Here is a 70988-nt window from a genome sequence, read left to right as displayed (position 1 = left end):
GACTAATTTTTGTATTTTTAATAGAGAGGGAGTTTCACCATGTTGGCTAGGCTGCTCTCGAATTCCTGGCCTCAAGTGATCTGCCCACCTCAACATCCCAAAGTGTTGGGATTACAGGCGTAAGCCACCACGCCCAGCCTCTCATGGTAGTTTTAATTTGCATTTCTCTAATGACAAATGATGTTGAGCATCTTCTCATATACTTAGCAACTGCATTTTACTTTTATAATGAGGAAAATATACATACGTAAAATAAGAGGTCAAATGAGTAACCATCCCTCTCTGAGTGACAGCTCTCCCTGCCCTTTCCCTGCCTCCTCCTCCCTACCTCACCGCAAATGGGCAAACACCCCCATCTGTCTGGGGCAGGAGGAGGGAACAATACCAGCACCTGTTCCGCAGCAAAGGGACCCTGGAGGCTGGGGCTGCTGAATATAATGGGACCCTCTGCCCTGCCCCAGACCATCTCTTCCTGCTGGGCATCTGCCCAGGGTCACCCAGAGGGGGCCTGGGGCATGTCAACTTGGAAGGTCACAGAAAGGCATGAACCCCAGGGACCACTGTGGGGTGCCAGATGGAGGGTCTGGCCCACTTGCCTGCCTCCCTCCCTCCATTCAGGGCTGGCAAATGAGGTTGGCTCAGCCCACAGCTGCCTGAACTCCACCTGCGCTGCAGGCCCCAGCATGTGGGCACTCACAGGAGAACTGAATATGGGATGGTGAAGGCAGGGTCCTTCCCTGGTCTCCGAAAGGATGCCTGGCATTGGCCAGTGCCTCACTGCTCCCTTACCTGTGCAGGTGTATGCAGCCCATGGTCTGTAGTAAAGTACCGGACCCCACAGCAGACCCCGGCACTCGACCCTGAGGACACAGAGAGGAAGGACACTCCATCTCTGTCCTCAAGAAGCCCTCAGCCAGGCGCAGTGGTCCATGCCTGTAATCCCAGCACTTTGGGAGGCCAAGGTGGGCGGATCACAAGATCGGGAGATCGAGACTATCATAGCTAACATGGTGAAACCCCGTCTCTACTAAAAATACAAAAAATTAGCCAGGCGTTGTGGCGGTCACCTGTAGTCCCAGCTACTCAGGAGGCTGAGGCAGGAGAATGGCGTGAACCCGGGAGGCAGAGCTTGCAGTGAGCCGAGATTGTGCCACTGCACTCCAGCCTGGGTGACAGAGTGAGAATCTGTCTCAAAAAAAAAAAAAAAAAACCACACACACACAAACAAAAAAAGAAGCCCTCACAGGCCGGAGTGACAAGTGCTATGACAAGATGTGCAAGGGGACTGGGATGCCTGGCACTAGCCTGAGCAGCAGGTCATAGCAGGCCCTCACGTGCTGGGTGAGAGACCTAAATTGTTTCTGATCCTCCCAGTAGCCTTGTGAGGTGGGTCCGGCGGGTGTTATCTTAACCAGCCTGCACTTAACCAACTCACTGGATCAATGGCTGCCCTCCATCCCCCTGCCAAGGCACATGGATGCTACCCAGAAATGCTGATGGCTTAAGCTTCTAGAGCATTCTCGACCCTGCCCAAGCTCTCCTCCCACTGACTCAGCTGTCAGCTTCCAGAATCAGGAAAGTGTGTACTCAAAAAGCTTTGGCTAATTTGTATCTATTGTCGTAATTATAGTTAGCTAAACAAACAAAAAGTAATGAAATCTGACTGCAAAAGAAAGTAATGTTTTGAGAAAAACTAAATCTAATGCTTTGGAAATATGCAATAAAGATGCATTGCTAAAAATACATCTGTTGGTTTAGTTTTGGGAGACATTTGGGGTGGGAGGGGGATAATAACAATGTAGAATTCCAGATTCAAACTGCTTTGCCAGTGTCCTTGCATTCCACTTACAAATCATTTTAAAAAGGGCTGAAAATCGTCAGCAAGGCCAACGGGTGCAGTCAAAACAAACAAGGCAGAACTCCAGTCAGGAGACCTGAACTCAAAGCAGCAGCTTTGGCCTCCACAGATTGTTTCATATTATATCAAACGGTTAAGGTATTTGTGAATCTATTTTTAAGATTCTCTTTTTTTTTTTTTTTTTTTTTTGAGATGGACTCTTGCTCTGTCGCCCAGGCTGGAGTGCAGTGGTGCGATCTCGGCTCTCTGCAACCTCTGCCTCCTGGGTTCAAGCGATTCTCCCACCTCAGCCTCCCAGGTAGCTAGTATTACAGGCATCTGCCACCACTCCCGGCTAATTTTTGTATTTTTAGTAGAGACGGGGTTTCACCACGTTGGCCAGGCTGGTCTTGAACTCCTGGCCTCAAGTGATCCTCTCACCTTGGCCTCCCAAAGTGATGGGATTACAGGCGTGAGCCATGCACCCTGCTACCTTTTCTGCCAACCTTTTGATTAACCTGACCAAGGACTTAGAACCAATCAGGTTCGCTGAGAGGTTTCTAGTGGGTCATTACGCCCTATTTATTTATTTATTTATTTATTTATTTATTTATTCATTTATTTACTTATTTTGATATGGAGTCTCATTCTGTCGCCAAGGCTGGAGTGCAGTGGCACAATCTTGGCTCATTGCAACCTCTGCCTTCCAGGTTCGAGAGATTCTCCTGCCTCAGCCTCCTGAGTAGCTGGGATTACAGGCATGGGCCACCACCTCCAGCTAATTTTTTTTTTGTAATTTTTAGTAGAGATGGGTCATTTCAGCCCAGAAATGATCCCACCTCACCTGCCCTCCTGGCCCAAGAGGGCAAGAGGTGGTCGGCCCTGCCAGATCCTAAGGAGGGGCCCATGTTGGCCAGGATGGTCTAAAACTCCTGACTTCAGATGACACCCACCTTGGCTTCCCAGTGCTGGGATTACAGGCGTGAGCCACTGCGCTGGGCCTCATTATTCTCATTTTACAGATGAGAATAAGGCTGAGAGAGAACAAGTGTCTTGTCCAAGGTCACATAGCTGAGAAGTCCTGGTGTCGAACCCCAGCCTGGGTGGCTCCTGAGTCAGGGTCTTCCTGCCCCAGTAGTGGCCTCTAATAGTGGGTTTATGAGTGTGATCCCAAGACTGAGTGTGAGGGTGTGTCAGTTGTGTGGTGACTGAGAGTGTCTGCGGCTGACTACATGAGAGCGTGTGTGAGTTTGGGGGCTGGGGGTTGCGTATGAGGCTCAGAAGCCAGTCCTGGTCCCTCCAGCATGGCCGCCATCCCCATGGCCCTATGGCGTCTGCTCTGTGCAGAGACAGGTCTAAATAACCCTGTGGGAGGAGCTGCAGAGATCTGGGGTCCAAGGAGGAGGCTTGTGCATAGACAAGCAGGGGCAGGAAGACCCTGGCTCAGGAGCCACCCAGGCCCGGGTTCAACACCAGGACTTCACAGCTATGTGATCTGGACAAGACACTTGGTCTCTCTCAAGTGTACATAGACAAATAGGGCACAGCCCAGAAATGACCCCATGTCACCTGCCCTCCTGGCCCAAGACAGTAAGAGGTGGTCAGCCTGCCTAAGAGGGGCCCAGCCACATTGGCAATCTCAGACCCTGTTCCCTCCTCAGCCCCCAAAAGGCTGTCCACATGGGCCCCCCAGACACTTCCACCCTTCCAGGTGGCAGCTTCACCCTTTCCCAGAGGGCAGTGGGTCTGCATTGTGTCTAAGATGCCTGCAATTTGGGGCCCCTGAGTCCTGCAATTCTTCCCTAGAACATGAAGGACCCAGGGCAAATTAGGATGGTGCCTGGGGAAAGGCAGGCAGGCTTGAACTCACCACCACCCACTTGTGGCCTGGGAGACATGGGCGCTTGTCCTCTCCAAGGCTCAGCCTCCCCATCTGTGAAATGGGAGTGGCAATGCTGGCCTTATCAAAGGCAGGAAAGGTTCACACTCAGGGCTACCTGGGTTCAAACCTTCATTCTGACATTTGCTAGCTGTGTGAGCTTGTGCAAGTGGCTCACCCTCTCTGTGCTTTAGTTTTTCTCATCCACAAAATGGGGAACTAATAGTATCTACTTCTTAATGTGCCTATGAGGGTTAAATGAGTTCATATATGTGAAATCCTTAGAAGATGCATTCCCACAGGAGGTGGAAGCACTCTGTGTGTTTATTACTCTTTCCTTATTATTTTTTACCTTGCAGGGTTCGAGTGAGCATGACACGGAATGGAATCAGCAGTGTCTGCTGGAGCCCAGGACATCTTGGCTGCCCCTTCCAGCCTAGGGGGGAAGGGAGGGAAGACACAATGAGGACGGACCCAGGAACCTCCCAGTCACTGTGCCATACACATGCATCCCTCCCACAGGCTCGGTGTCATCGGCTGAGTGTGTGTTTTGCATCTCGTGTCTCCTTTAGTCTAACAGCAGCGTGGGAAGGCACAGAGGAGCCTCATCCCCATCTTCCAGATGAGGTAACTGAGGGCTTCCAGGGTCTTTCTGCCCCCAGGAGGTTGAAGTGGAAAAGCATTCAAGTCAGAAAGACCCTGAGCGCTCCTCGCTCTGCAGCCCGGGAAGGTTTCCCTCTTCCCTGAGGCCGTGGGGTGGGTCTCGGAGACCTGCTGGAGAAGGGCTTAGAGACTGCATGGAACCTCAGACAGAAAACGTGCTGTGATTGCTGAGTGATGCCTTCCACGGATGCAGGAGTGTGACATGGCGAAGTGTGACTTTGGTCAACCTGTTCCCAGTCATCTGCCTGACCTAGTGCGTGGCTTAGAGACGGGAGCCACTTGCTTATGGTCCCAAAGGAGACAGTGTTCAGCAAGGGAAGACCCTGCCCAGCCCAGCTCTCTCCTCACCTGCCCCTGGATCGTTTCTGCTTTCTTAACTCGGTGCCTCGCCATCAATGGTCCTGGCTGCTAGGAAGCCAGTCATTCAGAAAGGACTGAGGAGTTGGTCAAGGGGCAGCCCCTGGCCTTGCCTCTGCCCCCATGGCCTCTCCCTGTGGTATTTGTGTTATCCAGGAAACTCAAGAGCTGCTCCAGGGAGAGGTAGGAAGAGAGCAGGCCTTTGGTACACCATCTAGCTGTACTCCTCACCCACAGTCTCTGGGTGCAGACCCAACAAGGTTGCTCCCACCTCGCCCCGGGCACCACACGAGTTTATACAGCAGACACCAGCAAGACCGCCAGAGCCAGTGGGAACACGGGAAATACACACAGATGCACACACACATTGAGCAAATATTGGAAATTCACTTTTGTACACAGACACCTATACGGTCACAGATACATATAGTAACAGAGAATCCAGAGAATAGAGTGTAACAAATGTCCATGCACCCACCACCCGAGTCAATACATGTTAACAATTTGTTAGTTTTGTTTTAGACATTTTTAAATAAAAGAAACAGATGTTGAAGATTTTTTTTTTTCCTTGAGACAGAACCTCGCACTGCTGCCCAGGCTGGAGGCTGGAGTGCCATGGCGCAGTCTCAGCTCACTGTAACCTCTGCCTCCCGGGTTCAAGTGATTCCCCTGCCTCAGCCTCCTGGGTAGCTGGGACTACAGGTGCACACCACCACACCTGGCTAATTTTTGTATTTTTAGTAGAGATGGGGTTTCACCATGTTGGCCAGGCTGGTCTCGAACTCCTGACCTCAGGTGATTCACCCACCTTAGCCTCCCAAAGTGCGGGGATTACAGGCATGAGCCACCGTGCCCAGCTGAAGATATTTTAATTGAAGTCCTTTTTATCCCCCTCTGTTTCATTTCCCTTCTCTACACAGAGGCAGAGCCAGAGGCTGGAGTGCCATAATGCCATCATGGCTCACTGCAGCCTCGATCTCCTGGGCTCAAGAGATCCTCCTGCCTCAGCCTCCCAAATGCTGGGACCACAGGCACATACCACAACGCCTGCTAATTTTTTAATTTTTTGTAGAGACAGGAGTCTGGCTATGTTGCCCAGGCTAACCTTGAACTCCTGGGCTCAAGCAATCTTCCCACCTTCGCCATCCAAAGTGCTGGGATTACAGGCGTGAGCCACTGCACCCAGCCTCTAAGTTCATTAAAGCCATAAACAATATATAGTACTGCTATTTGTATGCTTTAAAATTTTAAATAAATAGTGTCTGATATGGTTAGGTTTTGTGTCCTCACCCAAATCTCGGTTTGAATTGTAATCCCCATAATCCCCGCATGTCAAGGGAAAGACCAGGTGGAGATAACTGAATCGTGGGAGTGGTTCCCCCATGTTGTTCTCATGATAGTGAATGAGTTATCATGAGACCCAATGGCTTTATAAGGGGCTCTTCCTGCATCACTCAACACTCCTCCTTCCTGCTGCCTTGCGAAGAAGGTGCCTTGCTTCTCCTGTGTCTTCCGCCATGACTGTAAGTTCCCTGAGGCCTCCCCAGACATGTGGAACTGTGAGTCAATTAAACCTCTTTCCTTTATAAGTTGCCCAGTCTCGAGTATTTCCTTACAGCGATATGAGAACAGTCGAACACAGTGTCATATTATAATCTTTCAACTTACTTTTGTATTCGTTTCTTAGGGATGCTGTAACAGTATCACAAACCATGTGGCTTCAAATAACAGAAATTTATCCTGTCCCAGTTCTAGGAGCTAGAAGTCTGAAGGCAAGGTGTCACCAGGGCCACGTGCTCTCTGAGACTCTGGGTAAAATCCTTCCTTGCCTCTTCTGACTTCTGGTGGTGGCCGGCAATCCTTGTCATCCCTCGGCTTGGAGTTGTATCGCTCCAATTCTTGCCTTTGTCATCACATAGCATTCTCCTCTCTGTGTGTGTCCGTGTCTAAACATCTCTCTTCTTATGATGATATCAGTCATATTGGATTAGGGTCTAATCCAATGACCTCCTCTTCACTTGAATACATCTGACAAGACCCTCTTTCCACATAAGGCCACATTCCTAGGTACCTGGAATTAGGACTTAAACATGCCTTTATAGGGGACATGATTCAACCCATAACACTTTTAAAAATCAAAATTATACTTTTTAATAATTAACCAGTGTTCAAATATGTAACTCAATTACAAAACTCAATATGTAGCCCAATTTAGTTAATGTATGGTGTTCTACTTTGTAAATAGATAACACAAGCCAGGAGTGGTGGCTTACGCCTGTAATCCCAGCACTTTGGGAGGCCAAGGCAAGCGGTTCACCTGAGGTCAGCCTGGCCAACATGGTGAAACCCCCTGTCTACTAAAAAAATACAAAACTTAGTTGGGTGTGGTGGTGCATGCCTGTAATCCCAGCTACTTGCGATGCTGAGGCAGGAGAATTGCTTGAACCTGGGAGGCAGAAGTTGCAGTGAGCCGAGATGACGCCACTGCACCCTAGCCTGGGCTACAGAGTAAAACTCCATCCCCCAAAAAATAAATAAATAAATAAGTAAAAATATAAATAAATAAATAGGTAACACAGATTTATTTAATTCCTCTGCTAATAGACATGTGAGTTATTCCAAGTTTAACATCCACAGTGCTTCCTTGACCAATGTGCTAGGGTTTTAGAGTTCATTCTTAGCAGCAGAACTACTAGTCACATGGTGTGCATATTTCTGACTTTTATAGGTACCGTCAAATTGTAGTATCTTCAAATGCAGTAGTTCACCTTTCCCAGCATCTTCACCAACTTAATAGTGTCAAACCTTCCAACTTGTGTGAATCTGAGGGGTATAAAATGGAATCTCTTTGTTGTTTTGTGGGGTTTTTTTTTTTTTTTTTTTTTTTTGAGACAGGGTCTCACTCTATCATCCAGGCTAGAGTGCAGTGGCATGGTCTCGGCTCAGTACAGCCTAAACCTCCTGGGCTCAAGTGATCCTCCCACCTCAGACTCCCAAGCAGCTGAAACTACAGGCATCTACCACCATGTCTGGTTAAAATTTAAAAATTTTTTAAAATTATTTTGGAGACAGGGTCTCACTATGTTGCCCAGGCTGGTCTCAAACTCCTGGGATCAAGTGGTCCTCCCACTTCGGCCTCCCAAAGTGTTGGGCCACCTCGCCTGGCCTCTCTTTGTTGTTTAATCATCAACAAAGAGAGGTTAAGCACCTTTGATTCTTATGCTTATTCACTCTCCCTGTTTCCTGTTTTGTGTTCAGGTCCTCTGCCCATTTTTCTATTGGGTTGTTTGTCTTTTTCTTATTGATTTATAGGAGTTCTTTGTATCTTTTGGATGTTAACCCTGTATCTGTTATATATGCTGCAAATGCCTTCCCATAGACTATTGTTGGAATTTTAACTTTGCAGGTAGTTTATCTATTGTACAGAAATATTTGATGTGGCTGAGCTTAAACTTCATGTTTTCCTTTATGATGCCTAGCTTTTGTGACTTAAGGGCTCCTTCCCTATCCCAAGACATAAGGAAATTTTCCAACTTTTCTTCTGTAAACTGTTTTTCACATTTAGGTCATTAATTCATCTCAAGTTTATTTTTGTGTATGGTGTGAGACAGGATCAAGGTTAATTTTTCCATAGGGATAGCTACTTTTCTAAACCCCATTTTTGAATAGTCCATGCTTCCCCTCCACAGATTTGTAATGCCTTTTGATCATACACCAAGGTCCCATATAACTTGGATCAATTTCTGGGTTCCCTTTTCTGTTCCATTATTTGTCCATCGCTGTGTTAACAACCAGGATGTGTTTATTATCAAAGTTTTATCATAAATTAGGACATTGGCTGGGCATGGTGGCTCATGCCTGTAATCCCAGCACTTTGGGAGGCTGAGGCGGGTGGATCACCTGAGGCCAGGAGTTCGCAACCAGCCTGGCCAACATGATGAAACCCCCCTCTCTACTAAAAATACAAAAAATTAGCCAGTCGTGGTGGCAGGTGCCTGTAATCCCAGCTACCTGGGAGGCCGAGGCAGGAGAATCGCTTGAACCCAGGAGGCGGAGGTTGCAGTGAGCCGAGATCGCACCATTGCACTCCAGCCTGGGCAACAAGAGCGAAAATCTATCTCAATAAATAAATAAATAAATAAGGATATTGGTTTGGGCAAGACCCCTACCTTGTTCTATCTCAGATTGGCCTTCACTATTCTTGCCCTTTTATCCTTCTGTGTTAATTTTAGAATCAGCTTAACAAGTTTGATGACAAATCTTATTGGAATTTTAGTTGATTGCACTGATTTTATGAATCAATCGGGAAAAATCAAAGTACATTTGATGATATTGAGTCTTCTTTTCCATGAATATGATACATACCTTCATTTATTCTTGAGTGTGTGTGTTCTTCAATAATACTTTGTATTTTATCCATAGAGTTGTTACACGCCTTTTGTTAGTTGATTACTAGGCCCTTACACTTTTCATATCATCTTTCTTTCTGTTACATTCACAGTTTCTTTTCTTTTTTTGAGACGGAGTCTCGCTCTGTCACCCAGGCTGGAGTGCAGTGGCGCGATCTCGGCTCACTGCAACCTCCGCCTCCCAGGCTCATGCCATTCTCCTGCCTCAGCCTCCCGAGTAGCTAGGACTACAGGCACCGGCCACCATGCCTGGCTAATTTTTTTTTTTTTTTTTTGTATTTTAGTAGAGACGGGGTTTCACCATGTTAGCCAGGATGGTCTTGATCTCCTGACCTTGTGATCCACCCGCCTCGGCCTCCCAAAGTGCTGGGATTACAGGTGTGAGCCACCGCCCCCAGCTACATTTTCTAATTGGTCATTGCTGGTAGTACACTGTGGATTTTCTAGGTTGATTTCATATCCAGCAACCTTAATTTCTTCACTTTATAGTTTCAGACAGAAGGAGAGGGAGTTTTGAATTTGATGAGTTTGCAGCGTCCCAAGGCAGAATGCAGTGTAGACAAGGGATTTAGAGCATGGACATTGCCATCTGACAGGTAAACCTGGGTTTGAATCCTGGATCTGCCACTTACTAGGTGGATGATAAGTTGCTTAACCTCTCTGAACTAATAAGCATTCCCACCCCCAGGCTATTGTGAGGAGTCAGGGAGACAAAATGCATTCAAGTGCCTAGCGTGGTACATCACACAAAGAAAGTGTTTAATTGATGCTGGTTCTTGTAATTGCTACTAACTGGCTTCTCCTGCATTGCTGGGGAGATCATTATCCATAGTAAAAGAAATCAATGCCTACTTCTACTCATCATTAAGAAGTTATCTGGAGGGCCGGGCGTGGTGGCTCACGCCTGTAATCTCAGCACTTTGGGGGGCCGAGACTGGCGGATCACGAGGTCAGGAGATCGAGACCAGCTTGGCTAACACGGTGAAACCCCGTCTCTACTAAAAATACAAAAAATTAGCCGGGCGTGGTGGCGGGCGCCTGTAGTCCCAGCTACTCGGGAGGGTGAGGCAGGAGAATGGCGTGAACCTGGGAGGCGGAGCTTGCAGTGAGCTGAGATCGCCCCACTGCACTCCAGCCTGGGCAACAGAGCGAGACTCCAGCCTGGGCGACAGAGCGAGACTCCGTCTCAAAAAAAAAAAAGAAGCTATCTGGAGTTGCCAGTAATCAGCAGCTTGATCACGAATTAACACCCATATTGTCTGCCGATTTGGAGCTCACATTTAAAACCCATTTGTTTTATTTGTCTACGCCATTTTAATATACACGGACTCACAATCAACAAATAAATAGCCTGCCATCAGCCATCAATTTGAGAAACTCTGGAAGACCCCTGACCATCTATTTGGGCTGCTCCCCCTATATCCTGAGCCACCAAGTCAGATCAAACCAAACATAACCTTCAAGTAATTCCTCCAGCCATTTGCTCATGATGTGGAACCAGACAAATGGGCAGACAGAAACTTAACTGTATTTATATTATCAGTAGATTCACTATACCTTCTAATGTGTTCTAATCACCTGTTTTCACAGGGCCCAAGTCCAATATCTCTGAAGCCCAGTAGCCAGAAGAGAACTTGACAGTGGGTGAGGTTGACAAGGGAGAATGAGAAGGGAAAATGGGAAGGTAGGAGGAATGAATCTGGCCGCGAATCAGGGCTTTCTAAAACACAGACAATGGAGGACCAGAGAGAACACTCTAAAAGGATTCTGAGCTGGGCACAGTGGCTCACGCCTGTAATCCCTACATTTTGGGAGGCCGAGGCAGGCGGATCACCTAAGGTTGGGAGTTCGATACCAGCCTGGCCAACATGGCAAAACCCCTCTCTACTAAAAATACAAAAATTAGTTAGGCATGGTGGCAGGTGCCTGTAATCCCAGCTACTCAGGAGGCTGAGGCAGGGAGAATTGCTTGAACCTGGGAAGAAGAGGTTACAGTGAGCCAAGATCATGCCATTGCACTCCAGCCTGGGTGACAGAGCGAGACTCCATCTCAAAAAATAAATAAATTAAATAAATAAAAGAATTCTGAAGGCTCACATAATATTTCAAGCCATGACTAAAGCTCATGCATTTTGTTCATAGAAACTGTCCCTGCCCAAAGCTCCGCCTCCTACTCCTCAAGGGCGGGAGTAATTGCAACAATAGGATCTGGCTTACAGCAGGCCCTCAGTAAATATCACTGAAAGCCCACTGCGTGCCGACCGCTACGAGAAGCCCTTTCTAGACATCAGTGCATTGACTTATCCCAACAAACCACAAAGAGAGTGGACATCCCTACAAGGAAACCACAGCAAAGAAGGGCCAGGGCCAAGATAAGGACTCAGAACCATTCTGTGGTTATTGGTTTAGTTTTTGGGGTTTTTTTTCCCCCAAATGAATGAATGCTACTGTAGACTGATAAGCAGTACTCTAGTTTCAGTGAGTAACTTCACTGGCCCTCTGAGCACTGCTGCTGGGTGGCTGAGTCATTTAAACACACTGCTGAGCATTTTCACCAGACTGAGAAGTATTTGATTGGGCTGCTAAGTGCTTCTGCTCAGCTGCTAGGCATGGGGGCAAGCCCTGAGCTCACTGGGGGTGACTGGATCACCTGGCTGTGCTCAGGGCCCTGGCACTGGTATTTCCCTTGGGGAACCCCACTGGCAGAACAACAACTTCCCAAACTCTGGGCAGCAGCTGCTCCGGCTTCATGAAAAAAGCTGAACCTTGCTCCCCTTGTCTCCCCACCAGCTCCCAGAGAGCCTGAGGCACAGCTGGGGCCAGGCTGGGGGTGGGAGGAGGTCTCTGGGGCCCTGATCCACAGGGTTCACCCTGGCAGAAGCTTTGGGGCTCAGGGACCCTCCCCCGATCCTTAAAACCTGCCAGAGTCGGTATTGCCACAGACTGTAATGTAGGGGCTGAAAGAGGAGGCTCTCAAGCAGACGCCCAAAGACATCAGAGGTTCAGAAGCTACTGAGTCCACCATGCACTGGCCCATTGCACAGGTGGTGAGAGTGAGGTCCCCAATCAGACTCTTTATAGGAGCACCTATCAGATCTGCCCCTTGTGATAGCATCCTGGCAGACCTTACCCTCCCTTCCCTGGGAGGGGCCTGAAAGGGCCCAGGTATAGCCCATTCCCTCCCTGCTCCATGCCCAGCTTGACCCTCCCCTCAGGAATCCAAGCCACACACTCCAGAAGCTGCCACTGGGGCCCCAGAGAACTCTGGGCTCACCTCCCAAACAACTTTTTGTATGTACTCCTTTTAAAGTTATAAAAAATCTCTTGTTGATTTTTCCAAGTTTCTCTTATAACAAAAGTACTAAGTATAGGCTTTGTTAAATATACACCTCAGCTATGACCCAGCAATTCCATTCCTGGGTATACACCCAAGATGTGAGTGCCACCAAAAGGCCTGACACACATGTTCATAGCAGACTTGTTCATAATGGCCCAAACAGGCAAACTGGAAACAACCCAAATGCCCATCAACAGGAGACTGGATCAGTGATTCGTGACACATTTCTACAATGGACAGCAGTAAAAAAGGAACAAACCACTGATACGTGCAACAGCACAGGTGAATCACACCATTATAATGATGCTATCTTTCTGCTCCTTAGCTCAGCTGGGTCCAGGGTCTTGTCTCATGACCAGGAAGAATGAGGCATGCAGACACCAGAGAGTGAGTGGAGTAGAATTTATTAAGTGAAAGGAAAGCTCTCAGCAAAAAGAGGTGACATGAGGGGTGGTTCTCCTACCCAAAGGCAGGAAAGTCCCCAGTATGGCTGAGCCCAGGGGTTTTTATGGGATCATAACAGGGAATGCATGCTGACTGGTTTTTGAGTATGCACAAAAGGTTAAAGCAAAGACACCACTCAAAGGTGGGCATGACATTGTAGAAAACCAATTAGGAAAGGGTAGGTAAAATAGGTGAAGGATTAGGATCAATCAGAGGAAAGCATGCCAAATGGAAGACGGGTTTTCAGTCCGATCTGAGGATTTACCCGGGACTGTCTGTGGCTGGAAGGTCAGGTGTCACTGGAGACTCACCCCTGTCTGCCTAGGCATTTGGCTGCCTCCTGTCACTATCAATAACACGGAGTCAAAACTCCAGGCACAAAAGAGCATTTTACTGTATTATTCCATGTCCACGAAGTTCAAGAACAGGCAAAACTATTCAAGATGATAAAAGACAGGACCATAGTTACCTCTGAGGGCAGATATAGACCAGGAAAAGGTAAAAAGGAACTTCTTGGGGTGCTGGAAACATATACCTTGATGTGGGCGTGGTTACATGGGTGTACACACATATGTAAAAAATCATCAAACTATACACTTATAAGTACACTTTACTGTATGCATGTTATATGCCACTTTCACAAATAATTTTGTAAAGTATATACCAGCCAAAACAAAACAAAATACAAGCTCACTGTTAGTCAACAAGTACAGAGGCCTTTAAATAAATTCCAGCTCTCCCCACCCCGAACACCAGCCATTTCTCTCTCTTATTCCTGTGTGTCCATCCCCAGCTGCAACGTGGAGAAACTTCAGGCCTGATGAGACACCCTGCTGGGGACCTGCCCCCCCCACCAGCCCTCCCCTGTGAGACTTACCTATCCTGCTGCTGTGACCCCACCAGGAGAGTTCCAGAGCCTGCGCTGGGGGCTCTGCTGAGCTTAAAGTCCAGTCCGGGTCCTGGGGGATGGATCAGGTGGGTTTTCCTGCCTCGGAGTGGCTCCTGCCCCCAGGTATCCACCACTCAATTGATGGAGGTGGGTGACTCAAGCTCCTGCTCCCCCGCCCACCCCATCTCCTCATTCACCCCTCTGAGTCCCAGTTTTCTGTCCCCCTTTCCTGGGTCGTTTCCTCAGGTGGGCTATTAGAAGGAGGAGCTCCTGGGCTTGGCAGGAGGTTCACGTGATACATGTTGTCAGTTCTGCCCACTTACACACCTCCTAGGCCATCCAGAGGAGCATTCAGCCATCAAACGGTGAGCAACTGGGCCTTCAGCCTGTCTCAGTCCTTTCCAGGAACCCTACAGCTTGGGACAAAGCAGAACCATTCTGGGAGCCCACACCCCAAGTTGAGATCACCCAGGAATCCCAAAGAGATGAGGGGAAAATATGAAAGTGAAAGTGTCCCCTGTCCTGTTTTTAATCCTCGTATGACAGGGAGCTCACTCTCTGCTAGGGCTGGCTCCCTACTCCCTAGTTAGTCCTGACCATGAGAATCCTTTGCTCACACAGAGAGGAAATCTGGAGCTTATGGCCGCACCTCTCGTGTGACCACCTCATCCAGGTTTGGCCAGGGCTTCTCTGACTTTAGCACTAGAAAGTCCAGTATTCCAGGAAAACCCTCAGTCCTGAGCCAACCAGATCAGGTAGTCCCATTTTCCCACCCCTGCACCGACACCTAGCTCCACCCTCTGGGTCACTTAAACATCATCTCGGCCGGGAGCGGTGGCTCACGCCTGTAATCCCAGCACTTTGGGACGCCGAGGCAGGTGGATCACCTAAGGTCAAGAGTTCCAGACCAGCCTGGCAAACATGGTGAAACTCCATCTCTACTAAAATACAAAAATAACCCGGGCACTGTGGCACGTGCCTGTAGTCCCAGCTACTCAGGAAGCTAAGGCAGGAGAATTGCTTGAACCAGGGAGGCGGATGCTGCAGTGAGCCGAGATCGTGCCACCACACTCCGGCCTGGCAACAAAGCAAGACTCTGTCTAAAAAAAAAAAATCATGATCTCGTCAGGGTTTCATACGTAGCAGAGCAGCTCCCTCGCTGCAATCTATTGAAAGTCAGCCCTTGATACAAGGGTTTGTATTTACCAAAAAAAGAAAAAATAAATAAAAGAATCACCATCTCAGGGCTCCTCTCCATGGCACTCGGACAGGTGCCATGTCCAAGCCTAGCACCACCCCACTCTCCCAGGCCTCATTGTGTACCATTTGTTCATTCATACATTTACTGTATTTATTTGTTCATTCATACATGTACTGTATTAATGGCTATAAAAGCTAACATTTATAGACATTCAGAATGGCCTAGAGACTTAAAGCCTCAGCCCTGGAGTCAAACCAACCTGGATTCACTTCCTAGCTGTGTGACCTTGCATATGTTACTTAACCTCTCTGAGATTTCACTTGCTCATCTCAAGGTGGAGACAATACACCTCTGCCTCACAGGGGTGTTGTATTAAATGAGACAGTGAGTGGGAAGTGCTTACCCTGGGGCCTGGCACTTACTGAGTACTTGGTAAATGTTAGCTTTTATTTAGTATTCATTCATCCAAAACCACACTGATCATGTATTTACTCTATCGGGGCCCTAGTCCAAGCACACGGAAGTAACCCAGCATGTCACCCCCATGCCCACACACACACACCAGGATGCTCACAGGCTGGTGTGGAGAGCGGAGGTGAACGCAGGAAATTATATATAGGTCATCATGAGAAGGGCTCGGAAGAGACAAGGTCAAGGGAAGAACCGCCTGGGAAGCTTCCCAGAGGAGATGATATTTATCTGGGCCTTGCCTGAGAGAAGCTTGGGGGAAGGGTATTCCATGAAGAGGGACAAGCAAGGGGCAATGGCTAGAATTCCTTATACAACATGGCGCACTCAGGAGGTGAGTGACTAACAGTACTGCCGGGTCTGGGTTGCATGTAGAGAAGGCCAGAGAAGGAGACAGCCTAGAAAGTTTAGAAAGAGCTTTTCTTTTTTAATAAAATGGGAAAATGTTTAAACATGATAAAATACTGGTTTCAACCTAAAAGCCAGCATCATGCTTAAAGACGAAACACTGAAAGCATTCCCATTATGATCAAGAGTAAGAAACTGTGTCTGTATTTTTTGTTTTGTTTTGTGGTTTGTTTGTTTGTTTGTTTGTTTGAGACGGAGTCTCGCTGTCATCGGCCCGAGCTGGAGTGCAATGGCGTGATCTTGGCTCACTGCAAACTCCGCCTCCCGGGTTCCAGCAATTCTCCTGCCTCAGCTTCCCGAGTAGCTGGGATTGCAGGCGCCCACCATCACGACCGGCTAATTTTTGTATTTTTTAGTAGAGACGGGGTTTCACCATGTTGGCCAGGCTGACCTTGAACTCAAGACCTCAGGTGATCCACCCACCTCGGCCTCCTAAAGTGCTGGGATTACAGGTGTGAGCCACCGTGCCTGGCCATCTGTTTTTAACACTATTACTTAACATTGTTCTGACAAAGTACCAGCCGACACAATTAGACAAGGAAAAGAAATGAGAAGTATAAGAATTAGAAAGGAGGAGAAATATGGGTTATTGTTTACAGAATCAACTGAAAAGCAATTATACATAATATAAGAGGCCTGGTATGGTAGCTCATACCTGTAATCCCAGTGCTTTGGGAGGCCAAGATGGAAAGATTGCTTGAGGCCTGGAGTTCAAGACCAGCCTGGGCGGCCAGGCACAGTGCCTCATGCCTGTAATCCCAACACTTTGGGAGGCCAAGGTGGGCGGATCACAAGGTCAGGAGATCGAGACCATCCTGGCTAACACAGTGAAACCCCGTCTCTACTAAAAACACAAAAAAATTAGCCGGGTGTGGTGGCGGGCGCCTGTAGTCCCAGCTGCTGGGGAGGCTGAGGCAGGAGAATGGCATGAACCCAGGAGGCGGAGCTTGCAATGAGCCGAGATTGCGCCACTGCACTCCAGCCTGGGCGACAGAGCGAGACTCCGTCCCCCCCTCCAAAAAAAAAAAGACCAGCCTGGGCAATATAGCAAGACACTATCTCCACAAACAATTAAAAAATTAGCCAGGCATGGTGGTGCATGCCCATAGTCCCAACTACTCAGGAGGCTGAGGCAGGAGGATTGCTTGAGCCCATGAGTTCGTGGCTGCGGGGAGCTATGACCATGCCATTGCACTGCAGCCTGGGCAACAGAGTGAGACCCTGTCTCAAAATATATAATAATAATACAAGAACTCAGTATGGTGGTTGATTGCAAAATTAGTATATTGTAATTAATAGTCCTCATCAAGGTAAAGAACCAGTTAGAAGAAATAGTGAAAGAGAAGTTCCTGTTTATGATAGCAGCCGAAAAGATAAAATATTTAGAAATCAATGTAACAAAAATAAAATGTATGAGATTTATTGGAAGTGAATATTAATAAATTGCTGAGGGGCACAAATGAAAACTTGAGCATGTAAAATGGTGTGTGTGTGTTCTGATAAAAACACCAATAGGATTTTTAAAAATAAGCAAGCCGATAACTTGATTCTAAACTCCATATAAACAAGGAATATGATATAAACAAGGAAAATATAAACACAAAAATTTTGAAAGAAAAGAGCAATGAGCCGGTACTAGTCTAACACATATTAGAACATAAGATCAATCTATGATATTTTAAACACTGGTATTGGCACATTTTAGACAGATGGATCGATAGAACAGAATAGAAAAATTGAAAGTGGCCAGGTACAGTGGCTCACTTCTGTAATCCTGCACTTTGGGAGGCCGAGGCGGGCAGATCACCTGAGGCTGGAAGTTGGAGACCAGCCTGGCCAACATGGTGAAACCCCATCTCTGCTAAAAATACAAAAATTAGCCAGGTGTGGTAGAGCATGCCTATAATCCCAGCTACTCAGGAGGCTGAGGCAGGAGAATTGCTTGAACCCAGGAAGCAGAGGTTGCAGTGAGTGGAGACACTGCACTCCAGCCTGGGTGACAGAGCGAGACTCCATCTCAAAAGGAAAAAAAAAAAAAAAGAATGCATAGTTGTAACGGGTAGAATCGTGCCCCTCCAATAAAAGACACATTGAAGTCCTAACCCCTGGTACTGGAAACGTGCCCTTAACTAGAAACAGTATCATTGTAGATGTAATTAAATCATGATGAGGCTATACTGGATGAAGGACGTATTGGATTAGACCCTAATCCAATGGTTGGTGTCCTCACAAAATGAGTGAAATTTGGACACAGACATAAACTCAGAGAGAAGGCCATGTGAAGACAGAGGCAGAGATTAGAGTGAAGCTGCCACAACCTCAGGAATGCCCGCAACCACCGGCTGCTAGGAGAAATGCGTGGCACGGTCTGTTCACCAGCATCACCAGAAGAAACGTGGCCCTGCGGACACCTTAATTTAGATTTACAGCCTCCTGAACTTCGAGAGAATGAATTTCTGTTGTTTTCAGCTAGCCAGTTTGTGGGAATGTGTTAGGATAGCCCAGGGAAACTGCTAAAGCACTCAAATGCTACATATATTACAGGAATTTAGTATATGATAAAAGTGGCATTGCTAATCAATGACAAAAAGATAGATTATTCAATCAATAGTGTTGGGACAACCAGAGTCACCCAGAGAGAAAGAGCAGAGTCCCTACCTCACATCTTCCACAGAAACAAATTCTAGAATGAAGAAAACCTGGGGGTACTTTACATTCGTACAGTAAAGAAGGCCTTTTAAAGTATGGATTTTAAAAAACTGAATCCAGCAATAAAAAGATTGATAAATTTAGCCACATAAAATTATTTTTAATTCTGCATACAAATAATATAAATAAAGTCAAAAGACACATATAGTATAGACACATCATATGTTATCAACAAAGGGCTGATATTAAGAGCTCCTACATATCAGGAAGAAAAAAAAAACCAACCTAATTAAAAGATAGGCAAAGGATATAAACAAACAGTTCCCAGGAAAGGAAATGTAAATGATTCTTAGTCATATGAAAACATGGTCAACCTCTCTTGTAGTAGGAGAAATGAGATTACAGCTACGAGATATTATTTTATATCTAACAGATTGACAAAGATAAAAAAGGTTCGATAACACGCTGTGTTGGCAAGAGTGTGGGAAACAGACATTCTCATTCATCGTGAGTGGGAGGGCAAATTGGTGCAACCTCCCTGAAGAGTGATTTGGCAATATCTAAGTAAATTCAAAATCCGCATACCCTTTAACCCAGCATTTCCACTTCTAGGAATTTACCATACAAATAGACTTGCACACGTGCAAACTGATGTATGAATGTGGATATGTGTTGCAGCTTTGCTTATAATAACAATAGATTGGAAACAGCCTAATTTCCTGTCCATAGGGGACGGTGAAATCAATTTTGGAACATCTGTTCAGTGGAACACTATGCACTGGTTTAAAAGAAGGGAGCATTTTATATTTCCAGTATGGAGAAGTCTCTGTGATATGACAGTTAAGGGGCAGGGAGCGGGGAAGCAAAGTGCAGAAAAATGTGTCCAATGCAATATCATTTTGTAAGGTTGGCTACAGTGGCTCACACTTGTAATCCCAGCACTTTGTGAGGCTGAGGCAGGAGGATTGCTTGAGCCCAGGAGTTCAAGACCAGCCTGACAAGTATGGCGAAACCCCGTTTCTACAAAAAATAGAAAAATTAGCCAGGCATGATGGTGCACTTTCTGGTCCCAGCTACTAGGGAGGCGGAGATGGGAGGATCGCTTGGAGCCTGGGAGGTGGAAGCTGCAGGGAGCCATGCTCGTGTCACTGTACTCCAGCCTGGGAATACAGTGAGAGACTCTGTCTCAAAACAACAACAACAACAACAAAACACACACACACACACACACACATACCATTTTGTAAAATATGTTTTATGAACACGTCTTCACAGGCATAGAATGTCTCTGGAAAGACGGGCAAGAAACGGGTAACAGAGCCTGCTTTTAAGTAAGGAACTAGGATGTCGGGCTAGGGAAACTGCATATTTTACACATGCTATGTGTATGTGGTAACCGCTCAGAAAAAAAAAGAGAGAGAGAGAGAGAAGGAAATGTATATAACTCAGAAAAATCACCAAGAAAGCAAAAGAGTAAAAGTTTTCATCTGAGATCTGAGATTAAATGCCAGCTTCGATACTTTCTTGGACAAGTTATCTCCGCTATCTAAACCTTAGTTTCCCCACCTGTAAAATGGGGACAAAAATATTGTCCACCTCAAGGATATACATGGGGAGGGGATGGGGAGAGACAGCAAGCGTGCAAAAGTGTCAGAAGGTTGACACTTGGTGAATCTAGGAAGGGCATGTACGAGTTCATTGTACTATCGCGCATTTCTGGAGTTTTGGAAAAAAATTCAAAACAAAAAGTTTCCGCCGTCTCCCCCGCCTCCCTCCTCCCCTGATTCCTGGGCCCTTTTTCCCAAGCACATTGTACTCCGAGCACCACCAGCCTAGCAAAAAGCTGGGGTTGGAAGCCAGGTGACTCTGGTGACGAAGCCACCCCAGCATCACTGCAGGCCCCTTACCCCTCTCAGTGGGCGCGGGTGAAGAGGGTCCTTTTCCTGCTGGACACCTGCAGGTCGAAGGTTGAGGACCACTGCCCCTGGTTATGTCTAGCAGGGAGAGGACCCAGCTGTCCCCTCTGGGATTGGGAGGACAGACCCCCCGGAGGTGCCAATCCCCGCCCCCCGCCCACCGAGCGGGCTCTCTCCGCGGGGCCTGTGCCGGGACACGCAGGGAACCCCGGCCCTGGCACAGCCCCTATCAGATAAGGCCGCCTCCCCCGCGCTGGCAGCCCCGAGCCGGCGAGGAGTTTACGTAAGCCCGGTTGTTGATGGAAAAACAAAAGCAGCAACAGGCGTTTCTCGAGGGGAGCCGCGGGCCCCAGACGCTGGCTCACCGCAGAGAGGACCCGTCCTGACAGCTCCCCGGGGGCTCGGGCTGAACTCCGGGGGTCCCATGTGTTGGAAGACCAGCTCTCAGGGGGCCACCCAAAGGCTCCCCGCACCCTAAGCCCAGGCCACCCTGCACGTGGGCCCAGCAAGCGGGAGGCAGTTAATGAGTGCTTGTTCTTAACCCTTCTCCCGCCAGCCCCAGCCGCACTGCCTGCGCACCCCCAACCCGCACCCCCTGCGCCCCTCCCCTCCGCGCCCTCCCAACCCCTCCCCCCGGGGCTCGGCTCTGGCCCCACCCCCGCCCCGGGCTCAGAGCCCAGGGCACCCGGTCCAGGCATCCATCAGCAGCACTCCATGAATGCCTGCTGCGTGCCCGGTCCTGCTCACGGGCGGCGGTGAGGGAGGGATGGGAACCAGGAAGGAACGGCGGACTGGGCCTGTGCTGAGAGAAAATTAGGGGAGAACTCCTCTATATACGGAGCCTGCTTTCCTCATTTAAAACTGAGGAAAGCTAGCTACTCAGGAGGCTGAGGTGGGAGGATCGCTTGAATCCGGGAGGCTGAGGCTGTAGTGAGCCGAGATCGCGCCTCTGCCCTCCAGCCTGGGCGACAAAGTGAGACTCTGTTTCAACAAAAAGAAAAAAATCAAAAAGAAAAGGAGAGCTAAGGTAGACCTTCACAGAACTGTGGGACGAATGAAAGTGGACAAGTGAGGGTGCGTCTCACCCCCACCCACACCAATCTTTGCCTGGAGGGAGGCGGATGGCCGGGGTTCAAATCCCAACTCTGCCAGTTGCATAACCTCCACCTTATACCTAAATCTCTTTATCTGTAAAAGGAGACTAACATTTGTACCAGCCTCAAGTTTTGAGAATTAAGCACCAACCTCAAGTTTTGAGAATTAAGTGAGACATTTCGAGGATTAAAAGAGATAAATACTACACTCTTAAAATCATAACTAATGTCTGGCACAAAATATCCCACAGGACCACGTCGTCGTGGAATGTAAATATGTCATGGCCACCTGCCCTTTCTGTCTCAGCACAGATATGTGCCTTTCAGGGTGGCCTCGTGACCTCCCATCCTGAGTCCACTGGTCCAGTGGTCCAGTTATATTCCCTCACCAGTTCACATCAACCCCCTCTTTTCTTCTTGCTCCTTTTTAGAAACAGGGCCTCAATCTGCCACCAGGCTAGAGCGCAGTGGTGTAATCACAGCTCCCTGTAGCCTTGAAGTCCTATAAGTGATCCTCCTGCCTTGACCTCCTAAAACTCTGGGATTATAGGTGTGAGCCACCACACCCAGCCTCCCATCAACCCACTTCTCCTGATAACCTCTCTTGCCTGTGGAACCATGTGTTTCCCACCAGCCTGGGCACCTACTTTGTGCCAGGCCCAGTGCTGGCCCTGGGCACTCCGTGGTAAATCACATTTTGGTCTGGTCCTCTGGGGGTCCAAGTTCCGAGGGGTGGAGATACAGGTATACACAGAGCCAGGACCAGTGAAGAAACCCAGTAGAATTTGGAATGACTAGAGGATGTTATAAGAATCACAAAGGATCGGCCGAGCGCGGTGGCTCACGCCTGTAATCCCAGCACTTTGGGAGGCCGAGGTGGGAGGATCATGAGGTCAGGAGATCGAGACCATCCTGGCTAACACGGTGAAACCCCGTCTCTACTAAAAATACAAAAAAAAAAAAATAGCCGGGCATGGTGGGGGGTGCCTGTAGTCCCAGCTATTCGGGAGTCTGAGGCAGGAGAATCACCTGAAGTGGGGAGATGGAGGTTGCAGTGAGCCAAGATCACACCACTGCACTCCAGCCTAGGCAACAGAGTTAGACTCTATCTCAAAAAAAAAAAAAAAAGAGAATCACCAAGGATCATCTGGGCACAGTGTTAGTAAGCAGCCCGACACGCAGTAGCACGGTAGGCATACCCCCAAACCATAATTGCCTAAAAGCATGCTGTTTATTAATGGAAAGACCTAGAATGCTGACTCTGCCATTTACTTGCTGTGTAACCTTGGACAAGCCACTGTCTCTTTCTGGGCCTCAATTTTCCCCATTCATCCAAGGGAGATGCTAATATTAAATACTCATCTTAACACTCTGATGAGAGTCGCTGGGCACAGTGGCTCATGCCTGTAATCCCAGCAGTTTGGGAGGCTGAGGTGGGCGGATCACCTGAGGTTGGGAGCTCGAGACCAGCCTGACCAACATGGAGAAACCCTGTCTTTGCTAAAAATACAAAAATTAGCCGGGTTTGGGGGCACATGCCTGTAATCCAAGCTACTCGGGAGGCTGAGGCAGGAGAATCACTTGAACCCAGGAGGCAGAGGTTGGGGTGAGCCAAGATTGAGCCACTGCACTCCAGCCTGGGCAACAAGAGAGAAACTCCATCTCAAAAAAAAAAACTAAAATAAAATACTGATGACAGTCAAAAGAGTCAAAGTCAATGCACATGGAAGCACTTTCTGGACCCTTAGAGGGTTAACACTATCAGCAATGACCTAACCTATCAATGTCAGCGGGAGAATACAGCCTGGGATACAGGACCTGGCATCAGAATCCAGCCTGGACACCCCTTGTTTTGTGACCCACAGCAAATGGCTCAGCCTCAGTTTTCTTGTCTGTAGAGTGGGAATAACAATACCTACCTCCTAGGTCACCACAGGGAGCCAAAAAGATCGCAAAAATAAGGACAAATACTTGCTGCACGTATTCAATGGCAGGATGGGTTTTAAAGTATATGTGTGTGTGTATATATATAATATATTATTTATATATATATTATATAATCTATATTATATAAATATAATACAATATATATAATATATTATATAATATATATTATATAAATATAATATAATATATTTTATATAATATATAATATATAATATATTTTATATAATATATAATATATAATATATATTATATAAATATAATATTATATAAAATATATAATATATTATATATAATATATAATATATAATGTAATATATAATATATAATATATTATAATATAATATTATATATAATATATAATATACAATATATATTATATAAATATAGTAGAATATATAATATATAATATAGATAATAATAGATAATATATAATAATATATATTATATTATATTATATTATATATATAATATATAATATATATTATATATTATATTATATATAATATATATTATAGATAATAATAGGTAATATATAATAATATATATTATATTATATTATATATAATATAATATATAATAATATATATATTTATATATAATATATTATATTTAATATATAATAATATATAGATTATATTATGTAATATATTATATATAATATATTATATATAATATATATTATATTATATATAATATATTATATATTATATATATTATATTATATATAATATATTATATATATTATATTATATATAATATATTATATATATTATATTATATATTATATAATATATATTATATATTATATTATATATTATAGATTATATTATATATTTTGTATAATATATAATATATATTATATTATATTATATATTATATATATAATATAATATAATATATATTATATATATAATACAATATAATATTATATTATATATTATATATTATATATATATATTTTTCACCTCCTGTCATTTTACAGTGGGGAAATTGAAGCAGGGACTTTAAGCAACTTGCCCGAGGTAACACAGCTGGACAACATTGCTGGGAAATAATCCTGGCTCTGGCTGACACTGCGGTCCAAGGTCCTAACCAGCCTGCATCACTGCCTCCCCAGAACTTAGCAACAGCACATAGTCAGGCCTCAGCAAACAGTAGGAATCATTCTGTTTCTTTTAATATGTTGTGTTGTTATCATCATGATCTTAATTACTCATCAATCCCTTCCCAGAGCAGGGCAAGCTGGAGTGCTTTGAGAGCTGGTGCCAGGATCCTAAAATGCGACCAGAGCTTTGTTTCCTCGTCACACCCAAACCAGAGCCAGCCCATGGGACGGTGCCGGGGGCAGGTGGGTCCACTGCTGGGGCTGGGTGCCCACGTGAGCATGAGTATCACGTGCCCCTCTTTGCCCAGTCTGGCGTTGGACACCCACCCGGCTCCTGGAGCAGGGCAGGGCCAGGAGGAGGAGGCAGGGGCAGACACTGGGCCTTTTGTGTCCTGCTCCCCACGCAGCCCAGCCCAGAAAGCCGTCCTCGCCCCAGCCTCGGGCTGGGCGAAGGGTGCACAGGGCCCTCCTGGGAGAGGCAAGAATTCAGGCTGGAGTCGGGATTCCAGCCAAGACCCTGGCTCCACTGCTTTCTGGCCGAGTGTTCCTGGGCCAGTGCCCCTGCACTTCGGCCTGGCTTTGTTGTCTCTAAAATGAGGCATAAAGAGCTGGCCTTTGGTGCAGGTGGGGGTCAGGGGAGACAGGAAAGGAAAATATTGGTCCTGATGGGGCTGAGGGGAGCAGACAGTACAGGGGGGCCGCCACCCTTCTGTTAGGTAGAAATTGATTAGGGCTTTCACTCCCTCCTCAAGCAGGCTCAGCTCACTCCTCAGCCCCAACACACACCCCAACCTGCATCACACGAGCAGAAGCCACCCTGAACAGCTGTGTACACCTGAACAGTCATCACACGGACTCACACAAACCTCTGAACACAGACGCACACATCTGAGTACACACACATCTGATTACACACACACACCGCTGACCACAGACACACTCAGTCATACTTGTACACATCCCCCTAAAAATATACACAAACACACATGTCTCAACACATACGGACGCTCCCACACTAACACCACAGCACAGCCACACTCAGATTCACTGACAGCAGCACACATCACAGACCTCCACCCAGCCCCACCGCAGCCCCACCCCGACTCATCACACGCCATACACAGGGTCCAGTCCTCGGGGGGCCCCGCAGGCAGAGCGAGCCCTGGGGGCACCCAGGATGGGGGTCTGGAGCTGCACAACCCTCACCCCCTCCATACCGGAGGACCCTCTCAGGCTTGAGCCCAACACCCCTGCCCAGAAGCCCGAGGAATGAGGCTAAGGGAGAAGAGGACTCTGGCGGACCCACCGCGTGCCAATGCCTGTGCCGTGAGCTGCCATCTGCCTAATGCAGTACGCAGCACACGTGAGGGCTCAAAAGCGTCACTCCCAGTTTTGGAGCCCAGGAAAGCGTCCGGAGCCCGAAACAGCTCTCCGGAGTCCCCGACACCCCTCCCTGTGGGGAATTTCCTCCGCGAAGACCCCACCCAGCCTGGTGAGGACCAGAGTGAGAGACCCGGGGCGATGCCGCGGTGTCCCGCCAGGGGGCGCCCTCGTCCGGCCCCTGCGGCGGCTCTGTAGCCCCAGACCCGGCGTCCCAGCTCGGATGGCCGCGGTGCCTGGGCCGGCTCCCCCGGGACCGTGCCTCCGTCCGGGCGGGGGGCGCCCCCGCAGGATGTCTGCTCTGCCCACCTTGCCGGATCCGACCTCGGCTCCGGCTTCCGCCCCCCTCTTCCCAGTCCCCAGGGACCTCCTCTGACAGCTCCAGGCCCGCGGCCACCCCCCTGCCCGGAACCGCCCCAAGCCCACCCCCACCCCAAGCTCTGAGAACCACTGCGGCCGTCCCAGAGTGGGAGCCCTCCCTCGCCTCTTTTCAAGGGGCAAGCGCTCTAGAGGTGCCAGAATGGAAAGACGGAGCTGAATAAATAGCAACAGCTCCCAGGAACGGAGCACTGCGATGAGCCAGGCACTCTGCTAAACGCTATGGCTGCGTGAGTTACACCATTCAACGTTCACGAAACCCTAAGAAGTAGGTGTCATCACTACCCCCGTTATACAGAGGACAAATCCTGGAAGCTCAGAGAGGTTCAGTATTTTGCCCAGGATCCCGCAACAGTAAGTGGCAGGACAGAATCCAGCACCCAACCCCTAAGGACTAAACTCTCAACCATAGTGAACGCTCATGCTAACATTTACCCTCTCCAGGACTTAGGAACTATTTAGGAGGGACTCACCCGGGCCAGGAGTAATATGAAGATGGAGAGGCTGAGTCATGGAGCTTACAGTAGCAGGAAAGAGAGGGTGTAAAATACTTTCAAAACAAGCACCCACAGATTCATACTGAACCGGGCAGTCACAGGCCAGCCCCATGTGGCCCTGTTGGCGTTGGGGTAGGGATGCGGGGAGAATAGACAACTACAGTTGGTTTGTTCCCTCTTCCTCCACCTAGCCAGATGTCCCATTACCTGGTGGCTTTAGGAGCCCCCTCACATCCACCCCTGCCCCCTCCAGCCCTGCATGGTGAGAAGGGTGGAAGTGACAGCAGAGAAGGTTCCAGAGAGGAGGGGACATTTGAGCAGGAGTTTTTGAGAAGACCCTCAGGCAGAGGGCCCACCCAGCACGCAAAGCACTGGTGAGTTTGGTGCACCTGTCTGGCTTTAAGCCCAAAGATGGGTAGGTAGGTCCCAAGTCCTCCACCAGAAAAGTGGGCAGGGACTAACTTGTGACCAAGCCTCAAATGCCAGCTTGAGGACACGCTTGCTCAGGATAGCTGGGAAATTCAAAGAAGAGAAGCACTGGGTAAGTGTCCCAGGTCCCTTTCATGCCTCCTCCATTTGACTGGGAGCCCCTTGAGGGGAAAGACCAGGCCAGCACTTGGATGTCTCAAAGCCATCAAAAACTCAGCAAATCTAAACCACAAATCCCTGATCATCTTCCCCCTTCCTCTTCCTGATGACTTTCCTCATTGCAGTGAAGGGCCACAGCACCCACCTGGTTATGATCCTGATCTCTCCTGGTTCTCCCTCCCCCCATAGCTGGTCCATTCCCTCTGCCTCCACCTAGCCAGATGTCCCATTACCTGGCAGCTTTAAGAGGCCCTCACATCCACCCCCTGCCCACTCCTCCCCTGCCTTCATTTCTAGCTTCCTGGTGCTCTTGGAATTGAGACCCAGACATGCTGCCTGGAAAGCCCCTGGCTGTGTCCTCAGCCCCACCTCCCACCACCTTGGGCCTTGCTCTGAGAGCTCCGGCCACACTGGCCACCTTTTAGTGCTGTGGACCTCTGGGCCTCAGGGCCTTTGCACATACTATTACTCCTTTCTCCCCTCCTCCCACTTGTGAGTTAATTTCCATACACTTAGCTGGTCTCTTACTGATGATTTTCTCCAAGAAGCTCTCCTTTTCCTTGCCCGTGTATACACTCTCATGGTCTCACATAGGCCTCATCACAAACATGCTTCTCTTCTTTTGAGGTTGTTTGGCATTTGTCTCCCTTGGTAGATTCTGAGCTCCATGAAGACGGGGACCATCATATTCGCTCATGACCCCGCTGCCCAGCAGAGGGCCTGGCACTCACTAAGTGTCCTTCAGCCAGACAACACCCTCTCTGCTGCATCCCGGCTAGGTGCCCATAGGTAAGCCCCTTCCCCTCTTTAAGCTTACCCTGATCATCCCTAAGATGAAGGATGTGCCTGTCAGAATCCCTGAGGGACTTTTAAAAAATGCACAGGTCATTGTCATCAATCATCATCATCAAGTTGGAACCAGGGAGTAGGTGAAGTATAGAGGTTACAAGAGTGAGTGGATGTTGGCCAGGCACGGTGGCTCACGCCTGTAATCCCAGGACTTTGGGAGGCTGAGGTGGGCGGATCACAAGGTCAGGAGTTCGAGACCAGCCTGGCCAACACAATGAAACCCTGTCTCTACTGAAAATACAAAAAAATAGCCGGATGTGGTGGCGGGCACCTGTAATCCCAGCTACTTGGGAGGCTGAGGCAGGAGAATCGCTTGAACCCGGGAGGCGGAGGTTGCAGTGAGCCAAGATCGCACCACTGCACTCCAGCCTGGATGACAGAGCTAGACTAAGTCTCAAAAAAAAAAAAAAAAAAAAAAAAAAAAAAGACTGAGTGAATGTTGATAACTGGAAGCTGAGCAGGGAGTACATGGAGGTTCATTGTACCCTTCTGTTTACTTTGTATATGTTTGAAATTTTCCACGATAACAAGTTTTTTATAAGACACACCAGCCTGGGCTCCTCCCCAGAAAGTGGTGGCGAGCCAGCAGGGGAAATGTGGAAACGCCACTGGAGTGGTTCTGACGAGCAGCTCCGGCCAGAGGCTCTTCTAGGCTGCTTCCAGCTCCAAAGAATTGGCAGTGATTCTCTTTCTCCTGTCCACATGGGTGCTGTTCACTAGCGGAAAAATACCACACCCTGAGCATGTGCTTCTGCCCTCTCCCCAAGTCCCTCCCCCCGACTCAAACACTGCTAGGTCAATTGCCTGCTCTTCCAACTCAAAAAGTACCCCCAAACCCCAGTCTGTGTTGGCAGCCTCTTCTGGACTCCTTGCCTTCTTGAATGCCCAGTCCCAGCTGCCCTCACACCTGGTCTGCGTCTGCCAGCCCCTAGCAAGGATCGCAATTTCCTAGGTACCCCTAGCCACCATGCCTGGCACCAGGGATGAATTGACTCATGCTGGCTGAATTCAGTTGAATTGCCATGCAGATGTCTCTGTGGCCCCTGAACTGTGTGATCCTGGGCAAGTGGCTTCTCCTTGGCTTCCTTCTGTGTGAAACAAAGTGCTCATCCCTGCTTCCCAGAGGCAAGGATTCAATGAGATAATGACTGTAAGAACGCATCGCCAGTTGCAGAGTGTTACATAGGACTTTCACCACTTGCAGAACGAGACTCTCCAACCTTGGGCTCCCATAATTCCCAGGCTTCCTTCCTGCTGGACAGTAGCTGGCTATTGTACCTGTCTCCCAGACAGCCTGGGAGCCAGAGGGAAGGGCTGTTGGCCAAATCATCTCCACATCACCAGTCTCGGGTGCCCAGCACTGGGTTGAGGAGACACGGAGGGACAAAAAGTAAAAAGGAAGGTATAAAGGGCCTGCTGGCCGGCCGGGCGCAGTGGCTAACGTCGGTGATCCCAACATTTTGGGAGGCCGAGGCAGGCAGATCACTTGAGGTCAGGAGTTTGAGACCAGCCCAGCCAAAATGGTGAAACTCCATCTCTAGTAAAAATACAGAAATTAGCCAGGTGTGGTGGCGCATGCCTGTAATCCCAGCTACTGGGGAGGTTGAGACAGGAGAATTGCTTAAACCTGGGAGGCGGAGGTTGCGGTGAGCCGAGGTCACACCACACAGAGTCCCCGGGAGCCAAAGAGCCCACAGTGTCCCTCCCTGGGGCAGCGGCTGGCAGGTGTAGCCTGGAGTTGTCCATCCTTGCCAGCAGGTCATGCAGCCCGCAGCAACAAACACTGCTCTCCAGGAAGCCAGTGCTGCCACGTGGGACTCCAGCATAAGTACGAGGAGGAGAGGGGTCCTGTCACCCAAGGAAGAGCAGGGGAGTCCTGCTGGACCTCCAGGCCCCTGGCCTCATCACGTTCCCCAGCCTTAGATAAGCCCCCCTGTGAGCTGAGCTTCACCAGCCTCTCCAGGGCATCCCCAGCCGGGAAGCTGCCCTCCACTCCTGAGCCTGCGGCACATCCTCAGCCAGGAATCCTCCCTGGCTCCGTTCTCCATCTGATCACCTTCTGTTCATTCAAGAGCCCAACCCAACCCATCTCCTCCTTTGAGTCTCTTTCAACTTTGAGACAATTCCTCACACCATCACTGTGGCCCCCCTGGGAGTTAGTCACACCATGAATAAAGCAGGTACATAGACTTTTGCTGAATCCCCACAGCACCCTGCAAGTGAACATCATTGGTCCCATTTTACAGATTATGAGACCGAGATTCAGAGTGGCTGAGTATCTTGCCAAAACTTTCAGAGCAGAGAAGAGTGCGAAGGTCTCTTCCCTCTGCTCCAGACCTGCACACCCTGGAGGAAGGGAGACTTGGCAGGGTGGGGTAGGGCTAGGGTGGAGACTCCAGCCCCTGAAGACCGCCTAATGCCAGGCCCGGGTGTGGGTCTCAAGAACAAGGTGTCTCTCCATATTCACAGAGGGTTGGGTGGCCCCCGATCCCCACTGCAGTCAGCATGTGGGGAGGTTTGGATAGGTCCCCAGAGCTGCAGGTGGCTGTGGTGACGGTACTGTCTCCCTCCCTCCCATCATGGTGGACAGAGCTGGCCTACTAGCCTCAGCACCTGTCTCCCCTCACCTGCTGTCACTCAGTCTGAGTTGCTGCTGATTTATCTGTCTGGCTTTTTTTTTTTTTTTTTTTTTTTTTTTTTTTGAGACCTAGTCTTGCTCTATCACCAGGCTGGAGTGCAGTGACACGATCTCAGCTCACTGCAACCTCTGCCTCCTGGGTTCAAGCGATTCTCCTGCCTCAGCCTCCCGAGTAGCTGAGATTACAGGCATGTGTCACCACGCCCAGCTAATTTTTGTATTTTTAGTAGAGATGTGGTTTCACCATGTTGGCCAGGATGGTCTCTATCTCTTGACCTCGTGATCCACCCACCTCGGCCTCCCAAAGCGCTGGGATTACAGGCGTGAGCCACCGCGCTCCGCCTCTCTCTGGCTTTTGAGCTCACCTCTCCCTCTCCCTCAGTGTCTCTCCTTCCCAGCCTCATAGGAGCCATCTCTGTTTCTCCTGCTGTCTCTCAGTCTTGTTCTCTCTCAGCCTCTGAGTCTGTCCCAGGGTCTCCCTTTACCAAGTCTTCCTTCTCAGTCTCAATCTTTCTGTGTCTCACCATCTCTCCCGTGTCTCTGACACTCTCTTCATCTCTGTCTCCATCCCTGTGGGTCTCTGCCTCATCAGTCTGTGTTGCTGTTTTATTCCCTTCTTCTCTCTCCCTGTCTATTGCCTTTCTGCCTCTCTCTCTGCCTATGTCTCCCTCTCTCTGCCTCTGTATCTCTGTCACTGTCCCTTTCTGTCTCCCAGTCTCTCTCCCTGTCTCTGTTCCTATCTTCCCAAGTCTGTGTGTGTGTCTTAGTCTCTGAGCCTGGGGAGAGCAATGCCCCATCCAAGGCATCCCCACCCCTGGCCCAACAGCAGCCCTGGCTCCTCAACGTGCTCTTATGCAGGGGTGGGGGACCCCCGGGCATCATTCCAGGGCCCTCTCCAACTGGGTGCCAGTGCTGACAAACAAGATAGGAAACAGACTCAGCTTTGTTGGGGCCTGAGCAAGGGGCACAGCGGGCTACGCGGGGGCGTCTGGGTGCCTGTGAGCATCTGCATGTGTGTACACCAGGGTTTATGAGCGGGTCTCCCTGTGTGGGGTGGTCTGGGTGTCTGTCTAGGTAGATTGGTGAGCGTCTGGGCCTGTTTACGTCTGTCTGCGAGCATCTGTGTGTGTGTGTGTGGCGTTGTGTGGTGCTGTCTGGGTGTGAGGACCTTAGCCTGTGGGTCTGTCTATCCATGAATGCCTCAAGAATGTGCATGCATGTGTGTGTGTCTGTTGGCACCCGTATGAGTTGCTGGGGGTAACTGGCGTCATGATGTCTGTCTGTCTGCAGTCCAGGCCCTCTGATTGCATTCCCTCACAGAGTCATCAATGGGAGACAGATTCCATGACCCCATCTGGCAGGTAGAAAAGTTGAGGTTTTTAACCCTCTTGCTTGAATGGGTGACTATGAACATGTGTCTGCTTGAGGGTAAGAGCCTTGGATCTGAGGGCACAGACCTGGCTCAAGGCTTGGCTCTTCCACCACTAGCTGTAAGTAGGCTAATCTTGCTAAGTCTCTTGAATTCATTCAGTAAAAAATGTATCCATCAAAAACAGACTTTTAAAAATAGGAGCTATCTTGGGAGGGATTGAAGGAAGGGGCCTTAAGGGAGACTTCTGGGTGCTGAAAGTGTCCTATATCTTGATTTGAGTGGTAGTTAAATGGGTGTGTTCATTTGAAAGACATTAATCAGGCTGTTTATTACAGACGTGTGTACACTGTATATGCAATATAAAAGTTTACAAAAATTTTATTGGGCTCCTACTGTTTACCAGACATTATAGAAATAACAATAGTGTTTTTTTGTTTGTGTGTGTGTGTGCACGCAATGTGCTTGGGGTTTTTAAAAAACATTTCAGAAAGTGAGTTAGTCTGGGCTTGAAGCACGCTCAGCCCATTCCTGCCCCACTCCCTCCTTCCGCCCTGTCCCAGCAATGATGGCAGAGGGAGGAGGAGAGAGAGACCCCAGTCCTGGGCTGGATGGTTCCTCTGCCCACTCTTGCCTGGCTGTTTCCTCCTCCAGGTGGCCACGATTTTCCGTCTGGATGATCAAGTTGGTGGGCCACTGCAGGGGCATTTGGGTTGGTAACTGCTGACATCCAGTGAAACTGGTAGCAGAGTACTCCGAAGCAGGGCTCAGAGTGAGAAATGAGGGGTGTCAGATGTCTAGGGGACAGACACCACACCTGCTTGGTGCATTCAGCAATGCTAGAGGATGCCTGGATACACACATTCCTGCTCTCCACCCACAGAGTCCTCACATCACCTGTCTGTCATACACTACAACGCATCGAGCCCTTCTCTGTGTCAGGCCTTCTGCTGGGCCCGTCAACACATCTTACCTTTTGCCCCCACTACAACTGCCATGCAAGAGCCATTCATTATCTTCAGCTCATAGCTGAGTAAACTGATGCCCAATGAAGTGAAATGACTTCCTTCAGCTCACCCTGCTCAATAGTAGGAATTCCAACCTCATTGTGCCTGGCTCCAACCCTCCCTCCTCTCTGGGTGTGTCTTTTCTCTGGGTTTCTGAGGTTCCCTGAAACTTTAGGAAAGGAACAGAATTCATTTGCTTTTGCCCTCTCTAGCAATCTTGAAATTTTGTGTCATTAGGAAAACTGGAGCTTAAGCTGCCCTTTGTTAACTGCGTTCACTCCTCATAGGGAAAAGCTGCAGGTTTTTCAGGAGGGCTCCCTCATCGCCTGACATGCCTTCTTTCCAGCCCAGCCAGGAGCAGAAAAGGGCCTCTGACCTCTGTATCACAAGCATCTGGCAGGGTGTGCTCATTAAATATTTGAAAGAATGAATGAATGAATGAATGAATGGGATGTTGCATATCCTCCACTTGAGCACATATCACACCCTGTTAAGATATCTTTTGTCTGTCCTGTGTCACCATTCTGATTCCTTGAGAGCAGGAATTGGATCTTTGTCTCTGCATCTCTGTAATCAGTCCAAAGCCTGGCACAAGACAGGAGCCCCAGGAATATCTGATGAATATGTGAAGACCTAGAATTTATCTCTGGGCCTCAGTAAAATTCTTAGGTCCTGTGAATTTCACACCCAACCAAACGGCAGCAGCCCCAAGTAGTTTCGATAAGTGGTTTTATTACTGGTTAGATTTTACAAATTCTGATATTCGAACAGACTTCCACCTTAAAATTCTAAAACAACAAAGCGACCGTTGGAGGGGGTTTGATTTTTCCTTTTTTTTTTTCTTTTTTTCTTTTTAGGACTATTCAAAGTAACAAACTTTTTTTTGTTGTTTTTTGTTTTTTACATTTTTGCTCTGGTCATAAATATACAGAGAAAAAGAGGAAGAGAAAAATGAACAAGTCATCCAAAGTATGGAGATAAAACAGTATTCCTAAGGCACGTGGCAGTCTTTGAAAATACAGAAGCTCTAGCCAACTTAAATTATTTGTTGTTTTTCCTCGCTCAGTCCACAAAACTGTACAGTGACACAAATGTTGTGTTGCAGGTAGATCTTCCAAGTTGTTCCTCGGTCCACACCGCTGCATTAGCCGGGCACACACTTCTTTTTTTTCCTCTGTTTCCAGGCGAGATCCTAAAATGTGGTTAGTTAGTTGCTCAAAGCCTCTATTTTAAAATACACTTGGAATTCAACTAAAGATAATTTCTTTTTTAAAGAAATTGTGGGGTTGGGGGGTGCGAGTCATTAGAAAAGGTTGGTAAGAGTCGTTTGTGAGGGGCTGTGAGGCTCATGGCCCTCCAGGTTGCCAGGCACAGAAGTTAAGACGGACGTCACAGTTGGCAGGGTGGGGCTAGTCAAGTCTGTCAGGGTGGTGGGCGTGCTGGAGGGGCTGAGCGAAGCGTTGGAGAGCTCCGAGGCTGGGCCCGATGGCGTCCCTGTCTGCAGCGCCGCGTCTGTCGACTTGTCCACGCCCGTGTTTTCCTGCCGTAAGAGGTTGCGCCTGAACTTGGCTCGGGCGTTCTGGAACCAGACCTGCAGGGGATGACAGGGAAGGGCTGGTGAGCGGAAGGCAGGCAGAGCATCCCCCTGACTGCTTCACTCAGAGCTCTGCTGCCTATGGGGACGCTGATCTGCGTTTTGCCAAGAGGATCCAAAATGTCAGGTTGGCAATATTTTGCTTTTTCGGTTTTTTTGTTTTTGTTTTTGTTTGGAGACAGGGTCTGGCTTGGTCCCCCAGGCTGAAGTGCAGTGACACAATCTCGACTCACTGCAGCTTCTAACTCCTGGGCTCAAGCGATCCTCCCGCCTCAGCCTCCTGGGTAGCTGGGGCTATATAGGTGAGCACCACCGGCCCCGCTAACTTTTTAAGTTATTTTTTTGTAGAGACGGGGTCTTGCAACATTGCCCAGGCTGGTCTCAAACTCCAGGCTTCAAGTGATCCTCCTGCCTCAGCCTCCTAAAGGGTTGGGATTACAGGTGTGAGCCACTGCACCCGGCCAATATTTTGCTCTTAATGAAATAAAACAGAAATTTCACTCTATCTAATGGGCTACGGCTGGGCTTCTCTTTCTGATAGGAGGTTCCAGAGCTGAGCTGTACTCCCGAATATCACAGCCACGAGCCACATATGGCTGCTGAGCACTTAAAATGGCATTAGCCCAAATTCAACCAGTCTGCAGGTGAAAACACACAACCTATCTGAAGGCTGAATATGAAAAAAAAAAGCAGGTAGAATATCTCAATAATTTTTATATTGATTACATGTCGAAATGATAATAGTTTGGCTATACTGAGTTAAACAAAATACATTATTAAAATTAATTTTACTTTTACTTGTCTCTCTTCATTTCTTCAAGGAGGCTACTAGGACATTTAAAACTTAAAATTAAATGTGTGCCTCATGTTGCTTTTCTATCAGACACACCAAACACACACACCAGACAAATCTTGATCCTTTTCCTAATGGTTCTTTGAGACATTCCTTTTTTTTTTCTTTTTCCTTTTTTGGCAGTTGCCTTTCAGCAGACAATAAACCCCACAAGTTCTTGTTGGTAAAATGTTTTGAATGTTTTGTGGTCAGTAAGTCTGGGAATGGGATAAAGAACACATGAGAATCAGGCAATAATAATGAATTACTAAGAGGAAGTGAAAGACACGGATCCTATCCCCATCATTGGTTGGAGAAGCCACCAGGTACCCTGGGCCACTGGGTCTCAGGTCTCAGGGTAGAGGTGGGTGGAGGTAGGCAGCGTGGGAACGGCAGCCAAATTAAAGTGAGGCCAGGGAAGTTGAAACCCGCAGAGTCTCTCTCCTGACCTGCTGCATCCCGTATCGACTTACGAGGGACGTGCGGCGGGGCGCAGAGCTGGGGCTGAGCTCTGTGTGAAAAGAATGTCAGTGAGAGAACATGGGTTTACTTTCATTTTTCCTTGGGCACAGACACACACGCGTCCACTCCCATATCTTTGCGCACACGCCTGTATGCATTCAGGAAGACACACAGAAATTCATCTAAGGCTGGGCACAGTGGCTCAAGCCCATAATCCCAGCACTTTGGGAGGCCGAGGCAGGTGGATTACTTGAGGTCAGCAGTTCAAGACCAGCCTGTCCAACATGGTGAAACCCCATCTCCACTAAAAATATAAAAAATTAGCTGGGTGTGATGGTGCGCTCCTGTAATCTCAGCTACTCGGGAGGCTGAGAGAAGAAATGCTTGAACCCGGGAGGCGGAGGATGCAGTGAGCCAAGATCCCACCACTGCACTCCAGCCTGGGCCACAGAGCAAGACTCCATCTCAAAAAAAAAAAAAGAAAAATGAAATTCATCTACACAGCCAGCACCCAAGTACAACCACCCATCTAACAGCACAAACACAGGGATCCGCTGTACCCAGAGGTCCACGCAGTACTTTGGGAGGGGCTTAGGAAATCCAGGCCACTGTGGGGGGGGGTGTTGAACCTTCCAAGGAAAAAGGCCCAAAAGGCAGGGCCCCTTCACTTCCCTTTGCGTGACGAAAACACCCGCCAGAAGCCTCCCCATAAAACAAAGGGCCTCAGGGCACTCTGCAAATTCTGGGGTGTCTAGTTGCGCATTTCCAGATGTCCTGCATCTGCCTGTCTTCCCAGTGTCTCCGGCAGGAGAGGGAGAGCTGACTCCTGGCTCCACGCACCCCTTGGGACCACCCGGGCTGCAGGGGCCTGTGGCCTCAAACCCCCGTTTCTGGTGGCGTAACGCAATTTGGGCTCAATTAAAAGCACATCCACAAGAATCTTGGAGTAAAGTGGGAGATCCAGACCCTGTGAAGTGGAGAAACCAAGCTCCCTCCTCAGTGCTGGATCTTCCCAGGAAGAAGGCACATTTTCCCTGGCTCTCTGCCCAAAGAAAGCCCATCACCCCTTCTGGGGGCTGGCAAATAAGTACAGTGCTTCTCAGACCACCCTCGACATGCTTTCCCTGGGGTTGGGGGGTCCTTCCCTTTCCCGGCCAGCAGAAATCTGTAGGGGAGAGACTGTGTCCTGGTGGCCTAAAGAAAATGGATGGGGAAAGCCCCCAGAGGCCCTCAGAGAGAGGAAGTGACTTCCCCAAAGTCAGGCAGATTGGGGTGGAGGAGGCCGGAGCCTTGCTGCCGCCACCTTGCCACTGTCCTGGCCTGTGTGCGTGTGACCCCTGAGCAGCCCGTGCTCTGTGCGTCTGACTCTCGGAGCAGTAGCTGGAGCGGGGAGCCTGGGTCCAGGGTGGAGGGTGCTTTGCCGGGTGCTCATTTGCTCATCCATCCGGGGCTCCAAGACCTCAGGCAGGGCTGGACCCGGTTAGCTGCCGGCTGTTTGCTATTTCTCAGGCTGTTGCCCCTAACAGTGGGCTTGTAAACAATGACACTATCGTCCACAACTGCCTTCTCTGCTTTCCAGAGCTGAGGCGCTGGGAATCTGGTAGATGAAAATTCAACAACTTCATTAAAAGCCCGGCTGCTTTGGGGTTGTGTGGGGTTTGTTCTTCATGTTAAGTCAGGGCTTCACTAGAATTCTCTCCCAGGTATTTCAAAAAGTCCACTCCTAAGAGGTTGATGGGGGCAGGGACCCTTTCTGTGCTATCTTCATGTCCCCCGGTGCACGGCAGAGACTGGCAGAGATGAAGAATCAGTAATATGTATTCATAGGAATGGCTGACATGTATGTACCTTTACTATGTGCCAGGCTCCATGCCACCCTCCAGCGTGCACTGCCACAGGTTATTCCCATGAAAAGCCAAGTAGGTGGATTTGATTATTATTATTCCCATTTTATAGATTTATTTATTGACTATTATTATTATTATTATTTTTTGAGACAGAGTCTTGCTCTGTCACCCAGGCTGGAGTGCAGTGGCACGATCTCAGCTCATCTCAACCTCTGCCTCCCAGGTTCAAGTGATTCTCTCCTGCCTCAGTCTCCTGAGTGGCTGGGATTACAGGCGCACGCCACCACACCACAACTGACCAATTTTTTTTTTTTTTTTTTTTTTTTGAGACAGAGTCTTGCTCTGTCGCCCCCAAGCTGGAGTGCAGTGGTGTGATCTTGGCTCACTGTGATCTCCACCTCCCAAGTTCAAGTGATTCTCCTGCCTCAGTCTCCCAAGTAGCTGGGATTACAGGCACCCGCCACCATGCCTGGCTAATTTTTTTGTATTTTTAGTACAGACGGAGTTTCACCATGTTGGCCAGGCTGATCTTGAACTCCTGACCTCAGGTGATCCGCCCGCCTCGGCCTCCCAAAGTTCTGGGATTATAGGCATGAGCCACCGTGCCTGCCCTCACTGTATAGATTTAAAAACCAGAGAGGGTCAGAGTGGTAAAGCCACTTGCCAAAGGTCACACAGAGGGCAACCTGAGACTGGAATCCAGGACCATTTGCCCTCCCTGCCACATGGTCCTGAGGGAGGTAGCAAGTCCATGAATGAGTGAATAAATGGATGAAGAAACAGAGAAGCAACTATGGTGCAGTGGAAAGAGCAGCTTCCAGTCCTGGGACTGCCACATGATCTCGGGTTTGTCCCTCACCTCTGGACCGGCCTCAGTTTCCTCACTTGTACAACAAGAGGGTTAGACCACATCATATGCTCTCTGTGGCCCTCAGGGTCCTGACAGGCTGGGATTCTTAGGCAGCTGCAAGCAACAAAGTGCAATCTGCCCCAACCTCCCATCTTCTGAAACTGACAGGCCTTCTCTTTTCACATGCCTCAAGTTCTCTGGACTGTGTGTCTGGGACAAGGCCAAGTCCAGACAGAGAATCATCAGGACACAACTAACACCAGGCCAGGGGTGCCCCAGCCTGGTGCACGGTAGATCTCCAATTAGTCCTGGGTAGATGAAGAAGCACACGTTGCTTCTTGCCCCCTTCTCAGGCACTACCTGACCATGCAAGTTGTGTTTTGCCTCACAAACCTCCTTCCCCAGAATTCTTTCATCAAGAAAGCCAGGAGGGCCAGTGGGAAACCCATCTTGCCCCCAGCAAATCCCCACCTGGGATGCTAAGGAAATCAGCCAAAAGATGAAAGCTTCATGCCCATCATGGCATTTTTAATAACATCAAACTAATGGCTGCACCCAAAGTGTCCACTCAGATGCGGCAAGTGGGAGTCATGACACAGCCACTCCACGATGCCACAGGGGAAATGTCTTGTGATGGCTGTTAGGTGAAAAAAAGGATTAAAAAAAACTATGTCTTCTGGTATTGTACCTTCATAAAGCAAATAATAATGATGAATACTATTCCCCATGAAGTGCCAGGCATTTTTTTTTTTTGAGATGAAGTCTCACTCTGTCGCCCAGGCTGGAGTACAGTGGTGCGATCTCAGCTCACTGCAACCTCTGCCTCCCGGGTTCAAGCAATTCTCCTGCCTCAGCCTCCCAAGTAGCTGGGAATACAGGCGTGCGGCATCATGCCCGGCTAATTTTTTATATTTTTTAGTAGAGACGGGTTTCACTGTATTAGCCAGGATGGTCTCCACCTCCTGACCTTGTGATCTGCCCACCTCGGCCTCCCAAAGTGCTGGGATTACAGGCGTGAGCCACCACGCCCTGCCTTTTTTTTTTTTTTTTTTTAGACAGAGTCTAGCTCTGTTGCCCAGGCCAGGGCAATCTGGTGCAATCTGGCTCACTGCAACCTCCGCCTCCCGGGTTCAAGCGATTCTCCTGCCTCAGCCTCCTGAGTAGCTGGGACTATAGGCGCCCACCACCATGCCCAACTCATTTTTGTATTTTCAGTAGAGATGGGGTTTCATCATGTTGGCCAGGCTGGTCTCGAACTCCTGACCTCAGGTGATCCACCTGCCTTAGCCTCCCAAAGTGCTGGGATTACAGGCGTGAGCCACTGCGCCTGGCCTCTTTTCTTTTTTTGAGACAGGGTCTCACTCTGTTGCCCAGGTTGGAGTGCAGTGTGGTGCAATTAAATCTCACTGCAGCCTCCACCTCCTGCCTCAGCCTCCTGAGTAGCTGGGACTATGGGAACATGCCATTACTCTTGACTAATTCTTGTATTTTTTGGTAGAGATGGAATATCGCTATGTTGCCCATGCTGGTCTCAAACTCCTGGGCTCAAGCAATCTGCCCACCTCTGTCTCCCAAAGTGCTTGGATTACAGGCGGGAGACACCACACCCAGCCAGTGCCAGGCATTTTATAAGCAAAGTCCTAAGCCCTTTACACATTAACTCATTTGGTCCTTATAATAACCCTATGTGGTAGATGTGAATATTATTGCCAATTTGCAGGAGTAGAGACTGTGTGCCTCTTACTGCACAGCCAGAATTGAGATGTGACTTCCAACAGACTGGTTCTATGCGCTTAACCGCTACTTAACCTCTAAATCACACACTTTAATTATTGGATTCCTGTGCTCTTAGAAGGGTAAGGTTTTTTTGTTTGTTTGTTTTGTTGTTGTTTTTTCTGTTTTTCCTATTTTTCTAAACTGTTGGTGTGGCAGTTTTAGTATTTTGCAAACTTTTAAAGAAGTTTTCTTTAAAGAACCAAAAGTAATAGGCACTGAACTGGAAATCAGAAACCCTCGGTTCCAGCCCCAGGCCTAGAACCACTTTGCTGTGGTTCTTGGGAGAGTCACTCCACCTCTCTGAGTCTTGATTTCCTTTCCTTTGCAATGAGAGGTTCAGGCCAAATCGTCTGTGAAACTCCATACAGCTTAGGCCATCCAGGACTAGACTGGACACTCATCACCGACCGGGGTGGTAGACAGGCAGGAAAAAGACCACTTTACAGGTGGGGAAACGGAGGTTCAAAGTAATGAAGTGACTTGCCCTGATATAAACCACACCTCCTCCTCAGGGAAGCCTTCCCTGACTACCTCCTTCAGCAGGTCAGGTCTCTGTGCTCTCATTGTACCCTTGCATTTTTCCTACCTAGCATGTCTACCATTTTATTTCTTTACAAGAGTTAAATAAGAATTATATGGCCAAATAAAATTTGGGAAATGTTAGATTAGACTAAGTTGAGTCTCTTCCAGATTTCTCAACGCCTGTATTAATGCTAACATGCTCTGATCTCCAAGAGAAAGACATAGTCAACCTTGAGCCTTTCCCAGACCTATTTGATCTTAGAATCATTTAAAAGAAAAACACAGAGATTAGTCTTAGCACCTTGTCAATTGTTTATCCCACACTTTGCTCCACATGCCCTCTGGGTGGATGTTCCAGTGGGGTCTTGTTCAATGTCTTTTTTTTTTTTTTTCTTTTTTTTTGAGACAGTCTTGCTCTGTCACCCTGGCTGGAGTGCAGTGGTGCAATCTCGGCTCACTGCAACCTCCACCTCCTAGGCTCAAGCGATCCTCCTCCTCCTTCTTCAGCCTCCCAAGTAGCTGGGATTACAGGCACATGCCACCATGCCCAGCTAATTTTTGTATTTTTAGTAGAGACGGGTTTCACCATGTTGGCCAGGCTGGTCTTGGACTCCTGACCTCAGGTGATCCACCCACCTCCGCCTCCCAAAGTGCTGGGATTACAGGCGTGAGCCACCACGCCCAGCCAGTCTTGTTCATTGTCTTGTTCCCCACTGAATCCTCAGTGCCTCCAGCCCTGCCTGGCACATGGCAGGTCAATATATCTGTCAAACAGGTGAGTGGCCAGAGGAAAGCTAGAGTTCTCAACTCCTAAATTCTCACACAGGTTAATAACAACTAACTAATCACCTGAAAGATGCTATTTATTTATTTATTTTGGAGACAGAGTCTTGCTCTGTTGCCCAGGCTGGAGTGCAGTGGCACAATCTCAGCTCACTGCAACCTCCACCTCCCGGGTTCAAATGATTCTCCTGCCTCAGCCTCCCGAGTACCTGGGACTACAGGTGTGCGCCACCACGCCTGGCTAATTTTTGTATTTTTAGTAGGGAACGGAGTCTCATCATGTTGGCCAGGCTGGTCTCAAATGCCTGGCCTCAAGTGATCTGCCCACTTCAGCCTCCCAAAGTACTGGGATTACAGGTGTGAGCCACCACACCCAGCCTGAAAGATGGTTTTTAAGCTGTTGGTGGTTAAAATGTATTTTCTTCCAAAGTCACACCAGGGAACCCCTATGGAGACCTTCACCCACCCAAATCAATCAGCTCATCACCCACTTCCCCAAGCTTAGGGCATCTTAATATTCTGCTTCCCTGGCCCTTCCACAGGAAGGAAGAAAAGCAACTCAGAGAGACTTCTATGTGGTGAGAAATGGTCTCCATGCATTTGTAAGGCTTAAAGTCTTTTTTTTTTTTTTGAGACAGAGTCTCGCTCTGTCGCCCAGGCTGGAGTGCAGTGGCGCAATCTTGGCTCACTGCAAGCTCCGGCTCCCGGGTTCACGCCATTCTCCTGCCTCAGCCTCCCCAGCAGCTGGGACTACAGGCACACGCCACCACACCCGGCTAATTTTTGTATTTTTAGTAGAGATGGGGTTTCTTTGTGTTAGCCAGGATGGTTTCGATCTCCTGACCTTGTGATCCGCCCACCTCGGCCTGCCTCCCAAAGTGCTGGGATTACAGGCGTGAGCCACCGCGCCCGGCCAAGGCTTAAAGTCTTAAAGGACCTCCCTCTAAGGGGCCATTCTGTCTCCCAGTCACCTTGCCCACTGATAGTGAGTATTGTAGTTGCCATGCTGCTGCTGATGGCAAATGTGAGCACCTTTTATGTGATGAACACTTTACTAGAGGTTTCTGCTTCCCTACCAAGACATGGCATCTGTGACCTACCCCTTCCCTCCTCTCCCACTGTTCTGCTGCACTCTGCAGCCAGATCCAAGGGAGAAAAGTCAAAATCCCTTCATGTGCAATATTGGAAAGAGCTTTGGAATCAGACCAATATGAACTTGACTCCTGGCTTCATCACTTACTAGCTGTGAGACTCAGGGCCAGGGTTCTAGACATTCAGAACCTCACTTTCATCATCTGCAAAATGAAGATAATCACATTTTTAAAATGTGTGCAAAGAGGGTTGCAGAATGAACTGTACTGTGTAAATGACTGCAGGAGACTGAACTGTACTGTGTAAATGAGTGCATGAGATCAGCATGCCTGGGTCCTGACTCTATACTCTGTAAATTATACTGTATGTCATCTTATTTACTCCGTGCAACCACCAGTAAGGTATCCTTCTCATCCCCATTTCATAGATAAGGAATCAGGCTCGGAGAGGAGAAATTAAAGTATCCAAATCTCACTGCTGGTAAGTCAGACAGGATTAAAACCAGTCTGTTACCTTTCAAAGCCATACTACCACCTGCCTCAAACTGTTCCCGTCCCATGTCCACAAGATTCCCCATCAGCAGTCAGGGCACCTGGGGGCAAGCCCCACCCTGCCAATGCCTGGCTCCTGTATCCAGCAGCAAATCACCTCATCTTACTAGGTCTTAAGCTTCTCATCTGTAAAATGGGCAAAAAAAATCTTAAGGTAAGGTAGATACGTGGCTGGAAAGATAATGCTTTGTAAACTGCTGCATCACCATGTGCAATAAGGAATATTTGTGATTTGTGCAAATGTGGTCTGGGAAAAAGGGAGAACAGTGCTACACATATGCCCCACCCCCAATATACAGACCCTAAATGAAACTCACACTCAGACAGTCATTGCCGGATTGGCTCAAAGAAGAAGGAACTATGCCCATTGATCAGGCCGGCCTGGATTTGGATCCAGCTCTGCAGGTAACTAGCAAAGTGTTATTTGAGGCAAGTGGAGATCATTTGGGCCTCCACCTTCTCATCCGGATGGTGGGGGAAGAGGGATCATGATGCCTGGCACACAGCGTGGTTGGTCCTTCCTCTGGGCTCCCTCAGTAGGTGCCCCAACAGATCACACCATGAGGAAACTGTACATGGGTCTGTCTTTATACCTAACAGGTGAATTTCCTCAGGGCCAGGACCATGGTTTGTTCATCTCTGTGTCCCCAGGGCCTGGTGCCAATACATGTTTCATCAGATGAAAGAATAAGAGGTAACTCTCCTGGAAATCTGGTTTGTTCCTAAGTCAGGTGACCAAGCCTTCTGCCTCCCCAAGGCCAACAAAGACTGGCTCCTCACTGGAGATTCTGATTCAACTATGGGTACTTACTTTTCATTTCATTTAATCTGGATAACTGAGAGAGGTTTGTGCCCTAATGGTGCCCTTTCTACAGATGAGAAATCTATGGCTCAGAGAGGGTAACTAATTTGTCCAAGACACACAGCCAGTGAACCCAGCCCAGGTCTTCCTGAACCCGGTTCCATCCCCAGCTCAAGCATTAATTCATAATTAATTCATTAATTCCCTCCCCTGGCCCCACTCCATAGAGCAAGCCTGTCTATGCCCAGGAGGGCTTTGCACGTGGCCCAACACAAATTCGTAAACTTTCTTAAAACATTATTATTATTATTATTATTTTAGCTCAACAACTATCGTTCATGTTAGTGTATTTTATGTGTAGCCCAAAACAATTCTTCTTCTTCCAATGTGGCCCAGGGAAGCCAAAAGATTGGACACCCTTGCCACAGAGCAACTGGGTTGGGGAAGGACGAAGGGTCCTACTAAGCAGAGAAAAGGCAGCCCAATCCCAAGTCCGCAGTCCGAACTCACCCACGGCTGAAGGGAGGGGACGCCAAAGAGGGTCCTTGACCTAACCCCAAGAAGGCAAACAACGAAGGAAACAGATGAGACGGACCTGCTGCCCCAGCCAGTGTAGCCATGTCCTCTATCCACCAGGAGCTCAGACCAGTGGGACTCGAAAGCGAAACGGACCAAGAGGGAGGGGCGGGCCCAGAGGGGCGCATCGGCGTCCCATTGGCCGGCGCTCCCTCCCTCCTCTACGTCACCCAGTCCTCCCTCGCCCGCAGCCCCTCGCCCGCTCCCGGTAGGCAGCGCTGCTCAAGGGGGCGCCTCGGGAGCCTAGGGGCCCCAACTCCTGGCTCCTCCCGCAGCCGCAGCTGCAGTTGCGCTGCGTCACAGCCTCAACCCGCCCCACAGAGGGCATTTTTTGTTTGTTTGTTTGTTTTTTGTTTCTGACAAACTCACAAGAACTTTCTTAGGGCAGCTGCGCAGCCCTCTGTCTCTGTCATCCCCTCTATGTCACCTCCCAGCCCTCAATCCCAGAGACCTGGGGCTGGAGGGTGGGTCAGACTGGCCTGGACTCGAATCCCACCACCTCCCCTCCTGTTGTGAGGCTGTCCCGTTACTTCATCCCTCGGTTTTCTTCCCTCAAAATATGTGTCGCTGGCACTATAACCACACGTTCTGAAGAATAAATTGGTTAAACTTGCTATAAAGGGAGGCATTGTCTTGCCTTCTCTTTGTATGAATGGGGAAACTGAGGTCCACTACCAGAATAATTGCTCATACTAGTGAATTCATGCCAGCTAATGAATCTAGTTAATGCTATTATTGGCTACCATCCACTGAGCAAGTAAGTGTCAGGTCGCACCATAGGCACGTCATTTCAGTGGCTCCTTGGATAACCCGGCAGCATAATTTATTGTATCCATTTCTTGTATGAGGAAACAGGCTACAAAAAGTCAAGTGACTTGCCTAAGACCCTAAAATGAGTAAAAGGAGGAGCTGACGGTTTGAGATGTGGCCCACGACTCTGCCACAACTTTGGGTCATGCAGGAGCCTGGGACCTGCTCCTGTGCCTCCAGACTAGGGTTCTTAACATCTCTAGGGGTGTGGAAATCTGGTGAAAGTTCTGGAACTTCTCTGTTAAGAAGTTACTCGCACATGTAAGTGCAGTTCTGCTCAGTTTCACAGGCACCCAGCCACTCCCCCACCCCACCATGTCCTCTGGGCAGTCCCGCCCCCACCTGCCCACCCAGGGAATCTGCCCACACACATCCCCACCACCAAACCTTGCTTCCAGGAGAGTCTGGGAGGCAGAAGATAAATCTAGAGAGATGCCTGAAGGAAGAGAGAGGGGGGAGTGAGACAGAGGCAGACAGCAAGAGAAGAGAAACTAGAGTGGGTGAGAAGCAAGAAGCAGGAGCTAACGATAGTCACCTTGGGTGGACGTCCTGGGATGGGGTGGGGCGGCCTCTAGATTTATCTGAAATGTTTGAACCTTTTATGACGTGAATGTGTGTACAATGAGTGTCACTTGAATAATAAACAGAAACTAAGAATTGTTTACAAGAAAGAAAAGAGACCGAGTATGGAGACAACGAGGATGGAGCGATACACAAACAGAAAAACAGAGAGGCAAAAACTGAAAAAGAGAAAAGACGAAGTAAGAAAAAAAGACTGAAATACAGATGGAGACAGGCTGGAGAGGTGAAGAAAGAGAATGAGAAAGATAAACACACAGAGAAGCAGACACAGGGTGGAAGGTCCTTCCAAGGCCCACGGCGGGGGGTGCAGGGTTCCACCCCAGTCCCTGGTGGTCGCAGATGCCCCCACCCCTGGCCCTGGCTGACCTGGAGGACCCGCTTGGTGAGGCCCGTCTTTTGCGCGAGCTGCTTCAAGTCCTTGGCGTCAGGGTTGTGGTTAATGGCAAAGTAAGACTTCATGGTCCGAAGCTGGTGGTGCTTGAAGGACGTGCGCATGCGCTTGGTCTTCTGGCTGCTCGGGTACGGCTGGTCACGGTCCAGGTGCTCTGCGTCGTTTTCGTTGCAGCTTAGCGCTAGGGAGGAGACACAGAGCCGGTGGGTGAACTTCCTGACCCGCCCCCATGCCAAATCCACACTCGCCCCACCCACTGCCAAACATTTCAATCCTTAACCCTGCCGCATGTCTGCGCCACAATGAACTGGGGACATCATCCCCATTTTATAGATGGAGACACTGAGGCTCAGAGAGAGCGATCCGCCCAGGATCACACTGCTAGGAACTGCAGCACTGAGTCCCGTCTCTGGGAGAATCCAAAAATCATTCTGAGCCATTATGTTATGATGATAAAAACAATAGTAGTAGCAGCAGCAGCAACAACAACAGCTACGACTTGTTGATGGCTGATTGAACTCCAGGTGATGTGTTAAAGGGCTTTCCAGCCACATTTTCCTTAGGTACTTAAAACAATCCTAGGAGCACCAGCTATTATTTTTCCCGTTTTTACAGATGTTGAAACTGAGGCTCAGCAAGGGAAGTCACTTGACTTCGGACACAGCAGGACAGGGTCTCTGGGCCTGCACTCCTCCTATTTCCCAAGGCACTCTAAGGATGAGTGCTTTCCGCCATCTCCCCCTACCGTGTCTGGGAACGGCACCTAGAAACTGCTGAGACAGAGACTCACGTTCATTTTGCCACACCCAAAAGTACTGAGGGACCCCTGGGCCTCGGGCATTTTGCAGTTTAATCCTCATCACTACTCTGTAAGATGTTTGTTTCCCCGTTGAACAAATGGAGCAAATTAGGCTCGGGGAAGTTCAGAGATCTGCGGCAGTCCACAGAGAGCGGCAGAGTGGAAGGGAAAGGAAGTCCGAGGCAGAAATAAACATGTAGTAGACACCTATGGTGTGTGTTTGGCTTTACAAATGTCACTGTACATCATTACCGCTCAGAGAGGTGGCTATGACTATTCCCATTTTAGAGATGCAGAAACTAAAGCTAAGGGAAATGAAGCCACTTGCACACAGCCACACCACCGGTAACCGGCTATATTGATCTTGATCTGTTGAGCCTAGATTTAGCACTGGAGTACTCCTTGTTTTCTTCCACTACACCACGAAGGGAGGAGGGAGCCTGTCCCTATCACAAGGGGCCTCATGGGGGCCAGGCTGCCAATGCCTGGCTGGCATTAGGGGTGGGGAATATGAGTGAAAACCTGGGCCTCAGAAAATTGCTCAGCCACCTGGCAGCTGATGGGGACCTGCAGGACCCTTCCCAAGGTCCCCTCCTCATGGCACCTCCTGAGCCATGCCACACTTAAGGTCTTGCCTTGGGGTAAGCCTCATAAGGGGTGTACATTCAGTCCGCCTAAAGTGAGAACTGAGAAGGTATCTTGTGCTCTTATCACATACCCATAACGGAGCTCTAGATTTAGCAAATGAAAATACAGGTTGCCCAGTTAAATATAAATTTCAGAAAAATAATAAGTAATTTTTTAGTATAAGCATGTCCTAAATATTGCACGGGACATACCTATACTAAACATGTATTTGTTGTTTACCTGAAATTCAAATACTACAGGTGATATAGCTATGCTAAAAAATTGTCATTTATCTAAAATTCAGATATTACACTGGACACTTATACTACAAATTTCAAATCTATTCGTTATTTTTCCAAAATGCAAATATTGCCGGGGACACTTACACTAAAAATGTATTTGTTATGTACCCAAAATTCCAATTTAACTGGGGATGCTGTATTTTGTCTGGCCACACTACCTCCAAAGAACTTTTACTCTGCTGGTGACCTCCCCCTTCCCCTGCCCAGATGGGGAAGAGCCCCTTGCAGAGAGAATTTGCAAGATACAAGTCTTGCCCCTGCCTTTGGAGCTGTTAGCTAGGGGCTACACCTCCTAGGGGCCTCTTTCCAACGGCACTCAGGTCCCCTCACCCCCGGGGCTGCATTCCCACAGAGAGCACGCCCAGAGTGAAGAGCGCGGGTCCGGCAATTTAAAGGGGATCAGAGGATGCCTCTGAACCTGATCCACCAGAACGGCTTGGAAACCCGCTGAGGTGAGCAACCCTTTTCTTTCCCCCAGTCCCCAGCTCCACTGGGGGTGGGGAAGCCTCCCTACGGGGTATCTTTGGGCCCATCCCTCCACCGAGCCCCCGCCTGGGCCTGGCTGCTGTTAATGAGCTCCGTGGGGACCCCGGCGCCCCCATGGGCCCAAGGGACCTGCCCCGAGTGCCGCCTAGGTGGGGTAGTAGTGCGGGGGAGGGGGACAGAAAGGGCAGAGAAAGGAGAGAAAAAGACAAACACAGAAAGGCAGAATGGAGGGAGAGAAAGAGAGAGGGGGTAGGGACGGAAGATGGACAGAGCCAGGAAAAAGAGAGGAGAGACAGAGGAAAAGAAAGCGAAGGAGCCAGGAGAACCGCAGAGACACAGCTACAAAGACAGCAAGAAATAGACAGGGAGAGCGGAGGGGAAAGCGAGTCCCGGAAACAGGCGCAGCTTGCGGCGAGGGTCCCGTGGCCGAGCTGAATCCCGGGGCTCCAGGAGACCCGGTCCCTGCGGGGGAGGCCTTTTCCGAAGCCGTTATTGGCGGGGGAGTGGTGAAAAGGGGAAAGAAGGGGAGTGGAGAAAAAAGGAAAGGAGCCGGCCCTAAGTAGCGAGGCCGAGGCCGGCCAGAGGCGAGGGCAGGGGGCGGCAGCGGGGGAGGCAGCCGTGGGGCCCAGGTTTGGCCGGCGCCCCGAACCCCCTCACTCCCGCCCCCAGTGCCCGGGGGCGGGTCGAGATTCCCCAGGATCGGATCCGGGGAGGAGCGAGGGGCCGAGGGGAGGGGGAGGACCCGGGCTTTCTCTCTCCTTTTTTTTTTTTTTCCTCTCAATTAGGCCGATTCAATGGAGCTAAAGAGCTCGTAAAATCATGAATAATTTACTCGTGATCTGTTATTAACCCATCGGGTTTCGAGCTCTTGTCGCTGGGACTGAACCTGTAATCAAATCTGACTTCGCCTCATTTTACTAAAGACGAGATTGTAGGTTCAATTGTCTAAATAATGGATTGGAATCAAATCAGTAATTACGCCGCCAGGCACACACACACAAAAAGCTGGGGCTGGGGGAGGCCGGGCGTCCGGCCGGTCCGCGCGGGACTCCCGCGGCCGCGGCGCGCAAATCCAGGCGCAAAGTGCGCGGCCCGGGCCCCTCGCCGGCTCCCGCCGCCGTTTTCGCGCCCCCAGCCCGCTGGCAGCCCCGCCCGGGGTAGGGGGAGGTTTCCGTTCCACCGGGGCCCGGGCCCGAGGGGCTGCGGGAAGAGGCCGCTGCGGCCCCGCCCCGGAAGGACTTTCCGACCCCGCGGCCCGCGGCTCTGCTGTGAGCCCAGCGCTCGGCGCCCCGACGGCGCCCCTTCCCCACTCGGCCCCCAGCTCGCCGCCCTTCAGTAAGGTACCGCCGCGCCTCGGAGGGACTGTCCCCAGAGCAAGAGGCTTTGCAAGGGGTCGGCGTGGCTGGGCCACAGGATGTGGGACACTGCCACAAACAAGCTCGTGTCCCCGTGGTCGGAACCCTGCACGCACACGCACACGACCCGCGCCCGCACCCCCCGTCCGCGATCGCACCCTCCAGGGTCCCCGCTTTCCAGTCCTAGCTGCCCCGCGGCCCACACTGCGGCCATTTCTCTCCTGCCAGTGCGGGAGTGGAGGGAAGGGCGGACGCCAGACCCAGGAAGACTGGGCTGGGCCCCGAGAGGCCGGGGAGATGCCCTCTTTCCCCAACCTAGTCCCGGGAGCCCCGAAAGAGCCAGCCGCATAGCCACCGCCGGCGCACCGAACGCCGTTTCTCTCAGGACTAGGAGGCCCGGCCAAGGTCGGAGAGGAGGGCACGGGAACAAACACGACACACACAGAGACAGAGATAGAAAGAAAGGACGGAAAGAGCGGAAAGGAAAAAAAGAGAGAGGGAGGCCAGAGAGAAAGTGAGATGGCTGAACGGAGGGTGTCTCTTGTAGAGGTTAAACAAGGCTTGAAATTCAGCCTTCAGCCCATCTCGCTGGGGGAAACGGCGGCTGAACAGCAAAAAGCAGAAATAAATCTCTGTACCTTCTACTCTCTTTTTGCACAATCCTAAACTCGGCGCCGAACCTGCGTGCCCAGGAAAACAATACAGCTCCCCAGCCACCAGGTGCCCTGGAGCTGAGCCCCGCGAGGTGCTTCCGAATGGAAGTTGACCCCACTTGATAAATAGAAGCGGCTTGGTGTGGGGGGAGCCGGTCTGAACTCGGTTTTGTCTTTTTTTTCGGGGTGGTAGGAGAGGAGGGATAGAAGTTCCAGAGAGCTACATCTGTGGTAGTGCCTTCAGCAAATCTTAAATCCGCGCCACCGACCGGCCTACCGCTGCTTCACCATTTACCAAACTGGGGGCTGCGTTTTCCTCCCAGTTCCGCACACAGAGACACACGCCCCATGATCCTCCAAGCGATTTCGTTGGAGCGAACAGGGGACATCCCCACCCGCCCCTCATTTCCCTCTCTAGTCAACTCAGATTCTTTAAGATGAAAATAACTGACTTCTTCCCGCCGTAGCACCCTCTGCACAGTCTTGGGTTTGTTTTTGTTTTGGTTTTTTTCTGCTTGTGCATTAGACTAAAGGGAAAAGGAAGAAGAACACAAAATCTCCAAATCTAATTCTGTTGCAAACGAAAGAAGGAAAATAATTGCACATAAACTCTAATTCGGAAGCCCGGAGAGTCATAAACCTTTCCGGGCCTTGCAGACTTCGGGCAGATGTTGACGGCTCATTTGCCGGGACTCAGAACCTCTGCAGCTGTCCTGAGCAGGGAGGGGCGCGGGAGGGGGCAGAGCTTCTCCGGGAATGGCCAGGAATTCAAAGATGCCGGAAATCCGAACCAAGCCCCCCACCTCACCCCACCCCACCCCACCCCGGCACGAGGCCAGGCCTGCCCCAGTCTCGTCCCCGCCCGGGCGCCCGCTTCCGAGGGTCGCGGCCCTCACCCCAGCAGGCGCCAGGAAACTCGGAGGAAGAAGTCCGGGAAAACTGAGACCTGTCTTTAAAGGAGGATCGGGCCGAGCAAAAGGAACCGCAGCGTTTGCCTTCCTGAGTTCCCCAAGCCTGCTGCCCTTGGGACATTTCACGAGGTCAGGCCGCACTCCAGGCCGAGCTCGGCGCCCCGGGCCACAGCCAGCCCTCTCTCTTGGGACCCTCGCCGCCCTGCCTCGTTCCTCCGCCGCCCCAGCTCCCCGCCCTGAGCCGCACCAACCCAAAACCTGTTTGGTGTCAGCGCCGCCTTGCTTTCTCCATCCCTGCACTTCCTGCCTAGCAAAGTGGGGCAAAGGCCCAAACCAAAAAGCCATCTCCAAAAAAACAATTAATCACAGACAAGGCCCTGCACCCGGAGCAGCAAGGGACCACTGCACCCCCTCCTCCCGCTCCAGCCGAGGACGCACAGTCTGGAAGCCCAGGGGGCTAATGTACCTTCTGCGAGGCCGTCCGGTGCTTAAGGCTCGCTATTTGCCCAGCACACAGAGATTCAATCCAGCTCCCGGCCGTCGAGGCCGCGCACTTTCCCCCAACCCTACCGGGGGCGCTTCGTGCGCCGCGCACTCACCAGCGTTGTAGGCCGCCAGATCCGCACCGGGGCCCGGGCTCTTACGTTTCCTCGGCCGCCCCTTCTGCACAGTGCCCACGCCATTGTAGTAGGGAAGACCCAGAGGGTTGGCCCCTGCTGCGCCCAGCCCCGCGCTCTTGGCCGCCGCGGCTGCAGCGGCCGCCGCTGCCACGTCAGCATGGTTGAAGTGTGCGGGGTACTCGCCCTGCAGCAGCGCCTCGAAGTGCAAGCGGCAGTAGACCAGGCTGTCCTTCATGCCGAAGTGGTCGCCCGTGGTCAGCATCTTGTTACACGTGGTGCACGTGAAGCAGTTGAGGTGATAAACCAAGTCCCGAGCGCGCATCACCATCTCCGAGGCCGAGATGCCCAGGTGGCAGCGGGCGCAGCGCTGCACAGAGAACCGCCTGTAGGGACCATGGAGGGAGGGGCTGTGGGAACACACGGTTGGGTACCCCCCTTTTCCTCCTCCAGGTGCCGCTGCTGCTGCGGGGGGCAATCCCCTCCTCAAGACGAACAACCCGGCCTTTATTTGGAGGATGGCGGGGGAGAGAGAACTAGATTTTGACCCAGGCCTGGTCCTGTCCTAAAATAGTTTCCCTTAACACACTCATGCCTACAGAGACTTCTACTTCACCCAGAGTCTCTGCAAGCCCTAGGAAAGCCTTTACCTGGGAGTGGAGGGAGACACTTACCACTTACCCCCTCCTCAACCTTTACTCCTCCCTCCAAACCAGCGCCTGGGAATCCTACTGACTTTTATAATTTGGAAGAAACACAGAGACAGGGAAAGAGAGAGAGACACAGATGCAGAGACAGAGACAGAGAGAATATACATAGACCCTAATCTTAAAACTGGGGAGAAGGAGAAACCGGGAACTTGGAGTCTCCTAGTGATTCTGGTTCTTTGATCTTGGCCACCTTTCACTCCCATTTTCTCAAAAGACCTGGAAATGCACCCACTCCCACAGCTCTCTTTCCAACTGTGTTTCACTCCAGCTTGGGCTGCCTAGGTTTGGGGGTGCCTGTTTCTATAACCTCAGATTAACTCAAGAAACTTCAAAGAGAGAGGGGAGCAAGGATCCCAACTCAAGCTTTTTTGTGGTCTAAGCTCCGAGCGGGAGGGCAGCTTCTGCTTTTTTCTGGTTCTCCTACTTCGTAGCCTTTCCAAGAGCTCCCCAAATTGCTGCTTTAAAAGGTTATCACCCAACTTGTGCTGGCTTGGAGAAGTTGAGGGGGGGTGGGGGGAGTCCTGAGTAGTGAACCCTCTCCTGGGACTAAAGGGAAAGGAGAGAGCCAAACTGTAAGATTGTGCCTGAGATTGGGGGGAGGGGTCCTGAGGGGCAGTTTGGTGGGGGGGCTACCTGTAGTAGTCTTCCTTGCAGTAGATGCTACCGTCCTTGCTGAAACAGGTGAGCTCCGACTCCAGGTTGAGCTTGCACTCGCAGCACTTGAGGCAGCGCATGTGCCACTGCTTGTCCACCGCCAGCAGGTAGTAGCGGTCCGAGATCTTGCCCCCGCAGCCGGCGCACAGCGCGGCGCGGTCACTGCTGATGGACGGCATGGTCTGCGAAGGGAGGGAGGCGGAAGACAGCAGCGCCTGCGTCAGCCAGCGGCCCCTCCGCCGCCGGGAAACCGGCACCCACAGCTCCCTCTGTGGCCTCGGCTAGCCCTGAACGCGGAGGGGGCTGCCAGGGCATGTGGCGCGCTTCCCCCCACCCCAAAAGGCCCATTTCCATTTCTGGGCAGTTCAGAACCCAGGCCCGCCTGCGCAGCCCTAGTCAGCCACAGGCCCAGGCCGGGCTCCTGGCCTAAATGGCTCTGGTGCTTACCTCTCTTCCTTCCAGTCCTCCCTGTCCTTTCCCCCAAAATGCTCGGGCTGTGTTTAGGGATCAGGACAGCTACTCCAGTCAAGCCCTCCAAGAGCTTTCCCTAAACTGCTTCTTAAATGAGCCACCCGGGGGATAAGGTGACCATTAAGTCACCCTCCACACAGAATCCTCTTTGGAGAGACAGCAGAGTTCCTGGGCCCCAGCTCCGGTAATCCCTGGATCCTTAGGCCAGAGGTTAAGGCCAGGACAAGTCAGCCAACTTCTGGCTCCTCTGCCACACGGGCTGGGGCCCTCTTGGGTCCGGGGATGAGGTGAGCGGGGTGCAGGGACACCCTCAAAGTCCCTGGGTGAAGGACAGGTTCAACCCAAATCCCTCCCTATCCAAACTGACCAGCAGAGAAGGTCTAACCGAAGAAGGGCTCGGAGGCCGGGAGGACACTGGGGCCGCTGCTCCTGCTCCCGGAGCAGAGAAGCTTCTCCCGTGCTCCCCACCTCCGCGGCCTCCTAAAGGTCACTTCTGGGCCCGCTGGTAGGGCAGTGGCTGCTCTTCTGGCCCCCAGGGAGGTCTGAGGCGAGGAACTGCCTATTTGGGGCTGGGCCCGCGGAGCCAGGTGTAGAGATCCAAATGGAGTCTCCTACGGCGAGGGCCAGGCCGGAGCCTGAGCTCCCAGCCCTGGCCTGGCTAAGTCTGACCAGTCAAGGGTCTGGGGACGCGATCAACGACAAATGTTGGCCCCGAAGACTTCGGCCTCTGAAACCGCGCTGGGGGTTGAGGGGGATCCCCGATTGCCGGAAAGCTGGGAGCGGCCCAAGCCGGCTGGAGCCCCAGTGCTCCCGGCTGGTTCGCCTTTCCCTGGCGCCGCCCGCGGCGCCGCCAGCAACCGGAGCCGAGAGGTGGAGGAGAGCGCGGGGCTGTCGACCCCGGCACCGGGCAAGGTGAGAAGGGAGCCGCCCCGGGCCGCGGATGGGACTTCGCTTCCACTTCGGAAGAAACGCTCTCCTCTACCCCCAGGGCCGAGATTTCGGTTTCAACCTTGTTTCCCTTCTGCGTCCCAGCAGCCGGGTTTCCCCCGAACCGGGAGCCACCGGCCTTGCATTCTGACCGAGGATCCCCAGCACCCAGTCCCGTGCGGCACGAAGGACGCTCCCCAAACTTCGGGGAGCAGAGGCGCTGACTGGCCCGGCCCCATCCCAGCTCTCAGCCCCGACCCCACAGCCGCGCGCCTACCGTCTCGGTATCGCCGCGGTCGATGGCGGAGCTGATGGCGGGAGCCTCGCTCTTGGCCCTGCGGTCCATCTCGTCGATGACCCCGTGCACCTCGGGGCCCGACAGACTGTGGAACAGCATCGCGGCGGGACCGGCGGGGCCGGGGGCGCGGCTCCTCCGAGGGAGGGCTTGCCCCCCGCCTCAGCTGCCTGGCGCTCCTGGCGCTAACGGGCCCGGTGCATCGCCACCGCGGCCCCGGCCCCGCCCGAGCTCGGCTGCGCCCCCAGGCCGGGCTCCGGGCCCCGGGCGCTCGCGGGGCAGGACGCCTCCCGCCGAGGCGCGGGGGCAGCTACATTGCGGGGCGCCTGGGCGACGGCGCCAAAGCCAGAGTCACAAGGGCACGGGACAAGCGGGGCGGGGGGAGCAGGAGACTAGGGCAGAGGTCGGCGCCCGCCGCGGGCGCTTTCACGCCGCGGGCATCGCCCGCCCGGCTTCAGCGCCTGGGGCGCAAAGCAGGGGCGCAAACTCTGCCCGAGGCGGCGACGGCTGCGGTCGGGGTTCACCCAGAAGCTGCTAGGTGCCCGCGGCGGCCCAGCTGCCTGGACCCCTCCCCTCCCTGGGGTGCGCCCCCAGCCCAAGGCGACCCTCTTGGGCGCTGAGTCGGCGACTGGAGTAGGGGTTTCTCCGAAGCCTGCGAGCCGAGTCGAGCCACCGGGAGAATTGAAGAGGAGGAGGAAGAGGAGGAGGAGGAGGCGGAGGAGGAGGTGGGGGAGGAGAAAAAAGAGGAGGAGCAGAGTGGGAGGAGGAGCCGCCGGCCGCGGGCCCAGCCGCGCGCAATGCTCTCCAAGCGCGCGCCTAGCCCAGCCCCGGCTCTGCAGTCCGCGCCAGCGCAAGCCTCCGCGCCTTTTCTACAGCCGCGCCTGACATCACGTCCTGCCGCCGTGCCATTGGCCGCTCGGCGCCCCAGGCCCTGGTAGCGCGTGCTCCGGGAAGGCGGGAGACCCAAGAGGGAGGGGAGAGGCAAGAGGAGCAGAGGAGAGTCGAGATGGTGGGAGCTGGTGGGCGAGGCTGGAGGGCGGGGGTGGGGGGGAGGCAGGGAGGAGGGAGAGCGCGGGGTTTGGAGTTTTTAAGATACGAACAGCTTCCTGCGATATCTTCAGAAAGGAAAATTAAACCCTCTATCCTAAGAAGGCGCAGCAAGGGGATGCTCGTCTCACTGCGGTCTCCCCTCGGCCTGGAGCCGCGGCCTCAGGCACCCGCCTGGGAGGCCCGGGAAGGCAGGCCTGTGACAGAGTTGCAAGAGCCTTCGGCCGGCTGGCCGTTTCCCATCGAGCTCCGCCTTCGGCCCGGGCTCTGCACAGCGGGCTGCAGGCGGCCGCGCAAGCCTCCTGGGTACCCGGCTGAGCCTGAGTGGCGAGACCGGCGAGAGCTGTGACTCCCGGGGAGGGGGGCCAGCCAGCATATCCACGCTCCAAGCCCCCTAGAGCCCAATCTGCAGCCCAGCGTGTAGCTTCTCGCTCTTCCCGGTCTCTCCCCAGCCTGGAAGAGTGGGGGCGAGCATGGCTTTAGGAACTCAGAAAGGCCAAGGTTCGAATCCTAGCTCTGCCATTTACATGCACTGTAACCTTAGACAGTGACTTATCCTCCCTTAGCCTGTTTCTGACCTTTATAATGGGAGACAAAAAGCTCTCCTCCGCATGGACGTGATGATTGAAAGAGATTGTGGATGTAAAATGCCTGGAACATAGTAGGCACTTAGCAAATTATTTCATCACTCCCTCTTGCTCCTTTTCCATTAAAAACTTTCTCACTCCAAGACACATTCGATATCAGTGAGGTTCTTAAAAACCACAGGCCTATTCTCTGCCCACTGGGCACACCATGTCTCAGACCCCGCTGATGGCGCGAGTCCTCCTTACCCGCCTGGCTGCACCACCTCGCCAGCGGCCAACAAACTAGCGTGCTGGGTAAATCCCAACTGCCACCCCCAGCTTCCAGGCTTCAGGCTCACCCTAGAGTCTCCTGGGGACTGGAGGGAAATACCCAGGTGTCTGGTGGGGGAGGGATTTAGGAAATAAAATGATTGTAGACAAAAACTGAGTAAGCACTTCGGTTACAGAGTCCCATCTGGGTCTGCTTCGGAGGCAGGTTTGGCTCCGTCTAATAGGGACAAGGCGGGTGTCAGTCTGAAATGACTTGTTTGCCAGGACAAGTAAGGGGATAGTCAGGACCTGCGGTTTACCTCACAGGGTACAGAGTTGAGGCATGAAATCATGTTTTTCACGGGTGTAAGTAACTTTCACACACAAATATATGTGTACACAAATATACGTATGCGTGTAATGCCCAAGCACATGAACTTGTGTTCATGTGTGCAAATACACATGTTCATCTCTGTTGGCAATAACACAGCCAGCACGAATTTTATCTCTGTTGGCAAAATCACAGCCAGCACCACTGTAGAGCTAGGGTCTTACACATGCGCATCAGGTGTAAGTGTCTAGAGCTGGGAAGAAGGATGCAACTGCAAAATGGTAAATTGCACGTTATACCTGCACTTGCGTGCTCAGGCGATTCTACTTAAATCACTGCAAGTGCTCCTACGAGGTCGTTTTGCATATTTGAAAAAACTTGAAGTTACAATTATATGTGTGTATTCTGCATGTGTACAGATGCCCCAACGCGAGGGAAGGACCACTAAACCCAAAGACGCGCGTGCCCGTGTGTTCACACAGACGTGTGCTTCGGCGCCTGCACACGGCCGGCGCGCAGGCACGCGGACGCCTACACGAATACATAGGCATGTTTTATTGACGCATCTGGGGCACTTTCTTTCAGAGAAAGTAAGGAATGAAAATCCAATCTGAGAGTCACCAGGGTTCATCTGGAGGTCGCCCAAGGGGTAGAAAAAATTTGTAATGACGCTAGAGTGTTTGTCCTTGGTGCAACTCCACTCCCGGGAGGGCTGGATACAATACGTTTGAAAAGCTCGAGGGGCTGCCTTAGGATCTGGGGGCGGGGGGTGGGGTACTCAGCAACTCTTGCCGCGGGCTGCTCAAGAAACGTGGAAACACACCCTGCGACTTTCCACTCCCTCATACATATAGGCACGCGATTCCGTCGCCACCTCTCGGACCAGCGGCCCGCGTCCAGCGCTGGGCCGACCCCAGATACCCAGGCAGTCGGGATTCCCGCCCGGTGCGCTTGTCTATTCATCCCTCTGAGTCAGGCTGGGACGCGCTCCGTCTGTAAAAGGCTCAAACGCATCTCCCGCCGCGGGGCGGGATCTAGGCGCCCAGGCCCCGGGGTCCAAAGGCCGGTAACTTTGCTAATCTCCCCCAGCGGCGGGGAACGTCGCGCAACCGCTGAGCCCTGTCCGCCGAGACTAAACAAGGAGAGGAACAGGCTGTAAACACACATCCTGACACGTGAGTGACATTTACGCGGTGCGAGAAGCTGCAGCCAAGGGAAAGGCAAGGGGTGGGGGGAGCGGGCACCGACAGGTACGGAACCTTCGCAGGCGCCGGAAACGGCGGCCCCTCGACCTCCCCCTCCCCCCGAAAGTGGCAACGAATCCCTAAGTCCCCCGAACCTGCCTTTTGTGGGAGGTGACAGGTGAACGGAATTCAGGTCTGGCCACTCTCGCCGCTGCCTACCTCCCCACCATCTGCTTCCTCGCAGACAAGCAGACCCGGCGCATAATGAGGTAGCAGCCTCCAGCCGGCCACCGTGACTAACTCAGAACAAAAGCGCTCCCTCCACGCCTCCTCCAACAAAGGGGCCACCAGCCCCGGCGCTCCCCGAAGGCTGCGGGGCTCCCGGCTGCCGGCTGCGGAGCTGCCGCGCGCAAACTTCCCGGGGCTCCCGGGGCTGCCGGCGCCACGGAGCCGGGGCCGCGGAGGGAGGAAGCGCAAGCCGCCCGGAGAAAGTGAAGCCAGACCCGGCGGGGGAGACGGGAGGGAGCCGGGCGGCCGCGGAAGGAGGGTGATTGATCAGTGCGCGGTTCCCGGCGCTCTGTCCCGTTATTAGAGGCGGCCAAAGCAGGGCCACGCAATAACCTCGGAATCGCCAACTAATTGACGCTGCAGGCAACTACTTCATTGTGCGCGCTGGTTTTATGTCTTCATAGCCGGTGATTGACAAGGTGTAATTAGTCATCTCACTCGGTGATAAACATGGGCACCCTCCTCCCGCGGCATCAGGCCGTGTGTACCAGCAGAGGAAGCGATAGTTGACGCTGATATACCATTAAATCAAAATGAAGACGTTCAGAAGTGTGTGTTTGCTGTGGCGCTGTGATGGTTTATTTCTCAAATACGGCACCAACAGATTTACTTGATTTGCAAGTTAACTACAACATTAACTGGTTTTATTTATTTTGCCTCTTCCTTCCTCTTCCTAGGCAGGGATGTTGCTCTTGGAGAATGTGAAGACAGTTTGCTTCTTGACAAGCGAGCGAACGGGCGCCCAGATTTTTGCAGCCTTTCCGAGTCTCCCCCGAGGGAGAGGCGGCAGAGAAAACGCGGGATTTGGGAGCCACTAGGGAAGGATCCGCGCAGGGGAGCCGCCCTCCTTGGCCCCAGACCCGCCTGCCTGGGGCCCCCTTTGCTCACTGCCAATGTATGGTCTGAAGCTCTGAGGATGGTGCTGGGGACTGGGGTCGGGGGAAGCCTCTTGAATAATAACTGCAAAGAAGAAAGAGGCGAGAACGTCTCCCTAACCTTGAAGCAGAAAGGACTGTGTTCTTAAAGCTGTTGGCTGCAGTCACAGGGCCAGTTGCCCGCCTCTGTTCCCTGAGTAAAGTGTAACATCTTCTGTCCTCCTGGCTTGCTTGCACCATTCAACAAATTATACTCCTTCCTCACCAAAGTGGGAATGCTCAGGGAAGTGTGTGTGTGTGTGTGTGTGTGTGTGTCCCCTCTGCACTGAGGCTGCTGTTAGAGATGTTACCGATTTAAACCTTCCAGAAACCTGGAGGTTTACATTTTGTAAAGGGAGGGGACACTTCTGGACTGTCTCAACCCCAATTCTGGTTAGAGTGGCAGGGACTGAACAAAGCCACCAACATGCAAAAGTCCATCTCCAGAGTATCATGCATGCCCCCAGGAAACCCCCAGTGGGATGTGCTTCCTGCACTTTCCCCTTCTCTCTAACCTCTGTCTCCTGTTTGTAAGGCAGAGGAAGGGTGATTCCTTGCCACTGCACAGGAATGCAGGGTTAGGGTTATCTCCAAGAAAGGGTGGGGTGAGGCTGAGTCACAGGGAGAGCAGAAAAGCTCTGTATCTTCAATGAGGACCCCCCCACACACACACCTTTCCCAGGCTTGTGGGCCTCATTCAGCAAAGCAGGGAGTGTTTTATATTGATGCGAGAGGCTGTCAGTCAGCAGTAAATCAGTTCAGGCATAGCTATCTCTTTCTTTATGAAATCAGCTCATTGCCTTGGTCACACTACACAGAAAATCTGCTTATCACCGCTATCGACAATAAAAATTAGTGGAGCCTTAGTTGTTTCCGAAGAGGAACCCCGTGTCTGTGACACTAGAATAGATAAGTGGCTTGGCCTGTTGCAGGCGGAGAGAAGCCCAATTCCTCCTCCTCTTCTCCCTGCAGTGATCTGAACAATTCTGAAACCGCCTTCCTGGGCGTCAGCTGAGCAGGTTGGGGAACTAACCAGGGCTCTCTCTCTAGGGCCCTGTTAAATGCACTGAACTTAAAATGAAACACGAAGTGTGAATTTCAGGTTTGAACATGATGCATCAGGAAACATGGAGGTTGGCAGCCTTTTTCCTCCCTCCTGCTTTTCGGTAGCAGGTATTAATATTGTATTAAATGTTATGAGAAAGTAAAGGCTGCGGAGAGGAATGTGCTCAGATGCAATTTTGTCAAGGTTTTTATCTGTGATTATGATTCCAGATGTAGAAACTCCCGGAGGAGGGAAATGAGGGGCTGCTGGCATGTGACATGTGTTTTAAGGTGTTTGGCAGTGTTTCTCAAAGTGGTGACAAAATGTTCAATTTTATTACAGGGAATTGGTAAAAGAAATATGAATACTAGGTCAGAGATTGTTCACCTCAGCAAAAGGATTTACCATTATTGATTAGGGTGGGGAAAGTTTGTATCTAGGCCCTGCTTAAATCACATTGTCAACAATATAAATCTGTCAGATCAGATTTTTCTTAAAGAACAATTGTAACAAAATACACTATAGCTAATTGCATCCCCTCACGGCTAATTTCCACGCAATGATGTAAATTTCCCTGGAAGCAAAACCAAAAAAAGTAAATGTTGCAAAAAGATGCCATTTTTTCCCCAACTGGTATAACTACAGTCATTTATTGACAATCATTTCTTTTTAATCTAGCCCAGAATAATATGCAGTACTAGTAGGGCCATTTTGCTAACCTGGTTGCTCTGCAAGCCTTTCAGGTTGAAGCACAAAAAAAAAACAGCAACAAATTTCCTCACATAGGAAACCACATTTTGCTTAAAGGAGAATCCGAAAGATTTTATATGGAAAAAGTGGGGATGGGGGAAGAGGAGGAAGCAGATGAACCCTTGACTGGCTGACAACTCATATTTCCATGCACTTGAGACTACAAATTTTTCCTGTCACAGCCTTCTTCATTCAAAGGCATCTCTGCCATCCTTCTCTGACAGCAGGACACCTCTAAACTCCATTTCTAAGCACAGGTTTCCCCATAAAGCTTTTATGAGCTTCCCATACACTAACACCAATCGACTGGAGTGCCCAGCCAGCACTGACTGGAGGTGGGTTTGGTAAACATTTCTACATAACAAAAAAGGAGTTTTTAGCTAAAGATGCTGGACTTGGCTCCTCCTTGGGTTCTCAATCAGAGGACGAGGGTCTCTACCTACTTGCTGGAGCCACTGCTTTAGAGATCACCCCATGTCTAGCACACCATTCAGCCCCAGCCTCTCTTTAGTCCAGGCTAAAGAATGTTGATTTGAGCTTCCCAGCCACTGGCACTATTTTACCATCACAAAGCATACTAGGCTCCCAGCACAAAGTGCAACTTCCTAGGAAGTAAGACAATTCTTCTCCTAGAAGATGATGTAGGATGTGGTAGTTTTCCGAGGGGAACACTGAGGTTGCAGGGGAGGAAAAATGCCCCGTGTGACCACCATCTCTCCCCCTACACTTTCAACAGGACCCCTCCCATACCCGAGTCCAACTTTCCACTGGTTTGATTAGCAAATCTCTACTGCTTTGGGGAAGTTGGCATTGTCTCTTTAGGTGAGGAATGAGTCATTTCCCACATATGCTTCAGCTGAAGCCCAGTCTCCTGGCACCCCTCCCCAACATTTTTATTCTTCCATTAATTAAAACACTAATGTCCCATTGATTATCTTTGCATGAATGAAAATCATTACAAGCCCTTGCAGGTATATGAGAAATTCTGTTTGCTTAAGTATTCACACTTTGATTTCCTATAGGCTAATTTTCTCAAGCATAAAGAAATTCAAACAAAACAAAACGAAAACAAAAACAAAATCTCCTGGCACTTTGCAATAAAATATGAACGCTAGTTGTAATGAGCTTGTGCCGATCTCTTGCAGGAAGAAATGTTCAGATGGCCCTGTTTTAGTGCTGAGTTTTACTGTCTGGTAATGGAGTCTAGACAGTGAAGGCAAACGTTGATAAGTCATCGGACTCAGGTTTTGAATTTGTGTTTGTGTTGAGTGAGATGAGCTCACCCAAATTTACTTTTAAGCTACCATGTCAGCCCTCAAAAGTAAAAAGGCAGGGGACAATTGACACTATTTAGAATTTCCCAGCTACTTGGCCATTTCAGCTTGCATCTCCATTTCTGGGGGCTGCCATAATTAGAGCGATCTATTTTGCATTTACTTCTCTTTGCAAGCACTACATTATTCACTCTTTCCTGTGCTTATTAAACAGTGCCACCTGCACCAAATTCAACAAAGCTCTTCCATCAGTCGGGCCCAGCGAAGGATCCCAGACCATATATTATCATTAATTGAAGCTCAGTTGAATTGTTGACGATAGAGTCAACAGCAAAAGCAACACATTTTCTAGGACCTGTTTATAAAAATATTTTAAACAAAAAAAATGCATTCTCCAAATTGTCTTCTTTTACAAACTGATTTCATTCCTTCTGTACAGTAATTCAAGCAGCAATTAGCAAGTCTTTTAATTAATGAACTATTCCCTGTATGTCACCAAGGTGCCTGCAGCACAAATGTCTTCCTTCATAGGTACCAGCAGATGCAGTCGATAGTTTGTCCCCCAAAGCCTTAGAAGCTGACTACCTCGATAGCCCTAACACTAAAAAAAGGATGTGAAGAGCCAAAGGTAAGGCTGGAAAGCAGAGGACAATTTTCAGGAAAGTAGCCATGGAGAGTATGAATCCAGAGAAAGGGAGAGACGGGAGAAAGGGAACCAGCAGCAGAGGGGAGAGGCAGAATGTGAATGTCTAAAGACATCCATGGCTAAAGAAAGGCACAGAAAGTTTCTAGCAAAGATGGGACCATCTCTGAGCTTCAGCTACGTTATAAAGGAACTTTACTTCCTAGTGCTGATGATTTACACATTTTTAAGAGCCTCAAACCTCACTGTGGCTTGTTCTTTTAAAAGCTTCCTGCTTTGTTCAAAATACTGCTTATCTTTGGTATTGTCAACAGCTCTGCTCTGGGAGAGATTAATTAAGTGATAGGTCAGACACAATGAGGTGAAAGGGCATGTCCACCCAATCAGGACTGATTCATCCGTTTCTAGGTGGATCAACTTTTTTGAGGGATGCCAATTTTGGTTCAATTTCCAGGGGGTTTTATCAATAGGGATGCCTCAGCTCCTCCGGTGAGGGGCACTTAGCTGGTAAAGACTGGTCTGCAGATAGAAAAATCAAAAATCTACACTTTGTTTTTTTAGGATGTGGAAACAAAACATAACTATCAATTGTCTGTATGCTTAAGTTTTACCGATCTGGGAGAAGGCTGATTTCTAGAATCCTTTTACAAAATACAAAATAGCTAATTGGGTGGTTATAATTAAGATTGCTATGCACCACAACAAAATAAAAATAAAGAAAAAGTTTGCTTTATCTCCTCCTCCCACTGTTTTTCATTGCCCTTTTCTTTCAAGTCCACTTTTAATTTCTAGAAGGTAATATCAGAGAAAAATAGAAAAGAGAGAGAGAATGAAAAAGAAACAGAGATTTTCAAGGTGTCATCTCTTGATGGTGGAGAGAGAGAGAATGAAAAAGAAACAGAGAGATTTTCAAGGTGTCATCAGCTTAATTTTTCCAGACCAATTAGAGGTTACCTTTAAATCTCCATCCTTCACCCCTCCACACCTTTCTAAATAGATCTTTAGACTAGTGAGAAACTAGTTCATTGGGAAGGGTCATGTGGTTGGCTTACCAGGTTCCTAACCGGAAGGGTTTTAGGGACCTTAGACTCCACTCCTAGAAATGGCACCCTCCCAATCTCTCTGGCAGTCTAGGTCAAAATTGTGGTTCCAAAATTTTGTGTGTGTGTGTGTGTGTGTGAGAGAGAGAGAGAGAGAGAGAGAGAGAAGTAAACTCCCAGCCTGTGAATAAGGCTAGGCTCAGGTAAGGTGACTACTATTGGCAGACCCCAAACAAAACATTTGGAATATTTTTACTCTATTTTTGAACACTCTTGCAAATGAGCCTCACATTTTCCAAGGTATTTTGGGGGCAGGGAGGAAGTATGGGGGTGAACAATGGTTTGGGTTTATGCAACTGACCGGCCATTTCCCCTTCTCCAAAGAAATGTAGAAGGCTAGTTTCTTAACTATCTAGTTGTTTAAATCATCTGGGATCCATCTATATTTATAAAACTGAACAGAAATATTTAACAGCCTGATCAATAGCCATTGACCGTCAGTGCACCTCGCACCCTAACATGCACAGCTTGATCATGTATATTTGATCATTGAAAAATTCAAAGCATCTTGCAGCAGTGTATCAAGCTTCCCATAAAATAGTCTGCCTCTTTCTGTGGTCTTAAAAGAGTGTGTTTTTCTCTCTCCTGCATTTATCTATCTATCCACCTATTTATCTACACACACACACACACACACACACACATTTCCCTTCCTGGAGAATTTATTGCTCATATATTTGATGAAGAACAAGGTAATTAACTGCCTGCGAGGCTGTACATCTGGGCGGCACTTCATATCCATTGCAATAATAAAACACTTTTTTCACATTTTAGCAAAAGAAAGGCTAGTCCTGCCCACAGATTCAGAGGACCCCAGAGTCTCTGTCTGCAAAGTCTCCTTGTTATAAATCCTGCCTCCCTCTTAAGTGATGGCAAGCACAATTGCACCAAGGGGCACTAAGTTTATCTGTGCAAAAGCATCACTGGAAAAGCTTGTCCCTTCTCAGCGCTTCAGCATCAGCTTGTGGGGGTTTGAAACAGACACAGCTGGCTCCTCCAACCCCAGCCTGCTTGGCAGCAAACCGGGGCAAGAGTCCAAAGGACTGATCCTGTGAAGGGCCACAGGTAGAAGAGGTATATTTTGGGATCCCAAGGGTTGTTGTCTTGAGCATGTGTCACTAAGAACTAATTACTCCCAAAGGACGCGATCCTGCAGATTTTTCTGATATTCTGGGGTCAAAAAATGGATTCCAAGTTTCTCCAGAAGGTATCCCAGATCCATCCAAACTACTCCAAGATCCTGGGCAGAGGAATACAAGCTGGCACAAGCCTGCTCCAAGCCCCCAGCACAGTTCTTATAACTCCATCCTCAGAGACCACCCCTACCCCCCCCAGCCAGCAAAACAAATTACCTGCAGAACCTCCCATCTCGGGAGTCCCCTGCTCTGTATTCCCGACCGTGCCCCGCACAAATTATTCGGGGCCCTTCCTTTTAAAAGCAGCAGCATCTGGGCTGAGGCTCCCTCCTTTAAAGGGTTGGGGGAGACTTCATATGATAATATGTGTAATATGATATGGAATGACAGAATGCATGACAGTTGCCCATAATACAGAGAAGTCAGTCAAAGGACAGAGGGGACATTTGGATAATTACCATCTATTGGCTAGTCAATCACGCGAACAGAGAGAAACTGCACAAAACCCACAATGGAGTTGGGAAACAAAAGAGACCCGAGCCAGACTCAGGATTAACCGGTCTAAAGCGATCTAAATGCTTTTGTATCTGAAGAACTGAGGCTCCCGGGTTGCCCCCCCCCCGACACACACACACCCACACCAACAATCCCAGGGAACTAATTGCGGGGATCAGAGTTAAAGCTCTCTCCCTCCTTTCCCATTTCTCTTTGTAGACTGCTCACCACGCAGAAAAAAAAAAATGATTTCTCTCTCTGTGTTCATTAAACTATTTTAAAGTTAAAGAGGTGGGGGAAGGGGGTAGATGTAGCCCCTCAGTCCAGAAGCTGGGATTCCTCTGCCATCGAAGAGGCTGGGACAGTCTCGGTTGGTCTCAATTCTTTGTTTCAGGGTAAAGTCTTCCTTCCTTGCCCCGTGGAAACAAATGCCCCATGCACCTGGGCTGCGGCTGGGGAGCTGCCCCTTTCCAGCGGGCTGCCACGGATTGCTGGTGCCCTGCTTTGGGTGAGAGTCCCCACAGCTGGCCCCTGCACTAGAAAAACACAAGGTAGATCCCTCCAGCTGAAGACAAACTGGTCTGCACAGCCAGGATTACGGGGGTGAAGGGCAGCATAGGAATGGGTCTAGCCTTGGAAATGGGAAAGTGAGCCATAGAAGGTGGTTGCAAATTGTGGGGAGAGATAATTTCCTTTTAAACTGGGGAGTGAGAAAGAGGAAGAAAATCCTTCTAAATTGGAGGAGGGAGAGGATGTGCTTAATTGGGGAAGATGAATGGGAAAAGACTCCTTCTGCTTGAGAAGGGTGGCAAAGAGGTGATTCCTCAAAAGAGACACAGGAAAATAATGTCTATAAAATTTTAGGGATTCGGAGAGGATAGTGACAGAGGAAGAGAATTCCTTAAAAGAGAAAAAGATCTGGACAGAAGATCTCTGTACCTGAGAGTGAGACTCCCCCACGCTCCAGACAGAGCGGCAACTGCCAGCCACTTGCCACCAGGTCCTCCCTTTGACAAGCCCAACTCGCCCAAAGCCCTCCCGGCCCCGACGGGGCCCTCCAGCGCTCCCGGCTCGGTGGCAGCGGCGGTTCCCGGTCCGGGTCCGCGGGTGCCTGCCGTGGCCCTGCCCGCATCCCGCGCAGCCCTCCAGGCCCGTGGGGCGCGCCGAGGCGCTTCCTTACCTTGGCGAGTCCTCCGCAGCGGGTGTGGCCGGCTCTGCGGGCGGCCCCGGGCCACGGCCGGGGGGCGGGGGGCGGGGGTGCCGGGCTGGGGGGGAGCGGCAGGGTGAGGGCTGGGGACGCCGGCACGGTGCCCAGCGGGGGTGAGGGGGCCGTCGGCAGCCCCAGGGCCCTCGGGCGGGCCGGGCCGAGCCGGAGGAGGTGCGCGGCGTGCGGGGCCGGGGAGGGGCGCCGGGGCCCGGGCCGGGGGGCGGAGGGCTCCCTCCTGGGGCGGGCGGGGTGCTCCAGCCTGCAGGGCCTGCCCGGAGCCGGGCTAGGGGCGCGGGAGGGAGGCCCGGCGCCCGGGCAGCCGAGGACTGGGCGCGCGGATCAGAGGGGCCGTTTTTCTTGCCTCCGCTGACAAATCAATCAGGGCCGGCCGGGCGCCGGGAGCTGCCACCCGGGCTGCGGCGCGCGGCTCCCCGCTCGCCCCGCGTTGCCAGCTGCCGGCCGCCTGGAGTGGGCGCGGGCCGCGGCGCGGGCTGGCTGCGGTCATTAGGCTGCGGGCGCGTGCGGCCGGGGGCGGGGGCGGGGGCGGCGGCGAGCGCCGGGAGGGGGCGGCGCGGCGTCCCCCGCGTCCCCCGCGTCCCCCGCGTCCCCGGCCTCCCCGCCCCGCCCGCCGCCGTCCCGCGCCCGCTAGCGCTCGGCGTCCCCCGCCCCCCGCTCCTTGGCTGTCACCGGCCGGTCCCCCCGGCCGTCCCCGCCCGCCTCCCCCTGTCTCTTTCCATCTCCCGGTCTCCGCGGCGTTTCTCTGCCTCCTTCCTCGCCTCTCCCGGCCTCTTTGGCTGTCCCTGGCTCTCTTCCTCACTACCTCTCTCTTTTTCTCTTACCCCTCTCTCCTCGGCTGCTCTCACCACTTCCTCCCTCCCTCTCCGGCTTCCTTCTACCTCCCCTCACTCTCCCCCCTTTCTCGCCTTGCTCAGGGGGACTCGCTATCTCTTTCTCTGTCTCTCCTTGTAACAGCGGCCCCCAGGATGCAACTGAAGCCATTTCCCTGCTCTGAGACCTCGGACAAGTCACTCCCCGCCAGGGCTGCAGTTTCCTATCTCTAAAAGGAGTTGATGAGCAGCTCTAGGTGGGGTGGCGAAGGGGGACGCAGGAGGTGTCCCCTGCCTGTGGTCCCCAGTTGAAGTTCACTCCTCCTCAAATGCAGCGGCCACCCAGCGCTCGCTGGGTGCCATGTGTGCCCCACAAAACACCTTTCCTCAGCCTCGAGGACAAGTACCAGAGGCCAGTTCCGCTGGAAAAGTTAATGGTGGTTTCCTCCAGGGTCCCTAAAGCCCCTCCTGAAAAGTGACTGTGGTTCCCCTCCCCCTGTCCTCAGGTTTTGAGTGGGCACAACCTGAGCTGGATCTAATAGGCCCTGTCACCTGCTGGTTCCTTCCTGGTTGACACCAAGCAGAGGGGCAATGCTCTCTCCCTGTCCTTAGACCCAAGCAGGAGAAAAATCTACCCTCCCTTCTTCCCTCCCCATTCCCCATCACACCATGATTGGCTTTTAAGCTTCAGGGATGTTTCCCGGACCGAGTGTGGCTTCAGAGTCAGAGAGATGTGAGTTCAAGACCACTTGCTTAGGTAAGTCATACTGCTCCAAGTTTCAGTTTCTTCATCTGTGAAATGGGAGCAATAACCACCTCTTTTTCAGGATTGCCACTGAGAGCATTCGTGGAATCCATAAAGTGCCCAGCCCACGGGTTATTTATTCTGTCCAGCTTTTATTCAAGCTTTTTTCTTGGAGACAGCAATTCACGAGGCAGGCATGGTCTCTGCCTTCATGCAACTTGCATTCTAGGTGGCAGACAGACTGTGGACAGCAATTACACAATTTCATGACAGTTATACAAGTGCCATGGAACATACAGAGTACGATGAGACCAGATATCCCGGGGAACTGACCTGGTCTGGGACTCAGGAAGGCCTTTCCCAAAGTGTGATGACATCAAAGCTGAGACCTGAAGTCAGTTGGGGCACCAGGATTGCGGTTGGTAGGAAGTGGGCAGGGGGTGCTAAAAGAGGTGGTGGAGGGAGAGCGTTCCTGGCACGAGGGAGCAAGGCCAGCGGGAAAGCCGGAGTGGCCGGTGTGGGGTGGGGAGCGGGATGAGGCTGCAGAGGTGGGCGGGGCCAGGCGTGGGCAGGCAGTGTCTTGTAGGCTGTGCTGGGAAGTCCCGGCCTCAGCGCATAGAAACTGCTCTCATGAACCCTCAACCACATGAGTCCCGATTTCCCCTTTTCTGAGCTGGAAGGAAGAAGCCAGGACAGCATGCAGACTCATTCTTTGCCTTTGGTTATTCCTGGAGGCTGCCATCTCTTGTCCCCTCCTCTGCTATGTCCCAGCACTGTGCACCCAAAGATGTCATTGCCTACTATGGCAGCCATGCCCCCACCCGAGGGTGGCCTCCCTGGCAGCACACACTCAGGCTTGGTTTCTCTCTGTGCCCTTAAAGTCAGGCCCACAGGAAGCATCGTCCTTGGCCACTGAGCCCCTGTTGTGTGCCAGGCCCTGTGCTGGGCATGGCCCCTGTCCTCACAAAGCACTCCTTTTTCTGGGAAGACACTTTTGAGCACACAGGGATGCAGTGACCATGATGAAGGAGTCTCACGGGGCACATGAGGAATGGGGCTGGAAGCTCTTTGAGGGCAGGTCCATCGTGCGTTTTCTCACCCGGCACCGTCATCTGGGTGTGGCCCTGTGCCTGCCACCAAGGCGGACACTCAGAAACACGTATTTGAAGGATGAAAAAGAAAAGTGGAGTTTAAACACAGAAGGATGAAGGCTCAGTAGGAGCTCAGAGAACCACAGGAAAGGGAGAGGAGACCTGCCTCTGAAGCTCTGTGAGGAGGAGGCAAAGGGCTCTGTGGTGGGAGGGAGCTGATGCTTCTGGGGCTCCTCCTCCTGGGGCCAGGCAGGTGCTGGGCACTTTTGTGCAGTTCCCTGGGCCAGCCTCCACAGCGCCCCGCCTCGAGGGCACAACTGGCCCCGCTTTTCTGTTAAAGCGCTAGGGTCCAGAGGGGTTGCGTCACAGGCTTGAGGTCACACAGCCAGTAAGAGCCTGCGCCCGGATTTGAACCCCGGTCCGCCTGCTCCTCTTTACTAAAAGGAGGAAGCAAAAGAGGAGGAGAAGCCAGAGGAAGGCGACGACTGA

General features: G+C 50.7%; 1 protein-coding gene across 3 annotated transcripts; it reads right to left on the bottom strand.

Annotated features, from left to right (window-relative positions):
• Nucleotides 1-34021: 34021 nt before the first annotated feature.
• Nucleotides 34022-68201, bottom strand: LHX2 (LIM homeobox 2). 3 transcript variants are annotated; one of them, XM_054501516.2, is made up of 5 exons: nt 67810-68201; nt 53873-54075; nt 52512-52915; nt 46755-46960; nt 34022-34900 (listed from the first exon to the last, which is right to left on the bottom strand). In XM_054501516.2, the coding sequence occupies exons 2-5, from the start codon at nt 54070-54072 to the stop codon at nt 34613-34615; spliced, it is 1098 nt and encodes a 365-aa protein (XP_054357491.1). In that variant the 5' UTR covers nt 54073-54075; nt 67810-68201; the 3' UTR covers nt 34022-34612. The 3 variants fall into 3 exon arrangements, with proteins under 3 accessions (XP_054357491.1, XP_054357490.1, XP_063505995.1); XM_054501515.2 differs by lacking the exon at nt 67810-68201 and adding an exon at nt 55569-56417; XM_063649925.1 differs by lacking the exons at nt 34022-34900; nt 67810-68201 and adding exons at nt 46219-46242; nt 55569-56419.
• Nucleotides 68202-70988: the final 2787 nt, after the last annotated feature.

This window comes from Pongo pygmaeus, chromosome 13, assembly GCF_028885625.2.
Source record: "Pongo pygmaeus isolate AG05252 chromosome 13, NHGRI_mPonPyg2-v2.0_pri, whole genome shotgun sequence".
In the NCBI taxonomy this organism is placed as follows: domain Eukaryota; kingdom Metazoa; phylum Chordata; class Mammalia; order Primates; family Hominidae; genus Pongo; species Pongo pygmaeus.
This window is presented reverse-complemented; position numbering and strand designations above follow the sequence as displayed.

Excerpts from the sequence above, each read along its gene's own strand:
- LHX2 (XM_054501515.2), bottom strand. The coding sequence starts at position 55,688 with ATGCTGTTCCACAGTCTGTCGGGCCCCGAGGTGCACGGGGTCATCGAC. Across the intron at positions 52,916-53,872 it reads TGCAAGGAAGACTACTACAG|GCGGTTCTCTGTGCAGCGCT; the intron begins GTAGCCCCCCCA and ends TGGTCCCTACAG. Across the intron at positions 34,901-46,754 it reads TCACCAAGCGGGTCCTCCAG|GTCTGGTTCCAGAACGCCCG; the intron begins GTCAGCCAGGGC and ends CATCCCCTGCAG.